The 72,089-nt window shown below is 44.4% G+C and overlaps 1 protein-coding gene across 1 annotated transcript; it reads left to right on the top strand.

The window, feature by feature from the left end:
* Nucleotides 1–36,504: 36,504 nt before the first annotated feature.
* On the top strand, nt 36,505–56,216 carry LOC124776063 (trypsin-1-like). Its single transcript, XM_047250907.1, has 7 exons — nt 36,505–36,553; nt 38,943–39,041; nt 40,857–40,990; nt 41,570–41,661; nt 53,752–53,864; nt 55,596–55,792; nt 56,073–56,216. Exons 1-7 carry the CDS (start codon nt 36,505–36,507, stop codon nt 56,214–56,216), a joined length of 828 nt encoding a protein of 275 aa, XP_047106863.1.
* The last annotated feature ends 15,873 nt before the right edge of the window (nt 56,217–72,089 follow it).

Raw genomic sequence — 72,089 nt, forward strand, 5'->3', positions numbered from 1 at the left:
TTTATGATCGCTGATTCCCTGTTCTGCGTTAACTGTTTCAAATAGTTCGGGTCTGTTTGTCACCAGAAGGTCTAATATGTTATCGACACGAGTCGAGTCTCTCTGTCTAACTGCTCAAGGTAGTTTTCAGGTAAAGCACTTAAAAAAATTTCACTGGATTCTTTGTCCCTGCCACCCGTTATGAACGTTTGAGTCTCCCAGTCTATATCCGGCAAATTAAAATCTCCACGCAGAACTATAACATGGTGGAGAAATCTACTCGAAATATTTTCCAAATTATCCTTCAGATGCTCAACCACAACAGCTGCTGAGCCAGGGGACCTATAGAGACATCCAGTTACCATGTCTGAGCCTGCTTTAACCAAATTAATTCACATTTCGGATCTCCGTCAATTTCTTTCGATACTATTGCACTTTTTATCGGTATAAACACGTCTCCCCCTGAGTTTGGATTTCATTACTGTTTACATCTGGTTTCAGCCAACTTTCTGTCCCTAGTACTATGTGGGCATTGTGACCGTTTATTAATGAGAGCAGTTCTGGGACCTTTCTATAGACGCTCCTGCAGTTTACTATTAGCACATTAATATTGTTATTCCCTGTTGCATTTTGCCTACTCCTACCTTGCCGCGTCTCAGGAGGCGTCTTGTCGGGCCTAGGGAGGGAATTCTCTAACCTAAAAAACCCACATGTGTACTCCACACGTACTCCGCTACCCTTGTAGCCGCTTCCCGCGTGTAGCGCACGCCTGACCTATTGAGGAGGACCCTACATTTCTCCAACCGAAAGCGGAGGTCGAGAAATTTGCACCTCAGATCTCCGCAGAATGGTTTGAGCCTCTGGTTTAAGCCTTCTACTCGGCTCCAAACCAGAGGACCGCGATCTGTTCTGGGAACGGTACTACAAATAGTTAGCTCAGATTCCACCCCGCGAGCGAGGCTTTCCGCCTTCACCAACTCCGCCAACCGCCTGTACGAACTGAGGATGACCTCTGAACCCAGACGGCAGGAGTCATTGGTGCCGACATGAGCAACAATTTGCAGCGTTTCTTTCACTTCAAACTATTGCAGCCTGCCTCTACGCTGAGTAGAATGCACTGGTCACCACCTCTCGAAGAATTGCAGCAAGACACAGACAAAAAACCAAAGTATGGGAACTGTGAAGGAGAGCATCCAGACTCTTAGAGGGGGTGCCTGATTTTTCATCTATTCCTGAAGACATACACAGCTGAAGGCCAAGCTGAACTGGGTACCGCAACGATCCGCTGTCGCCGCTCACCACCCAGAGTTGACAATCAGAAAGTGTTCCCTCCAATAGGGAAGAGGTCAACTCTTGCATAACGTGCCGCAGTTGCCACCACTCCAGCGAGCTTCACAACATCTGCTGGACGCAGATACGAAGTGGACATCCTCCTTCTGGCGGAGATGCACCTGCGTTCTACCCAGTCATAGTAACTTAAGAACATGAACAGGTAATAGACAGACCGACCCAATGGCTGGGAGTAGGTATTGCTATCTTCATCAACAAAAGCACAATCCAACTTCCAGTCACTCTCCCACTGGTTATTTTCCTTGAGGTAAAGGCGGTAAGTGTCTCGGCTCCTTATGCCGTCATCACTCTGATTTCAGCCTACTCAAATCCAAAACGATAGTCCGAAGAACAGGACTTTACATCCATATTCGATTCATTCAGCAAGGTGGTCCTGTGTGTAGTCCTTAATGCCAAACACTACACCGGGAATTCCCAACGTAGAAACGCTCGAAGTGTGAGGCTGCAGGACTTAGAGGAATGCCTCTGGAGACAATCAGCCTTGGATCTGTGATCCATTGCACATTCCAGCAAATCATATGCACACCCCCAATTTCTTCGACGTAGCCATGCTCAAGAATGTTCGTACCGATTCCCAACTCACCACCATTGAGGAAATGTCAACTGATCAGAACTCTGTCGTCGACTGCATTAGCCTCTACCACCCAAAACCCACTATTATCGACTGACATCAGTTCTGTTCCTGTCTGAACAACAATGTCCAACAGACGGAAGATGTATCAACCCCAGTATCCGTTGATGATGCTATTTCAACGCTGACTGATAAGATCAAGAGAGAATTTCGGCAGGCAACGGTCGGAACTACACATACTCTTCTAACTGGTATGAAATCTTTTCCCCGCTGTTTTAGGAACGCAAGTCTCTTAAAAATACAGCCCACAGGCAGTGGGAAAGTTTCCATAACCCTAAAGGACGCAGAGAAATGAAGGGATTGGCAAGCGAACTCCACTTTTGAGGTGTTGAACGAAGGCAGAAAGTGTTCAAAAATGGTTCAAATGGCTCTGAGCACTATGCGACTTAACTTCTGAGGTCATCAGTCGCCTACAACTTAGAACTAATTAAACCTAACTAACATGCCCGAGGCAGGATTCGAACCTGCAACCGTAGCGGTCGCTCGGCTCCAGACTGTAGCGCCTAGAACCGCACGGCCACTCCGGCCGTCGCAGAAAGTGTGGGAACAGAAAATGGAAACCCTTATACTTCAGTACCGCAATGAGTGGCGCTTTGTCCGAGCATTGCACCAACCTCAACCACTGCAACTTGCAATCCAAGCCCCAAACGGTCAATGCTGTGAGCCTCTGGGAAAGGCAGAAGTTTTTGCAGCCGACACCTTAGACCTGGATGCCGGTGACAACTTTGTGACTCGGACATCAAGCACATGCACTCCAAGAGGAAGTTCGATGGCTAGAACCAGACCTTACTACCCCAGCAGAAGTACGACATATCATCACTGACCTTGGTAATCACTCAGTCCTACGTCCAGATGAATTACCGGTGGCAAGCCTCAGAAATGTATTTGCAGCAGATGCGTCGGGAAAGTCTGAAAAGTCTCACATGAGATACATTATCAACAAATGAGATCTCAAAAAAATAAAGCTTTCTCTATATTACAAAGAATTTTAGATCACAAACTGAATCAACAAGTAAGTAAGCTAGTGTGCGTGTGAGTGTGTGTGTGTGTGTGTGTGTGTGTGTGTGTGTGTGTGTGTGACTGTATGTGTATGTGTGTGTATGAGAGACTGTTTAACATAGGGGACTACTACCAAAATCGCTGACGATTTTAATACATGCAGAATCTATAATTCTGATTCCTCGGTGAAACAATTTGGAATCGGCGATACGACTTAAAAATTAAATAGGAAAGGAATCAGGTAACCCACGAACATGAGTGTAATGGTTCACAGAGGCAAAGACCTACTTTCTAAAATTTTTAATCTTCTAATTATAGCTGTGCAATAGGCTGTGAAATAGGCTGCCTCCTCGTTTATGTGAACATAGTTTTGGTATCCAACGAATAGTTATTCATTAGAAAAGCATTTTAATCCCGATTTTTCTACCTGATTAACATCGTAATAAAGAGTGAGACTGCATATTGTAGCACAACGTTTAACTAACAGCAGTCAGCAGCACAACATACGTCGGTCTACCTTTATCAGCAGCAGGAACGTGTAGCAAGTGTAGAAGGACTATTTATTATTAATATTTCCCATTAGCAGCTTGATAATTAGCATGTGAGCCGTATAGTCAACAGACATGAATAACAAGATGGTGGCCGTTCAACGTGGCATGCTCAAATCACTGAAACACAGCACAACAAGGCTAGTGGTGCAGTGAAACCGAGAAAATTAATTAACAACCAGTGTATTGTCACTAAATACAACAAGGTAACTTTACAGATCCGTAGGGATAAGTCACCCTATGGTTTCAAGATGTAGATTCACAACCAGAAGACACAGCCTACTCGTAATACACAATTCTGATTGAAACGCCAATCATTATAGTTCAGAAGAGGTTAACCTAATTTAGTTTGCATTATCACGAGGTAAAATAAATTACGTGTTACGCAATAACCAGCTTCCAAACAGTTACTTATTGTCAGCCTATTAGCTCCTATTACAATGTCAAGCATCCACCCCAATACCTACTCCCGGAATAATCTTGACTAAACAGTGCCACACTCACCTCGCCACGAAAACTTACTTTCATCATATAAACTGTAATGAGCTCACCCGATTACTCGAGCACTGCAGTATCTGCATAATCGAATTACGCTAGACAAAGACAGTCTCCCTGTCAACGTCAGAGCACAGAACAGAGTATCTTCGTCTTCACCACACAGAATCAGAACAGAGGGTGTAAACGTGATGTAATGGTGTATTCCATGAAATCGATCAGAGCAATGTGGTCCATCATCAGCGGAAGAATCCTGTTGGTCGAAAGTAAAGTGGAGTACAATGACAAAATTGACATAGTAACCAAGGAATGAGTTTGGTGCCTAACTTGTATCGATTAATCGAATATGGTTAGAGAAAACTCGCATAAAGTCCAGCAAACACAAATAATGATATCCACAGAAAATGTGGCATAATGTGCGGGTAACGAAAGGATTTACTAAGCAGGTACATTTCAAAGTGTAACCCACAAAAGAAGTTAATGTAGTTCCTGACAATGACAATGACAAGGAAAAGGGTGAGGGTGACATATATGAAGATTTGCCAAAGACTTTATTTGCATTTTCACAAACGTGGTATGTGCGGTAGGCTATGACGTCACGGTCGACAAAGCTTTCCAGTCCAGATACATTGGGTACACCTGTACCACCTCGTACAATTGCAACAGTTAGCCAGCCGTTGCCATGAGAAAATGTATCATTCAGATCAATACTGAAGTTCAGTCTACATCCACAGAAGACAGCGGGTCCATCTAGTAGTGAATGTGCAGCGACAGATTTTATAGTATTCTTCTTCTTGTGAGCAGCAGATGTGGTCATTTCGACGTCTTCAATTGTTTTATATATTGTCTGTCTGCCATACAGAAGATACCGCCGCCGTGCAAGACAGACAATATATAAAACAATTGAAGACGTCGAAATGACAACATCTGCTGCTGACAAGAAGAAGAATACTATAAAATCTGTCGCTGCACATTCACTACTAGATGGACCCGCTGTCTTCTGTGGATGTAGACTGAACTTCAGTATTGATCTGAATGATACATTTTCTCATGGCAACGGCTTGCTAACTGTTGCAATTGTACGAGGTGGTACAGGTGTACCCAGTGTATCTGGACTGGAAATGGTATTGCTTCTTTAAAATACGTTGGTCTAAAACAAACTTTTGTAGGTGTAGTCGTTGTATTGCTAACAAAAATATTCCTAATATACACGTTACAGCCACCGACAACCCTTAAAGAAATGTCTGTTCACAACACGGTGTGAGAGACCTGCCTTACAATGCCCTCGGTATAGTCTCAGTGGAGGCGGTTTTCCACTGCAGCTCACCAATATAGGGGTGATGTGTCACATGTGAAATGCTGCAGGGTCGCCAACTTCCCATGGAAGAACAGCCATTGACAGTACCTCCTCTTCTCGCACTGTGACGATTGTCAAATTTTGCTGAGGGTATTGGCGCAATGGAATGTACTCGGTGACCTGTGTCATCCTTGCTGCCCCTATTCTGAAGATTAATCTTCTTGCAAACGTCGCTGTACTCAACTCTGTGTGCGTTAGCGGCATGTGTTACGAAGTAGCTATGTGGCGGACATTGACCGATTAGACTCCTTTTTAACTCATACGAGTTGCAATATAAATGCCAATATCGGAGCAGAATTGCATTTTTCAGTAGGGATTTGCGTCAACCTTTAAAGCTATGTGACTTCTTTCCTTCTCTTGCGACGAGTAACAACCTTGTAGTGAAGAGGACGTCTATTTTATCAGTGACGCCAAATTTTATCGATGTTAACTTCCAACGATGTTTCTCAATCTCACTTATCGACAAAGTAACCTTTGCACTTGTTCTGCCCGTTGAAGTGTTGCGAATGTCTTGCTGGACTGACTAACCTAACCTATATATACAGGGTGTTACAAAAAGGTACGGCCAAACTTTCAGGAAACATTCCTCACACACAAATAAAGAAAATATGTTATGTGGAGATGTGTCCGGAAACGCTTAATTTCCATGTTAGAGCTCATTTTAGTTTCGTCAGTATGTACTGTACTTCTTCGATTCAAATTGTAAATTTTCACAATCAACATGTGTGGGCTGACGAGAATCCGCACGCAATTGTGCAGTCACGTCATCAACACAGATTTTCTGTGAACGTTTGGGCAGGCATTGTTGGTGATGTCTTGATTGGGCCCCATGTTCTTCCACCTACGCTCAATGGAGCTAGTTATCATGATTTCATACGGGATACTCTACCTGTGCTGCTAGAACATGTGCCTTTACAAGTGCGACACAACATGTGGTTCATGCACGATGGAGCTCTTGCACATTTCAGTCGAAGTGTTCGTATGCTTCTCAACAACAGATTCGGTGACCTATGGATTGGTAGAGGCGGACCAATTCCGTGGCCTCCACGCTCTCCTGACCTCAACCCTCTTGACTTTCATATATGGGGGCATTTGAAAGCTCTTGTCTACGCAACCCCGGTACCAAATGTAGAAACTCTTCGTGCTCGTATTGTGGACGGCTGTGATACAATACGCCATTCTCCAGGGCTGCATCAGCGCATCAGGGATTCCATGCGACGGAGGGTGGATGCATGTATCCTGGCTAACGGAGGACATTTTGAACATTTCCTGTAACAAAGTGTTGGAAGTCACGTTGATACGTTCTATAGCTGTGTGTTTCCATTCCATGATTAATGTGATTTGAAGAGAAGTAATAAAATGAGCTCTAACATGGAAGGAAAGCGTTTCCGGACACATGTCCATATAACATATTTTCTTTCTTTGTGTGTGAGGAATGTTTCCTGAAAGTTTGGCCGTACCTTTTTGTAACACCCTGTATAGAGAGGATTATTTTCTGTGATAGGAAAGGATAGATTCTTTCACGCTTCCTAAACAGCAGCTTTATTACAGAGAGAGCGTGTACTGTGCTGTTGAGTACTGAGGAAGCATTAAGGCTGATGGCCCTTTCAAGAAATCGTTTTTGCATCGGCCTGAAGTGAACTGCCACACAAAAGAAAAGTCTAAATCATTACAAATGAATGAGAACTTAAACGAGCTTCTCAATGCACCGAGTTCATCGCAAATAATGTCCCATTTCTGTAAGATACACAGAGTCAAAACGAATGTACATAATTGGGTAACGATAATACGTGTGCCCGATAATAAAAATTAGTGTATTGTTATACTCTTGGCTGAACTCACCTGATATTCTTTTGGACGATGTATGTGTCATGCAAACGGAGAACGTATAGAAGTACACACCGTGCGTCCTAGCTGGTATTAATCGTAATCAGAAAATCGGAATTAATATGACAAGAAAAGTAATCTTGGCTATCTGACTCGTACACAGACTGCAGTCTCTAACTAGTGTACATGAACAATCAGATAATTAAATGTCATTACGCAAGAATACATGAGATAAAATTACGAAGCACGACCTTCTACAATATCACATATTCAATAGAGCTGAAGACTCTTTAAATAACTTTGTACATAAACTGATGTGCTATAATTTTCGTAACGTTATAGGTAAAGATTTCGCTGTAAAATACTTAAAGCCGATGAATTCATTAAACAATTGTTTTTATTGTACCGTAAGTAATACACAGTATACCTGCTTTTACAACTACTTCACTACAATAGCGTCGACTACTGTTTAGAATAGAACTCCTATTCATTTCATTTTTTATTTCTTATTTTTTTGAGTGACATTTGCAACCTATGACCTCAATTATTTGTTGGGTGTATTCCAATCTGTCTTCATCTACAGCTTCTACCCTCTACAGCTCCCACTGTTACCACGGAGGATATTCCCTGATGTCTTAACAGATGTCTTATCATCTTGTCCATTCTTCCGTCAGTTTTTTTCCATACATTCCTTTCCTCTTCGATTCTGCGCAGAACCTCCTCATTCCTTATCTTATCATTCTACCTAATTTTCCATACGATTTGTAGCACCACATCTCAAATGCGTCAATTCTCCTCTGTTCCTGTTCCCACCGTCCATGTTTCACCACCATACAATGCTGTGCTCGAAACGTACATTCTCAGAGATTTCTTCCTCAAATTAACGAATACGTATGAACCTAGTAACTTCTCTTGGCCTCGAATGCCTTTGTTGCCAGTGCGAGTCTGCTTCTTATGTCCGTCTTGCTGTATCCGTCCTTGGTTATTTTGCTGCCGAGGTAGCAAATTTCTTAACTTCATCTGTCTACTTAGTGATCACCAGTTATGATGTTACGCTTCTCGCTGTTCTTATTTCTGCTGCTTCTCATTTCTTTCGTCATTCTTCTGTTTACTCTCAATTCATATTCTGTACTCATTAGACTGTTCATTTCATCCAGCAGATCCTGCAGTTCTTCTTCACTTTCACTGAGGATACCAGCGCCATCAACGAATCTTAATATTGATATCATCGTTTCATGTTGAATTTTAATCCCCTTCTTGAGGTTTCCTTTTATTTCCGTCATTGCTTCTTCGACGTCTAGATAGAACAGCAGAGGGAAAAGACAGCATCCGATGACCTCGTTCTTGTTCTTTCACTCTTATTGTTCCCTCTTAGTTCTTGAACATGTTGTATATTAACCGTCTTTCCCTATAGCTTATCTCTATTTTTCTCAGGATTTCGAATATCTTGAACCATATTACATTGTCGAACGCTTTTCCCAGGTCGACAAAACCATACGAGCGTGTCTTGATTTTTCTTCATTCTTGTTTCTATTATCAACCACAATCTCTGATCTGCCTCTCTTGTGCCTTCACCTTTCCTAAAGCCGAAATATCGTAACCTAACACAACCTCAATTTTCTGTTCTATTCTTCTGTATATTATTCTTGTCAGCAACTCGTATTCATGAGCTGTTAAGCTGATTTTGCGATCATTCTCGCACTTGTCAGCTCTTACAGTCTTGGGACTTGTGTGGATGATGTTTCCCCGAAAGTCAGATAGTATATCGCCAGACTAGTATATTGTACACACCAGTGTGACTAGTCGTTTTGCTGTCACTTTTCCCAATGATTTTAGAAATTACGGTGGATGTTCTGTATCCCTTCTGCCTTATTTGATTTTAGGTCTTCCAAATCTGTTCTAAATTCCAATTCTAGTACTGGATCTCCTATCTCTTCCCTGCCGACTCTTGTTTCTTTTTCTAGCTCTTCAGATCTGTCTTCCCCCTAATAATGGCCTTCAACGTACTCTTTTCACCTGTCTGCTCTCTCCTCTGCATTCAACAGTGGAATTCCCGTTGCAGTCTTAATGGTACTAGTCTTTCTTTTAATTTCACAAAAGAATATTTTGACTTTTCTGTATGCTGAGCCAGTCCTCCCGACAGTCACTTCTTTACCATTCTTTTTACATTTTTCATACAGCCATTTCGTCTTAGCTTCCCTGCACTTCCTATTTGTTCCATTTCTATATGACTTGTATTTCAGTATTCCTGAACTTCCTTAAATATTTTTGAACTTGTTCTTCCGTCGATTAGCTGAAGTGCTTCTTCTGTTACCCATGGTTTCTCCGCTGTTGCTTTTTCTGTACCTTCTGTGAATGCCCTTTCTTTAGAAATGTCCATTCCTCTTCAACAGTACTGTCTACTACACAAGTCCTTACTGCAGTATCTATAGCCTTGGAGAATGTCATACGTAGCTCTTCGTGCCGTAGTACTTCCTTATCTCACTTCCCTGCGTATTGATTTTTCCTGACTAATGTGCTAAACATCAGCCCCTTCTTCATAATTATTCCATTGTGATCTGGGTCTATATCTGCTCCTGGGTAAGCCTTACAACCCAGTATTTTATTTCGGTATCTCTGTCTTCCCACCTAACTGTAATCTAACCGTGTCTCTCGGCCTTTTCCAAGTATACTTTCCCCTCTTGTGGTTTTTGAACAGAGAAATTGCTGTTTCTAGGTGAAATTAATTAGAAAACTCATTTAGTCTTCTCCCCTCTCATTCCTAGTATCAAGCCCATATTCTCCCGAAACACATTCTTCTACTCCTGCCCCTACAACTGCATTCGAAGCCCTCATGACTATTAGATTTTCATTTCCCTTTAGGTACTGCATTACCCTTTCGGTATCCTCATGCTTCCTCTATCTCTTCATCTTCATCTTGCGACGTTGACATGTACCTTTGAACAACTGTTGTCGGTGTTGGTTTGCTGTCGATTCTGACAAGAACAACCTTATCACTGAACTGTTGGCAGTAACACACTCTCTGCCCTATGTTCCTGTTCATAACGAATCTTACTTACGTTACACCATTTTCTTCTGCTGTTGATATTACCCTATACTCCTCTGACCAGAAATCCTCCTTTCCATTTCACTTTAAAGACCATATCTGTATCTATACTGAGTCTTTACAATTCCAGTCTCAGATTTTCTAGCTTCCCTACCATGTTCAAGCTTCTGACATTCCACGATCTGACTCGTAAAAAATTATCCTTTCAGTCTTTTTCTCATGGTCACCTCCCCGTGATCCAAATGGGGGACCATTCCTCAATCTTTTGCCAGTCTTTCAATTACAGGCCACTTGTCCTGTGGATACACAGTATGTGCCTTTAATGCAATGGTCCTGAGCGTCGTCCTCTTTGCTATCGCCATTAACCCTATAATGACCTGTCTCCCGCCGGGCATCTCCGGCTTTTTGTAGACGATTTTGCCATCTACTGCAGTGCTCCACGGACCTGTCTCACTGAGCGGCGTCTTCAGCGCTGTCTTGATCGTCTTTGCTACTGGAGCATCGACAATGGGTTTCGCTGACAAAACCGTCTGTATGAATTTCTGGCGGCGCGAATGGATACTCCCACCATTTCTACATCTTCGGTCGGTTGCCCCTCCGTTCATTGAAACTACGAAATTTCTGGGGCTCATGCTCGATAGGAAACTCTCTTGGTCCTCCCATGTACCTTAACCTGGCAGCCCGCTGTACGCAGTCTCTCAATCTCCTTCGTGTCCTCAATGGTACTTCCTGGGGTGCCGATCGAACCACTTTACTTCGTTTGTGCCGGCCCCTGGCCGTTCGAAACTCGACTATGGGTGTTTTGTTTATGCGTCTGCACGCCCGTCTCTCTTATGCCGTCTCAACACTTTCCACCATCATGACATCCGTTCGGCCATGGACGCCTTTTACACCAGCCCGGTTAAGAGTCTGTATGCTGAAGCTGCTGAACTACTTCTGTCCTGCCGCCGTCTACCTTGTCTGCCATGCGTGGCCACCCCTCCTATGCCTCCTTCTTTGACGATTCCTTTGATCGTCAGTATGGGGCTTGTCCCTCTTCTCTGTTACCTCCTGGATGACTACCTTAGTGCAGAGGGTCCAGGAAAACGGTCACTTGCTCACTCTTCGTGGAGCCAGTGTCACATTTCTGTGGGTCTCTGGTCATGTCGGTCTGCCAGGAAACGAGGCTGGTGACTCAGCTGCCAAGGCCGCAGTCCTCGCACCTCAGCCCGCGAGTACCTATATTCGCTCCGATGATCTCTGCGTTGCCGTCTGTCAGGAGGTGGTGTCCCTTTGGCATCGCCAATGGTCCTCCGTTCACGGGAATAAGTTTCCTCTCATTAAGCCTCTCCCAGCGCTTTGGACGACCTCCTCTCGGCTCTATTATTTTAACTCGGCTGCGTATTGGGCAGTGTATTTTTAGTCATCGTCATTTGCTAAGTGGCGCTACGGCACAAATTTTAACTGTGCGCCACTTTCTGCTGGAATGCACTTTTTTTTAACAATGTACGTTCCAACTCAGGTTTGCCGTTTGATTTACCAGCCGTTTTAGGGAATGATGCGCGGGCTGTCGACCGCGTTTTACTTTTTATCCGCCGAAGCAATTTGGCGAAGGCCATTTAATTTTTAGTTTTGGACCTCCATTTATGCATGGTGTTTTTTTTGCCCTTTTTCCACGTGCCTGTTTTTAGCTGTCTCCTATTATGTCCATTCGGACTGATTTATAGTCGTTCAACTCCTCTCTGTGTTCGTGTTCTAGAGTTTTGACTTGGGCGTGTATGACCCCAGTTGTTTTTTTGCCAAAAAGCAAAACAAAACAAAACAAATGCAGTGGTTTCCATTGCCATCTGCATCCTGATGCCGTTGATCGTTGCTGATTCTTCCGCCTTTAGGAGCATTTACCCACCCCAAGAGAGAGTGCCCTGGACAGCTGTCCGTTCCTCCGACCACTTTGCAAAGGCCGTTGGTTGAATAAGGGTGACTTCTTATACTGGAAGTATTCGGCCGCCAATGCTGATTTTCATTCAAAATTTAAGCTGTGGTGGGGCTCGAATCCGGGATGGAGGACGTTCCCATTTTTTCCCGTTTCATTTGACGGTAGCGAACGTCATATGACACCCACTGAAGTTCATCAGTTTTTATTATTATTATTATTATTATCATTATTATTACATGGAGCAGCCAGCTCTCTGACTGAACACGCTGAGTTACCGTGCCGGTGTCCCTAGACCACGGGCGCTATTAGCACATACTGATCAGCGAGAGGAGTTGATAAGCAGCAAGGAACGCTACCATAACAGTGTAATACAGCTTCTGTGGCTCTCTGACTATTCGGGTAGCATTCATCTCACGCTAGGTGAGGAGAACCCTACGTCATAGTGATGTTACGCTGCGTCATCGTGACGTAAATAAACCTAAACCACTTCATGAATAAGTGTGTCGATCTTTCCAGCTATACCACATAAGTTGCACGGTAATGTGAAAGCTAAATGTAAATACATTTGTAGAAACGAAGATACAGCAGCTGTGTGGTATCTTCAGCCCAGTTGAATTCATTATTAAGCTCGAATCATAACAATTTTGGATGTTATTGTGTGTTTCTTGAACGTAGTGAATGTCTGAACGGAGGAACCATAACAATAACGAAAGTCAAAAAAGCATCTAGTTATTTTTAAAAAAATCCAATTAATTGTGCATAAATCATGTGGATAGAAACGTGGTACAGAGAGAAATTAAAGTTTCGTATGTTTTTTAAAAGCAAATGGGTTGTACATAAATATTCTGAGCAGAAACGTTAGACTGAGAAATTAATGTGATTCCAAAGATAGTTCAGAATGTTGTTGAAATTTCAATTTTGCCTTCAGAAATAAATTATAGATGACGATTATAATGTATAATGCAACCACGGAAAGATCACATATCATTTTCGTGTAAGTCCTTCATCTTACGACAGATTATTAATGTTGATAATAGAAAAGCAAAATTTGTCAATGGGAGTGGCAATCGCAGTCGACGAAATTACGTATAACTGTAATTTCTGGCAACAAGTAAGTCATTACAATGCTTGAAATTTGTGCTATAATATCGTCAACTCCCCCCCCCCCTCCCCCCGATGAACCATGGACCTTATCGTTGGTGGGGAGGATTGCGTGCCACAGCGATAGGGATAGCCGTAACGTAGGTGCAACCACTACGGAGGGGTATCTGTTAATAGGCCACACAAACGTGTGGTTCCTGAAGAGGGGCAGCAGTTTGGATGATTGACTGATCTGGCCCTGTAACATTCACCAAAACGGCCTTGCTGTTGTGGTACTGCGAACGGCTGAAGGCAAGGGGAAACTACAGCCGTAATTTTTGACGAGGGCATGCAGCTTTACTGTATGGTTACATGATGATGGCTTCCTCTTGGGTAAAATCTTCCGGAGGTAAAATAGTCCCCCATTTGGATCTCCGGGAATGGGCTATTAAGGAGGATGTCGTTATCAGGAGAAAGAAAATTGGCGTTCTACGGATCGGATCGGGCAGGTAAGTTAGAAAATTTAAAAGGAAAATGGATAGGTTAAAGATAGATATAGTGGGAATTAGTGAAGTACCGTGGCAGGAGGAACAAGATTCCTGGTCAGGTAACTACAAGGTTATAGACACAAAATCAAATAGGGGTAGTGCAGGAGTAAGTTTAATAATGAATAAAAAATAGGAGTGCGGGTAAGCTACTACAAACTGCATAGTGAACGCATTATTATGGCCAAGACAGACACGAAGCCCACACCTACCACAGTAGTACAAGTTTATATGTGAACAAGCTCCGCAGATGACGAAGAGATTGATGAAATGTGTGATGCGATAAAAGAAACTATTCAGATAGTGAAGGGAAACGAGAATTTAACAGTCATGGGTGACTGGAATTCGACAGTAGGAAAGGGAAGAGAAGGAAACGTAGTAGGTGAACATGGAAATGAAAGAGGAAGCCGCCTGGTTGAACTTTGCGCAGAGCTTAACTTAATCATAGCTAACACTTGTTTCAAGAATCATCAAAGAAGGTTGTATACATGGAAGAAGCCTGGACATACTGGAAGGTTTCAGATAGATTATATAATGGTAAGACAGAGATTTAGGAACCAAGTTTTAAATTGTAAGACATTTCCAGGGGCAGATGTGGCCACTGACCACAATCTATTGTTTATGAACCGTAGATTAAAACTTACGGAACTGCAAAAATGTGGGAATTTAAGGAGATGGGACCTTGATAAACTGACAGAACCAGAGGTTGTAGAGAGTTTCAGGGAGAGCATTAGGGACCGACTGACAAGAATGGGCTAAAGAAATACAGTAGATGAAGAATGGGTAGCTTTGAGAGATGGAATACAGAAGGCAGCAGAGGATCAAGTAGGTAAAAAGACGAGGACTAGTAAATATCCTTTGGTAACTGGAGACATATTGAATGTAATTGATGAAAGGAGGAAACAAAAGAAAAATTCGGAGTGGGTATTAAAATACATGGAGAAGAAATAAAAACTTTGACGTTCACCGACGACATTGTAATTCGGTTAGAGACAGCAAAGGACCTGGAAAAGCAGTTGAACGGAATGGACGGTATCGTGAAAGGAGGATATAAGATGAACATCGAAGTAAGCAAAACGAGGATAATGGAATGTAGTAGAATTAAATAGGGTGATGCTGAGGGAATTAGATTAGGAATTGAGATGCTTAAAGTAGTAAATGAATTTTACTATTTGGGGAGGAAAATAATTGTTGATGGTCGAAGTAGAGAGGATATAAAATGTAGACTGGCAATGGGAAGGGAAGCGTTTCTGAAGAAGAGAAATTTGTTAACATCGAGTATAGATTTAAATGTCAGGAAGTCGTTTCTGAAAGTATTTGTAATGTATGGAAGTGAAACGTGGACTATAAATAGTTTAGACAAGAAGAGAATAGAAGCTTTCGAAATGTGGTGCTACAGAAGTATGCTGAAGATTAGATGGGTAGATCACATAACTAATGAGGAGGTATTCAATAGAATTGGGGAGATAGAAATTTGTGGCACAACTTGATTAGAAGAAGGGATCGCTTGATAGGACATTTTCTGAGGCATCAAAGGATCACCAATTTAGTATTGGGGGGGCGGGGCAGCATGGAGGGTAAAAATCGTAGAGGGCGATCAAGAGATGAATACACTAAGCAGATTCAGAAGGTTGCAGTAGGTACTGGGAGATGAAGAAGCTTGCACAGGATACAGTAGCATGGAGAGCTGCATCAAACCAGTCTCTGGACTGAAGACCACAACAACAACAACAACAACTGTGGAATCAAACACAATTAGCAAAAATGTTATTGAAACCTGTGAATTAATTATATCTGTACTGAAATGATATATCCAAGTAATTAAAGTAAATAACGCGACGAGGCTGATATGTATTTCGTAGCCGTTGCATATACAGGACATGACGGGGCCAACGATATCTCCAAATTGAAGAAGAAAACAATGCTGTAGGGAATGCTCGACTGATCACTGTAAAGTGATAAATACGACTACTGTATAGTACTTTTAAAAGTGTTTTCCGTTGAAAGACTATTACGAAAATTTAATCTGAGGGATGTTATGTTCAAAGACGAAATGATAACATGAAGAGTGTACATTAGCATTGTGTGGCTGGTCCAAGAAGCTCTGCCAATACCTGAATGGCGAATAATGTCAAACCGTCAGTGATCGACCCCACATGCACAGCACTCATTGAGAATATTTTTTGGACCTATAATACTTCTCATCAATATTTCTAGTATAGACAGTACATCAATACATGCCCTCAGGCTGTCAGTATAATGACGAATTGTTAATATTACTGAACGTGTGAGGCCCCCTTTTCTTACGTGTAATGCGCACAATGTCGACAGTGGTCGTTTTGAAGTATGATGGGAAACCGAGATGCTCTGTCGACAACTGATGTTACGTGACTGAACTACTAGCATAACCTGTACCTCGTGATATGCAATGTATCCGAAGAACAATTTGTGGCGGAATTATGCAACACGCTCGCTTTGTTCACAGCGATTAAAGCTAACCTCTGCGGGTAAACTCAAGAGAGAAATTAGTGCCAAAAGCAAACTATAATTTCTAGTTTTTATTGGGTACGTGGAACTATCCTAACAGTGGCTGACACGTTACACATTGTAGGCCACACTGGCACGACACATAGAAATAATGTACGCCGTTTAAAAGTAAGGACACTTTATTGTGGGCATCGACTGCTAGCTGCAGGCAATTGTGTTGTCCAAAGGAGGGTGGATACCACTCTTGTAAGAGTCACTGGAACTTTCCTACGTGGATGAACAACCGGAAGTAGCTAGGCGTTCAATGAAGTATCTTCTAGATGACTTTCAGTAATCCACGCTTCGTTATTGGCTTTGCATGCGTCACAACAGCCCACCAGACATTTCAGTGACATTTACCAGGCCCTGAATAGTCAGAACTCCACTCACAGTAAGTTTTCTGTTTATTTTCGCAAGCAACATATCATTTCACTTGCGCCTAAATATTTTCGGAAACGTTAAAGTAGCAGTGATACGGTGTTAGTCTTATGACTGTATGTCCGTATTTTTAAGCTACGGAAACTGTGGCTTGGGAAGTGCCATGAGTTCCAATAATTAAACTTTTTCCATTGAATCACCCACAGTAACTCCGTGTTGTCGTAACCACTGAATAACAGTACATTTTCAGGCGGACAAACTTTCGAAATTACAGTAGTTACAATTTTCAACTACAGATGGCGCTGCAAGTGATGTGAAAGATATAGAAGACAACGCAGTCTGTGGGTGCGCCATTCTGTACGTCGTCTTTCTGCTGTAAGCGTGTGCTGTTCACAACGTGCAAGTGTGCTGTAGACAACATGGTTTATTCCTTAGAACAGAGGATTTTTCTGGTGTTGGAATTCCACCGCCTAGAACACAGTGTTGTTGCAACAAGACGAAGTTTTCAACGGAGGTTTAATGTAACCAAAGGACCGAAAAGCGATACAATAAAGGATCTGTTTGAAAAATTTCAACGGACTGGGAACGTGACGGATGAACGTGCTGGAAAGGTAGGGCGACTGCGTACGGCAACCACAGAGGGCAACGCGCAGCTAGTGCAGCAGGTGATCCAACAGCGGCCTCGGGTTTCCGTTCGCCATGTTGCAGCTGCGGTCCAAATGACGCCAACGTCCACGTATCGTCTCATGCGCCAGAGTTTACATCTCTATCCATACAAAATTCAAACGCGGCAACCCCTCAGCGCCGCTACCATTGCTGCACGAGAGACATTCGCTAACGATATAGTGCACAGGATTGATGACGGCGATATGCATGTGGGCAGCATTTGGTTTACTGACGAAGCTTATTTTTACCTGGACGGCTTCGTCAATAAACAGAACTGGCGCATATGGGGAACCGAAAAGCCCCATGTTGCAGTCCCATCGTCCCTGAATTCTCAAAAAGTACTGGTCTGGGCCGCCATTTCTTCCAAAGGAATCATTGGCCCATTTTTCAGATCCGAAACGATTACTGCATCACGCTATCTGGACATTCTTCGTGAATTTGTGGCGGTACAAACTGCCTTAGACGACACTGCGAACACCTCGTGGTTTATGCAAGATGGTGCCCGGCCACATCGCACGGCCGACGTCTTTAATTTCCTGAATGAATATTTCGATGATCGTGTGATTGCTTTGGGCTATCCGAAACATACAGGAGGCGGCGTGGATTGGCCTCCCTATTCGCCAGACATGAACCCCTGTGACTTCTTTCTGTGGGGACACTTGAAAGACCAGGTGTACCGCCAGAATCCAGAAACAATTGAACAGCTGAAGCAGTACATCTCATCTGCATGTGAAGCCATTCCGCCAGACACGTTGTCAAAGGTTTCGGGTAATTTCATTCAGAGACTACGCCATATTATTGCTACGCGTGGTGGATATGTGGAAAATATCGCACTATAGAGTTTCCCAGAGCGCAGCTCCATCTGTTGTTGAAATTTCGAAAGTTTGTCTGCCCGAAAATGTACTGTTGTCCCAAGCATATTGCAACAAACGGTGTATTTCTATCGCTGCTCGTTTAGTTTTTATTGCTGTTTCAAATATACCGGTCATTTTTGAAACACCCTGTATATGTAATGTATGAAAGCTGTGCATAGCACATAGAACTGCCGGATTGTCCTGCAACTACAGCTCATCTCAAGACGTTTGAAATTTGAAAGAAACAGGAAATCATTACTGAGACAGATGCGACAGTAAACAGTAATAAAAAGCATAAACTGTCTCTACATCTTTTTCCAATTTGAACACCATTTTACTACACTGCCTTGCTTGCTGCCTGTACGACTGCAGTGATCAACTCTAAACATTTAGCATGTCGTCTTTATTCACTTATAACGTACCACAAAAACATACTTGTCTTTTTCTTCTGAAACTGATTTTTTGAACATTTTTTATGAGCAATAATATCATTTTTGGTTTTTTTCGTTTGTTTTATCGATGACCATTTTTATGTCAATGGATATCAGGTATTGTTCAAATTTCGCTAACAGCTCCGTTAAGTATTAGTTAATTTAATGGAAACAAATTTTCTACACATGTTCTATGAGCACTAAGCGTTCTTTATCTAAAAACTCTCGCATTTTTGTTCTCATTCTTTTCGTCAGAAATGTACCATAGCGTCTAAACTTGTAGCAGTATCCGACTGAGACAGAAGCAGCAACTAGGAAGTAACCGATTTTGTGACTTTTACGAATTCCTAACCAGGAGCGAATTGCATAATTTCATATGCGTGCTTTAATACTTTTAGTTTCTTGAGTTTCTGCTTGTTAATTTAACATCTAACAGACACAGTCCTCTCGTTTTCGTTTGCATCGGAAAGTAAACCGATTTTGTAAGATATTACAAGTTCCTAATAAGGGGGAGGGGGGGGAATTATTTAGACTCACCTGAGTGCTTCGGTAGTTCGTTTTTTGAATCTCTGCGCATTAACATAATTTATTAGACACAGTTCTTGCACTTTCGTCGGGTCTGTAGTAGAGTTCCGCAACAAGTGTCGATAGTCCGTTTGTCCTAGTGGTGTATTTTTCCACGATCTGATAGTGACTGTGACTGTGGTGTGCGGTTGCGAGCCGAGTTGGTGACAGTTAGCTCTCAGCTCCAAGCAGTGATGGCTTCGGTTACAGAGCTTGAAGCTGCAGTGGATGAGCATCACTGTTGTGGGCCGGCTGTGGGGATACAACAATCACCCAGCACGCCCAAGTCCTCCGACTGGTCCTCACCGGTGGTCAGTTACTGCTCGAACTGAGGTGACCCCTCACCCGTGGTGGCGTGAGGTCGTCTCGCGGAGTGGCAGGCGGCGAAATCCTTCCCAGGGGGCCTCCGTAAGGCCTCCCTGGTTAGTTTGATAAACAGGTTCCATGTGCTGTCTGTGGCTGACATTGTCGTTGAGCCTGATACATACGCCTGTCATGTTTCAGAGGAAACTTCTTAGCCTGCAAGATCCGGGAAATCGATGGGATTATTGGTAGTTGGGAGCATTTTGGGCCCCTTGGGGACATGGCTACCAAGAAGGGGAAGAAAGCCAATGTGCACTCCGTGCGCATACCGTGTGGAGTCATTCCAGACGTGGAACAGGTCTTCCCGGATGACATGAAGAGCTCAGGGTGCAGCCAACAGCAGGTGGTAGTTCACGTCAGTACCAATGATGGTATCATTTGGGAACAGAAGAGATTCTCTCTGGTTTCGAGCGGCTGACAGAAGTGGAAAAGGCTGCCAGTCTTGCTTACATGATGAAAGCACAGGTCACCATTTGCACCTTAATCGACAGGGCCGATTGCGATCTCTGGCACAAGGCCGAGGGGTGGGTCTGAACCAGAGGCTCAGACGGTTCTGCGACCGTGTAGGCTGCAGATTTCTCGTCTTGCGCCATAGGTGATTAAGTTTCGGGTTCCTCTAAATAGGTCAGTAGTGCACTACACGCAGGAGACAGCTACACGGGTAGCAGGGCCTGTGCGGCGTGGACTGGCCGAATTTTTTTAAGTTAGAGGGTCTCGGGAAAATACAAAAAGAGCTTAAATCTCAAAGGGTGCAGGCCGAACACAGGAAGAACTTAGATACAGGAACCATCGCTATAACAGTAGCAAATTGTCGTAGCTGTGTTGGGGAAGTACTAGAGCTCCAAGTGCTAATAGAAAGCACTGATGCTCAAATCGTTAGAAGCACTGAAAGCTGGCTGAATCCGGGGATAAGTTCAGCCGAAATTTTTGAGAAAAGCGTAACGGTTCTCCGAAGGGAAAGGCTAAACACAGTTGGTGGGGGCGATTTTGTTGCTGTTAGAAGTAGTTTATTTTTCGCGAATTTGAAGTAGATAGTTCCTATGATTTAGTCTGGGCAGAGGTCATTCTTGACAACCGGAATAAAATAATAGTTGGATTCTTTTACCGACGTCCCTATTCAGATGATACAATTGCTCAAAGGTTCAAAGAAAAAATGAGGTTAATCTCAAACATGTATCCGACTCAATTATAGTTGGTGTTGACCTTAATTTACCCTCGATATGTTGGCGAAAATACATCTTTAAATCCGGAAATACGCAAAAAACATCACTCAAATTGTGCTGAATGCATTCTCCGAAAATTATTTCGAGCAGTTAGTTCATGTACCCACCCGAATACTAAACGGTTGTGAAAACATACTCGACTTCTTAGCAACAAATAATCCCGAGCTCATAACAAGCATCAAAAAGGATACAGGGTTTAGTGAACACAATGACGTCGTAGTGAGACTGAATGTTGTAACCCACAAATCCTCTATAAATAAACGAAAACTATACCTATTCAAGAAAACAGATGAAAGTTCACTTGACGCCTCCTAAGAGACAATCTCCACTCCTTCAAAATTAACAATGTAAGTACAGACCAGATGTGGCTTAATTAAAAGAGATAATATCGGCATAAATTGAGAGATTTATGCAAAATAAATTAACAAACGACGGAGGTGATCTTCCTCGGTACACGAAACGAGTCAGAAGATTGGTGCAGAGACAGCGAAAAAAGCATGCCACATTTAAACGGACGAAAAATCTCCAAAATTGGCGATATTTTACAGACGCTCGAAATTTAGCGCGTACTTCGATGCGAGACGCTTATAACAGTGTCCACAGCGAACCGTTGTTTCAAAACCTGGCAGAAAATCCAAAGAGATTCTGGCCGCATGTGAAGTACGCTAGCGGCAAGACACAATCAATGATAGGGATCATGGTCATTGGGAAAACTGGAACAGAAGATAATAGAAGTGTTTTAAGATGTGGTGTTACACAAGACTGTTGAGAATTAGGTGGATTGATAAGATAAGGAATGAAGAGGTTCTACGCACAATCAGCAATGAAAATAATCTATGGAAAAGGCTAGAAGAGACAGGATGATAGGACACGTTTTCATTACGGGGAGCTGTTGAGGGTAAAAACTGGAGGGGAAGGAGGATACTGAATTATCTCCAAGAAGTAGGTGAGAATGTAAGCTGCAAATGATACTCTGAGATGAAGGGGGTGGCACAGAAATCAAATTGTTATTGTTTCTGTAATTTCAATTATCTTCATTGAATAATTAGCTGCAAAGAACGGTCACAGAAAATGTCAGAGTGTCGCTGTGATCTCTCTATGGTGATTTCAGATTTATTCCGTCTTTGTGAATTTCCGGAAGGCTTTTGACATTGTACCACACAAGTGGCTTGTAATGAAATTACGTGATTAGGCTATGGAATATCGTCTCAGTTATGTGACTCGATACGTGATTTCCTGTCAGAGAGGTGTAATATTAGTGTCTGTTTCGATAGCTTAAATAAACTTACATTCGATAATCTAACCATGCAGCCTCATAAAAGCCATACAACTTGTGTCGCTGAGCAGCGAGCACCTGATATTTCAAAGAATATCTTCCGCGCCATGGCGCAGAATGCGAATTGTTCGTAAATTGTATCGATAGCGATATTTTGTGTTTCTTATTTCTTGACAGCTGAAGAATTGTAATCCTCTTCTGTTATCACAATCGTGATATTTTTTAAAGACGGCGGACGCGTATGTGGCGCGGTCCGCAATCACTAATTAGTTATTATTAAATATTACTATTATTCAGTGCTATGTAAGAATTTATGTGTGCATCTAAGATGAAATATCGAAGACGTAAAAGGACTTTATTTAAGGAAACAGCCAGAAAGATAGAAAATTGAAATTGTACGGAGCCTATTGTTAGCTATACTGACTAAGATTATTAAATAAGTTATTGTGCTCTCAAATGCAGTAGAGCCTGCTTATTACTTAAAGTATTTCTATGCTATCCATCTCCTAGTAATAACAACAGAAATAACGGTGTTTTTTTATAGTTTTCATACAGCTACCAGGGACCGACTGCATGTCGGCAAACGTCGTATTTAAGGCAGAAGGCGCATTGCTATTTACCTTGTTTGAGATTTAAATCCAACTTTTTTAATGTGTGGTGTAGTATAGCGAAAAAAAAATCCAGCTCTGTCTGGTCCCTTAGGTTTCTCTGTTCGTAGTTGCTATGTCTCATATCCGGTCGTGATCGAACATGATCACGACACAAATAAATTAATTGGCAATACGAACTCTGTTCTTGATCTTGAGAGCGCTACGCCTTCTGCAAACGATTTCGGGTCAAATATGAACTATCACTTACAGTACTTAAGGTTTTTGAAAAGTCGTTGCTCTTCCCGCCAAAAAGTGGTGTAAAACTCACAACACATTTCTGAATCTTCACAAGAGAATAATAATTTGATCAAAATATAAATATCTTTAAAAAAAACACCACAGAGGTCACAGTTCGTAGTAATTGACGGAAAGTCATCGAGTAAAACAGAAACGATTTCTGGCGTTCCCAAAGGTAGTGTTATAGCCCCCTTTGCTTTTCCTTATCTATGTAAACGATATAGGAGGCAATCAGAGCAGCCGTCTTTGTTTGTTTGCAGGTGACGCGGTTGTTTATCGACTAGTAAAGTCATCAGAAGACCAAATAAAATTGCAAAACGATTTAGAAAAATATATCTGTATGTTGCGAAAATTCGCAATTGACCCTAAATAACGAAAAGTGTGAGGTCATCCACGTGAGTGCTAAAAGGAATCCGCTAAACTTCGGTTACACGATAAATCAGTCAAATCTAAAGACCGTGAATTCAACTAAATACCTAGAAATTACAATTACTATTAACTTGATTTGGAAGGAACACACAGAAAACGTTGTGGGGAAGATTAACCTAAGACTGTTCATTGCTGGAAGGACACTTAGAAAATGTAACAGGTATACTGAGAAGACGCTTGCCCGTCCCCTTTTAGAATACTACTGCGCCGAGTGAGATCCTTACCCGATAGGATTCACGGAGTACATCGAAAAAAGTTCAGAGTTGGGCAGCAAGTTTTGTATTATCGCGAAATACCTGAGAGTGTCACAAAAATAATACACGATTTGGGATGGACATCACTAAAACAAAGGAGTTTCGCGTTATCGCGGAATCTTCTCACGGAATTCCAATTACCAACTTTCTCCTCCGAATGCGAAAATATTTTATTGACACCGACCTACATAGGGAGAAACGATCCCCAAGATAAAATAAGGGAAACCAGAGCTCGTACGGAAAGACATAGGTGTTCATTCTTTCGCGCGCTATAAGAGATTCGAATAATAGAGAATAGTGATGGTGGTTATTTTTTTTTTTTTTTGTAAGAAGTTGTACACCACTGAACTAAATTAATCAGCAGTAACATGATATCAGGGAGTAACAATAATAAATCGCAAGTGTTCCAAAGTTTGAAAGAGGCTCATTGTAAGTTTGTGTTGTTCAGCGTGGCAATTTTTGTATCCTTCTGTTCCTAATACATTCTGTTTGTTATGTTTGTAGTGAATATGTGATATTCAAAATCGGTGAAACATAACAGACTTCACTGAAAAAGGGTGCTGTCAAAACTATTACTCAAGAGAGTAGAAGAACAGGTAGAAAGTACAGTTGGCGACTACCAAGCGGGATTCAGGAAGGGAAGAAAAAAAATGGTTCAAATGGCTCTGAGCACTATGGGACTCAACTGCTGAGGTCATTAGTCCCCTAGAACTTAGAACTAGTTAAACCTAACTAACCTAAGGACATCACAAGCATCCATGCCCGAGGCAGGATTCGAACCTGCGACCGTAGCGGTCTTGCGGTTCCAGACTGCAGCGCCTTTAACCGCACGGCCACTTCGGCCGGCCAGGAAGGGAAGAGGTTGTGTAGAACAGATATTTATCCTGAAGCAACTGATAGAACATAGGGCCTTAAAAAACAAATGGACAGTAATAACCTTCGTGGACTTCACAAAGGCATATGACTCCATCGACAGACAGACTCTTGTTAGGATCCTGAAGATCAGAGGACTTGATGGAACTACACAAGAACTCAGAAAAGAAATTGTGACAGACACCAAAAGCAAGGATGAGATTCAGAGGAGCACTGTCAGAAGAATTTGAGATCAAGACTGGTGTTAAACAGGGAGATGGATTGTCACCATTGTTGTTCAAATAGCACTGGACGAAGTGATCAGGCAGTGGAGAGCAATAAACGAGGAAATGGGAATACCAAAGACCCATGTGGGGGACAAAAAGGACAACAGGGCTCAAGTGGACTGCCTAGCCTTTGAAGATGACATAGCAATAGTAAGTGAGATGGAAGAAGATGCAAAGACACAACTCGACAACTTAAGTAAGGTAGCCAGAAAGGTGGGACCGAGGGTCGCCTATAAGAAAACAAAGACATTAAACACCACTGCAAACTGGGAAACACCGGAAGCCACTGTGCAAATGGTGGACAAATTTAAATATCTGGGAGAATTTATAACAGAAAGGAACAGGAGCAAGGAGGGAATAACAGAGGATAAAGAAGATGAGGTCAGCCTTCTGCACGACGAGAGAGGTATACAATAAAAAGAATACATCCACAGAGGCAAAGATAAGCCACTACAAGGCAACAGTGAGGAACGCAGTATTATATGCTGCTGAGACCATGACACTAGGAAGAAATGGGGCAGAGCAACTAGAGAAAGAAGAGAGGAAAATACTGAGAAAAATACTAGGTCCCAAAAGAGGTGGAGAGAGGTGGATGCGAAGACCTAGGGAAGAATTGTACCGGAACATGAGAACAGTATGCGGGGAAATCAGACTCAAAAGGACAAGGTTTGCCGGGCATGTAGTTAGGATGAGTATGGACAGAATGTCGAAGAGAGTGTGGGAAACAACAGGGAGGACAAGAGGAAAGACAGGAACCAAGTGGATTGTTGAACTTCGGAAGGACTGGTTGGAATTGAGGATCAAGGTCGAAGGAAAGGAAAACTGGGGGAACAAATATACACAGACAAATATGCCGGAGATCAATGATAGAAGAATACAGGAAAAGATTAGAATGTCACCAGTGGAGCCGCCAGGAGAAACGGAAACTGAAGATCTCGGAAGAAGAGCGGGAGAGGAGAAGAGAAAGAATGAAGAGGTTATGGGAGAAGAAGAGGAAAATGCAGTCCACGAAGGGGCTACCCGTGGCCCTACAGAGGCCGTAACGCAAGAAGAAGAAGAAGAAGAAGAAGAAGAAGAAGAAAAAGGGTTCTTTGCATATTCTGGCATTTAACTAGGCGACCAAGATATATGTTGGGCACCCTATAAAGTATGTTTGGTATGCATAGAATACTTAAGGCAATGGTTAAAGGAAATGAAAAAGAGTTTCCGATATGGTGTGCTACGATGTGGCGGGAGCAAACGAATCACTGTGATAATTGTTACTTTTGTTGCACTAATGTTAGTGGTTACAGTTCCAAAAAACACACTGTATGCAGCCGCCAGATTCCTCGTGGGCCAGGCATTACAATACCCCAATTCCCATACTCACTACAAGTAATCGTACTTCCTACGAACATATCAAGTGATGGTGACCCAGTGGATTCAAGCGATGAAGCAGATGCTGATTGTGAGTGGGACAGACATCCGAACCTTGAGGTGTTTACTCAGTCCGGATTCAGTGATCCTGCGAGAGACTTAGAACTGCTTGCATCTAGAGTGAAAGGCAAGATTTTACTGGCTGAACGTATGTCTTTTCGTTTTTATAGGGATAGCGAGTTATACACCTTTACTTTGAACTAGAAGGTGACTTCGTGTACCTGGTTTATATCTGGATTAAAACATGAATTTGGAATAGAATATGAAAAATAAACTTGTAGATTATTTATTAATTCCTCTAAAAGAAAAGCTGTTCTTTAGATTGAGGTGAGAAATATCCATCAGTGCCGATTACTCGTTCATGGCGGTTAAAAGAAACCTATGTATACACGCAACTAATATTTACAAAATTGAAATACTTAGATCATATGTGGATGTGTATCGACACTTGAAGTTTATGTGTATGGTATTTGGCCACCAGGCATGATTTACGAGTCCCATGTTTTCTGTGGAGGCTCGACAATAGAGCCAGAGATCAACACTGGATCAGGGACAAATGCCCAGTTCGCCAAAATACCGTTACTGGGACTAGAAATGTTTCGCGACTGAGCATTATCGGTCGTAAAAAAATACTGACCGCACAGCTCAACATTAATCTAGGTATGATGAAGCAATGTGTGTAAACATTTCATACAGTTGAAAGATGTTTCTAATATTTTTGTGGCTGTTGTCCTAATTTGTCAGAAGCCAAACTCAAACAAGGTGTTTTGTTGGACATGACATCCGCAAATTTCTATGTGATGACGAATTTGTTGGTACAATGACGTATGATGGAAAAGAGGCGTGGACTGCATTCACAGATGTCGTTGCAAATTTTTTTTGAACATAAAGGATGCAAATTACAGGAACATTGTTCCAAACGTACTTCAGAAATTTGAAAAATTGTATTGTGTGATGAGCTTGGGGAGAGCTTGAAACTTCGATTTCTTAAATCGCGTTTGGACTTCTTTCCTGAAAATCTCGGAGGAATCAGCGACAAGCAGGTGAAAGATTTCATCAGGACATTCGTGTCTTGGGGAGAAGACATCAAGCACGTTGGAATGTGTCTGTGGTTGGTGGCTATTGCTGGTACTACATCGATAAAACCCAGAGACATGTCTTAAGAGGAAGAACAACATATGAAGTTATGGAGAGAAGAGAAGTACAGCACATTAGTATGGAAATCGTGATGTGGCTAAGTAAATTCCAGAGAGTTGATATCTAAGGGACATTATATACATATATAATACACAACTGGCCATTAAAATTGCTACACAAAGAAGAAATGCAGATGATAAACGGGTATTCATTGGACAAATATATTATACTAGAACTGACATGTGATTACATTTTCACGCAATTTGGGTGCATATATCCTGAGAAATCAGTACCCAGAACAACCACCTCTGGCCGTAATAACGGCATTGATACGCCTGGGCATTGAGTAAAGCAGAACTTGGATGGCGTGTACAGGTACAGCTGCCCATGCAGGTTCAACACGATACCACAGTTCGTCGAGAGTAGTGACTGGCGTATTGTGACTAGCCAGTTGCTCGGTCACCATTGACCAGACGTTTTCAATTGGCGAGAGATCTGGAGAATGTGCTGGCCAGGGCGGCAGTCGAACATTTTCTGTATCCACAAAGGCCCGTACAGGAACTGCAACATGCGGTCGTGCATTATCCTGCTCAAGGGTAGGGTTTCGCAGGGATCGAATTAAGGGTAGAGCCATGGGTCGTAACACATCTGAAGAGTAACGTCCACTGTTCAAAGTGCCGTCAATGTGAACAAGAGGTGACCGAGACGTGTAACCAATGGCGTCCCATACCATCACGCCGGGTGATACGCCAGTATGGCGATGACGAATACACGCTTCCAATGTGCGTTCACCGGTTAAATTTCGCGCCTGTAGCACGTCATCTTCGTGGTGCAGGAATTTTAATGGCCAGTAGTGTATTATTATTACTTTAACCAAGTATTTAATAGGAGATTTCAAAGTAACTGTATGTGATAGAGTATAAAATTGAAGAGAAAAAGGTACGTGATAGAGAATAATGGAAAACATTTTTGTATTTTGGTTACTAGCGGGTTGTCTTTCTAAGACAGCTCATGGAGATGAGCAAATTCCAGTGTACAGAAGGACATCTCAAAAGTACAGATGTAAGTTAAATTCACAAACAAGCTCCTATTACCGCAAATTTGGTGGGACTATGTGATTAATTCACTGAGAAAGTCTACTAACTGACACTTTCTCCAAAACTGGAAAAGTACGTTCTTTGTACCAAATACTTTTCTATTTTGCTATTAGTTTCCCAACTACCGCAGATGTTTCATATGCTGTGGCTGAAATTCGTACTAAATATATTTTTAATATTAACTACCAACGAAAAAATTCGGAACAGTGTTCAACTAATCTCTACGCACTAAGTTCACAGGTCTGTCTCGAACAAAATTCAAAAGCATAGAAGTGATGAAAATCTGTCTTTCGCTGTTTCGCATCACTTAGCACATCCAAAATCCTGCATTTACACATTAATATACATCACTGCTTGGATCTGTAGGTTACACCGGTGTAGAACGCCAACAAATTGCTCTAAATTTTCTCTTCAGCCAATGCATATTCCTGCGAAGCTGCTAACAGTTAATCATTAGAACGAACCATCAGTCCCATCTCAGTGTTCAGCAATGTGTTCGAATCCACCCGTTGCCACAGCATTTTTATGTCTTAACAAGTTATTACCTCTTTCTGCCAATCAAAGGGGCTTCCATCTAAATATAAGTGGCCTACGCTGCACTGTTTTCTTTTTACTTCTGCATGACCTGCACACTAATTAACCTCTCCCTCTCTCCACGTCTCCATTCACAACAGTTATGTGGCTGGATTGAGTCTGTATTCTATCCTCAAGAAATGCGAACTATCCTTCCATCTCAATCAGTTTCCCTCTTCGTACTAATAGTGGCCCCTAGTGATGAACCTTTCCACCTCTGACACACTTTCAACACGCTATCACGATAAGTCACTCTATTGTAAAGAAACATTGGTCGCTTACGTCTGCTGGATTATGAAACCGTACTAGAGGTCTACTTACTATCCTACCGAATTTAACAAATCTTCATCTTCAGCACAGGACTCTTCCCCCTCTCCCCCCCCCCTTTCCCACCTTCCCGTAGTGAAGTGGCAGGGCGGTTCCTAAATGTGAGTCGAATTTGGGAGAATTGGGCTTCATATTCCTGTCTATCCATCATGATTTACTTTCTTTTGATTTCTTGATTTATCTAAATCATTTGAGCAAAATGTTGGAATCATTTATTTGTAAATGATGCGAAATCGAGCCTTCTGTCTGTTTATTGGAATTTGCTAGTCTCCATGATCTAGAAAGACATCCCGCCAGTAACCAAAGAATATTGTGATTCAGCCTGGAAAAGCTGTTTGAAAGGCAGATTGAGCAAGCGTCAGCTGGGTGAGTAAAACGTTTTGTTCCCTGGTGCAAAGCTGGTTCTTAATCATATGTCCAACTGAGGCGAGTAAAAAAATCTTGCCATACTTGTTTTTCCAGTATTCTCATTTTGGCAACAGACAACCTGGTACCAGATCCAACCTAACAACCAGTTCTTGACTCAGAACCACACATTTCAACATAGTTGGCGCGACTACATTGACGCACACAGCTCTTTCAATAGAGCGAGCGTAAGTATACATGTCGCGACCTGCTGTCTACAAACCAACTGTTAACTATTAGTAAACCGAAATTTCAACGATGGTTATCAGTATGCTCGCTCAATACTATAAAGTTCAATAACAGTCAATAACACTCTGTTTAAAATTACGACTGTACAGGACGTTACTCGAAATTTTTTTTATCCCACAGTGTAAAAGTCACACCATTCTCTACAATTTTTCACTACGCCAGTAAATATTGTTTACACTAGATCCAATTTTCCAAAACAAACTGCTTCACAACGAAAGAAAATTTCTAACCTTGTTACCAGAGCATGTAAACATAGCTCCTATCACTACTTGAAGCTGAATTACGATTCTGTGAGACAAGCGCGGCAAATCTCTCTCTCCTCCAAAAGACGCTATCGTTCTCTATTCTGACTGGCTAAAACATACTATAGCTATACAGCTTCCTCTCAATTTAGAATTTACTATTGTTGGTTTCCAAATTCAGTGCTTCCCGAAAGGTAAACTGAGAATAATCTTATTTTTACCTGTCTTACGGTCAGAAATAAAGATTCTGCTTCTATGATAAACAGCTAATTTACATTAAGCATATCATGAATCTGACTCACTTCTCCATCATATCTTTCGACTCACATGCTCATTCATCATCAATTATAACAATTTCTTGATTAGTATGTCACATTCATGCTTTATTCAACCCCTCATTGACCCTGGCAGAGTGAAGAATGAAAATAATTATCTATGGCAGTGAGAATGATAACTAGTGAAACGTTTCATTACTTACACCGTCTTGAACAAAATGTTGTTTAATTAACTACCTTACAACAAACTTCTCAGCTTAAGTCACTCTTTTATTCATGTTTTTCAAGTAATTTTTATTATGTCCGAAATTGTTTCAAGTGTTACACCGTACTGAAAATCGTAAAACGGTGAACTATTGCTGTTCTGAAAGGCAAACACACAATAAAACTTCATTTCGATTGATTTACGGTGAATGGCTCAATTAATTTACACGTTGATGTGTAACTGAAATGACCTACATGGCGTACGCACGTGACTGGAACCAGCAAGCGATCACAGGGACGACAGATGGTAAAACTTCCCAGCGTACGTACGTGTTAGGGAGGGCATCAAAGAGCCACTGAGACGAATCTTAGAGCTTCCTAATCTTGAAAGCGTATCGATATGCTAGAACGACACGTGTGAAGACCCCCCACCCCCCTCTCCCGCTCTTACTAAACCTCCAGAAATGTCTCAGTCTAGCCGATGAGTCCGTACATAGTGCGATAATTAAGCCAGACCGTCCTTGAAGCGACTTAATGAGCTGCCGCGTAGTAATTCCTTCTGCCTGTTATGTGGAGATGCTCTCGTAGTTTTATGTCCCCCTGTAGAGCCGCAGCAGCACCGTCGGATTCTCAAAGTGCAATACCACTGTTTATGTTTTATGTAATGCAGCAGGAAGAAATTTTTGTGCAAATAATTTTTTTTAAACGGGATGTCATTATGGTGCGTTTGTTTAAGGAACACCATAAAATGAACTTGTTCACACTGATTATAAGTTACCTATTAACGGAACGAGAGCATGGTCTACTGCGTAACTACACTCACGCTTATAAATTAACGATACTATTGATACATGGTTAAACAACGCTCTGGTGGGCGGTTTGCAGGTTTAAATCACCTCGGGGTATGACCATGCGGTGCATTTGACCTGCGGTCGTCGCACGGTGGCGCTGGCAGCAGTCCACATACGCAGAGGTGTGTTGATGCTTGTCAAGACTACGGTGCAGTGAGTAAGTGGGCAGACTTTTCAGATGTGTTAATGGTGACTTTGTGCTGAAAATGCCTCAAAGAACACATATTGATGACGTTATGAGGGGTACAATACTAGGGCGACTGGAGGCTGGTCAAATACAGCAGGTCGTAGCACGGGCCCTCCGTGTGCCACAAAGTGTGATCTCAAGATTATGGCAACGAATCCAGCAGACAGGAAACGTGTCCAGACGCTACAGTATGGGTCGTCCACAGTGTACAACACCACAAGAAGACCGATATCTCACCATCAGTGCCCGTAGACGGCCACAGAGTACGGCAGGTAGCCTTGCTCGGGACTTTACCGCAGCCACTTGTAATATTTATGGCTTAGTCAGCCATCATATTAGGCTCCCAGAAGCTGTTCCCAGAGCAGTGGAGATGCAAGAAGTATATAGATGACTAAATGTGGTGTGAGGTACCTGTGACAGATGTTAGATTCGGTACCATTCCCGTGAGAAAGACCGCCTGCATACTGCTGCAGCTCTGTGATTGGCTGCTGTGTTCGGAGCAAGGGCGCCAAAACGTTAAGGTATAGTTATTATTATTAATTAAACTACTCATTGGAATGACTTCACTTTTTAATATAAATATCTCTCAACAGCTGACTATTAATCACTCATTTTAGAATTATTAAAAACAATTTAAAGCAAAAAACGAAATTGCACACGAAGCACTTCGGAAGCGTTCGGGTCATGCCTTTTCTGGTATGGCGCGAGAAGTGTTTCGGGCTGTTCGTCACTCTGCGTTAGGCAGTCGAGAAGAGCGGACATGTTGTCTGTCGTAGGATGTGTTTCCAGTTTTTATTTAAGTTCCTGTTCGTCACTCTGGATTAGGCAGTCGAGAAGAACAGACATGTTGTCTGTCGCAGGATGTGTTTGCCAGTATTAAGTATTAAAAGATTCACTCCGGTAGTTAAGAGGCACAGACACGTGCCACAAATAGTGTAAAGATACATTTTCGTAAATATTGTGTTTGATCATGTACTTTGCTGTATCAGTAGTCTTCTCGTGTAGCTATATTAAAATACGCGAGTGGCATCCCAAAGAAGTGATACATTATTTCAGAACAGAACCTCGCTAAAAGTCAGTTTCAGCCTCAAGATACAGAACCTACGACCTGTGTCCTGTTTTCTGTGCTGGGGACATCAACTTGAAGACAGCAGGTTAGTGAACTATAACAGAACCTTCGTATTCCACACAGTGCAGTGGAAACAACTAGGCGCCTCACGTGTACTGCATGCACAGAACAAATGTGCTCAGTGACACGTCATCTGCAGTAACGCAGAGGAGGTAAAGGAGGATGATCGTTATTAATACCAACAATCAATTCATTCTTCCTTTCTTGCCGTACACTGGAACAGTGACGACTGAACAGACATGGTTTATTCGCTCGAAGACCTGCAAGGTGCAGTCCACTGATCCCTGCCCACGGGAGAGCTCGTAAAGCCTGTTGTCAAGAACACAGTACATGGTCATTGGAACAGTGGTCCCAGTTTATGTTCACGGACGAGTGATTCTGGCCGGGTTTTCTTCTGTCGTGAACCAGGAACATCTATATGAAGGTCGTGGTTTGATGATGTGGGGTGGTATTATGATCGGTGCACGTACATGCCTGCATGCCTTTGACAGAGGAACTGTAACAGGTCAGGTGTATCGGGACGTCATTTTGCACCAGTATGTCCACCTTTTCAGGGGTGCAGTGGGTCCCAACTTCCTCCTGATCGATGATAACGCACGGCCCCACCGAGCTGGCATCGTGGAGGAGTACCTTGAAACAGAAGATATCAGACAATTGGAGTGGCCTGCCTGTACTCCAGACCTAAACGTCAATGAGCATGTCCGGGATGTTCTCGAACGACGTATCACTGCACGTCTTCAAACCCCTACGACACTTCAGCTCTGACAGGCACTGGTGCAAGAATGGGAGGCTATACGCCAGCAGCTGCTCGACCACCTGACCCAGAGTATGCCAACCCGTTGTGCGACCTGTGTACGTGTGCATGGTGACCATATCTCATACTGATGTCGGGGCACATGTGCAGGAAGCAGTGGCGTTTTGTAGCATATGTGTCTCGGGACACTTTTCTCAACTTATCACCAATACCGTGGACTTACAGATCTGTGTCGTGTGTTTACCCTATGTGCCTATGTTATTAGCGCAAGTTTTGTTAGTGCCACGTTGTGTGGCACCACATTCTGCAATTATCCTTAATTTATGAGCTTGAGTGTAGATTGAAAGGCGACTGCCGACTATAGCACACAGTCTGTAACTTGAGCGTACAATCGGTATACTTCGTATAAGATCGTACATCTTCGATTATGCCAAGGCTGTTCACTTATTTATCAATGTAAACGTTTGCTGACGTCGTGAAGTCACTGAAAGGTAGCCTTTATGACCCATACACTCCTCCTAAAGTCTGAGGGTCAAAAGTCAACCTTTGCTAGCAAATGTTTATAATAACAGTTACTTAATTCGCACCAGAACAAATTTACTTTCCCTACGTATCTCTTTGCTGACTTCACAAGCGATTCTGCATTAGCATCTCACCCCACTGGCTCTGAAAGCGCCGGATGTCCAACCGCCTCTGCTAGCCTGCGTAGGAACTTACCGCTCGGACCTTACTCCGTACTTGGAGCAGCGATAATACATTCACTTCATGTATGTGAAGTAGCAAAACTGGAAATGATGTAAAATGCGCTCTTATCTGCAAATAAGGGGTACCTTACATGCGTTTTCTTTCTTTCACACACTTCCATAGCCTCAAATTGTTTTTCGTTTCCAATCAATTCTGTGTCGCCGCTTCATTCCATCTCTAAATCTTGCATTTCCAACAGGCTGGCTTGCAGAACCTTTTGCATTCTTCTCTGATGTTTTTCGAAATGCTCTCCACACAAAACCAACCCCACGCAACAAACACCAACTACACACCTCATCCTTAAATCAACATCCTTCAGCTTCTCATCCTTCCGTCCCTACCTCCAGTTATCACAAGAGTGTGAACTCAAGGAACAAAGTCATAAACATGTTCATCAAAACTAGACATGATTGTCTCAATGGAAATTCCGCGATCGTTCATTAAATAAAATATGGCGTTTCAGTCTTCGATCTCTATTCTTTGTTTTCAATTACCGGTTTCGGGCTAGCTGCCCATATTCATATCATATGTTGTAGTTACAGAGTAAATTGTTCCCACAGAACACACGGTTCGTTGTCATATGACAGTACGAACAAGTTACTCTGTAACTACAACATATGATCTGAACATGGGCAGCTAGCCCGAAACCGGTAACTGAAAATAAAGACTAGCGATCAAAGACTGAAGCGCCATGTTTTATATAAAGATGTTCCTCTTCTACTAGGTATTTCATAAAGACTTAACAAAATTGGGTCATTTCGTTCTCAAAATCTAAAAGAATGAGGCCTATTAACTTTAGAGAGACCAGTATCACTAGCCCATATCACTGCTCTGAATCCACATCTACCTAGATCCGTCCATTACCACTGACAACCAGTCCATATCTGAATCATGTAAGAAAGATGGGACAGTAAAGGATGGAGAAATTCGTTAAAATTCAATTCATAAGTAAAAATGGGCTATTAATAACATTTGAAATGATCTAGGAAGGATTACCAACAGTGTCCGACGTGTTTCGAGGAAAAGACTACATTTTAAAACTGATAATTAGTTGTTGTGCTTAAATCTCTCGGTACATCGATGCACCAACACCCAACACATGGCTTTGATATGTCCTCTAACGACTGCCTCGGGCCAGTTTGATGGAAAAGACTGTATCCTGTTTTCCTTGTGCTTATTTGGGACCGGAACGTGCCTAGACGAAAATGAGAGTCGTCGAGCTGAGCGGTACTCGAATTGCAATTACCGAATGGTGAACAGCAGCAATTTTCTGAACGAAATTTTTAGAAACATGCAATATAGCTCTGAGTAAGTTCATACGGCACAGCTTTAGTACCGCAACATGTCCACCATATCTGATTGTCTAACTACAGATATGAATTATCACAATACTAATATGTGAATATCATTTCTCAAAATAAAAACCCCTAAGTGTACCGATGATGAAAAACAATCCAGTTATATTTTTGTAACAATTTAAAAAAATTGTCATGAAAGTAGTCAGTATTACATAGATTATTGAATTATTATGCCTTAAATAAAGTGGACCAGAACTGCAGAAACCTAATTTACACACTACTTCGATTTCCATTGGAGAGAAGACTTCTTTCAAAATGTGTGTGTGTTACACTGCATGATATGTCATCACAATGTTAAAGCTCGGTTTCACAAAACTAGCTTTCGTTTAAAGCAAAAAACTGCTCGACACATCAGAGGGCTGTTACGTTATACGTTACGGCTTTCCACAGGGATACTACTTAAGATACTACTTGTAGGGAGTACAGGTCTCAATACAAAATGCACAGTTAGTGCTCTTTGCTTTCTGAAAAATGATATTATCGAGAGGGGTCCGAAGGACGTTCTTGTGGCCTCTTAATGTACCCTTGTCATCTGCTAAATCTCTGCTCACTTATCATCAATGAGATGGAAGACGAATAGCTATCGCACGATGATGGAAAACCGTTCGTCAGGAAAAACCAGATTTCAATCACTTATTGTTACATTGAATGGAGTACCAGAGATAAGCTGAGATGCCAATCATTTCAGCTACTCAACATGACGGCCAGTGTAAAGGTCACCTGCTCACGAGTAATCATTTAAACGCGTATTTAAACCACCGCAGACCATCCAGGCCACAAAATAACTCCTCAAGATGCTGAGGCAGACGCTCCTCGTGTTGGCGCTCGTCGCCTGTGTGCTGGGTAAGTACTTACAGTACACAGCACTGAAATTAACACAGCAGTCTTTAGTGGAGCTCTAGCTGCCCTGAGCTTTTGCGACAAGTGAAACGGAATTTAAATCATGTCTGAGGTATTGACAGATTCACCTTGCGAGCAGTGCTTTCACATTAGGATCTGGGAATAACCCTCTGACAGTTATTTAAAAGTTCACCCAACACTGTTGTGTTCCATCGCAGTCATACTCTCCACTCTAATCCGTGTCCCCACGATGCTCATCTCATCCGCCGTGAGAGAGCATCAGGGAGGTTGGGAGGAGTGGCGAGGAATGAGCGGTAGACGTACCTGATGTGTCGACTTCTGAAACGCACATCGACCCGGATGTAAAAATTCTGCCTGTCAGCATCCTTGCTCATACTTCATGTTAGATCACCTTTCGTTATGATACACTACTGGCCATTAAAATTGCTACACCAAGAAGAAATGCAGATGATAAACGGCTATTCATTGGACATATATATTACACTAGAACTGACATGCGATTACATTCTCACACGATTTGGGTGCATAGATCCTGAGAAAGCAGTGTTGTGGTTGGCAGGAGAGGCAACACCGGGTTACTAGAGGAGGCCGAAAGGCACGCGTTTTAGCTCACGCAGGCTGGCGTAAGGTCTGGAACAGGACAAGGAAAATAGAATTTTGAAAAAACGGACGTAGCTGGTGGAATACTTAACTTTAATCCATAACTGGCGAACGTCGCTCTTGACGGTACATTATTCATAATATCAATAGTAACTGGTAATGGCGCCTTGCTAGGTCGTAGCAAATGACGTAGCTGAAGGCTATGCTAACTATTGTCTCGGCAAATGAGAGCGTATTTTGTCAGTGAACCATCGCTAGCAAAGTCGGTTGTCCAACTGGGGCGAGTGCTAGGAAGTCTCTCTAGACCTGCCGTGTGGCGGCGCTCGGTCTGCAATCACTGATAGTAGCGACACGCGGGTCCGACGTATACTAACGGACCGCGGCCGATTTTAAGGCTACCACCTAGCAAGTGTGGTGTCTGGCGGTGAAACCACAATCAGTACCTATAACAACCACCTCTGGCCGTAATAACGGCCTTGATACGCGTGGGCATTGAGTCAAACAGAGCTTGGATGGCGTGTACAGGTACAGCTGCCCTTGCAGCTTCAACATGATACCACGGTTCATCAAGAGTAGTGACTGGCGTATTGCGACGAGCCAGTTGCTCGGCTACCATTGACCAGACGTTTTCAATTGATGAGATATCTGGAGAATGTGCTGGCCAAGGCAGCAGTCGAACATTTTCTGTATCCAGAAAGGCCTGTACAGGACCTGCAACATGCGGTCGTGCATTATCCTGCTGAAATGTAGCATTTCACAGGGATCGAATGAAGGATAGAGCCATGGATCGTAACACATCTGAAATGTAACGTCCACTGTTCAAAGTGCCGTCATGGCGAACAAGAGGTGAGCGAAACGTATAACCAATGGCACCCCATACCATCACGTCAGGTGATACGCCAGTATGGCGATGACGAATACACGCTTCCAATGTGCGTCCCACGCCATTTCGCCAAACAGGGATGCGACCATCATGGTGCTGTAAACAGAACCTTGATTCATCCGAAAAAAAGACGTTTTGCCATTCGCGCAGCCAGGTTCGTTGTTGAGAACACCATCGCAGGCGCTCCTGTCTGTGATGCAGCGTCAAGGGTAACCGCAGCCACGGTCTCCGAGCTAATAGTCCATGCTGCTGCAAACACCGTCGACCAGTTCGTGCAGATGGTTGTTGTCCTTCAAACGTCCCCATCTGTTGACTGAGGGATCGAGACGTGACCGTACGATCCGTTACAGCCATGCGGATAAGATGCCTATCATCTGGACTGCTTTTGATACGAGGCCATTGGGATCCAGCACGGCGTTCCGTATTACCCTCCTGAACCCACCGATTCCATATTCTGCTTACAGTCATTGGATCTCGACCAAAGCGAGCAGCAATGTCGTGATACGATAAACCGCAATCGCGATAGGCTACAATCCGACCTTTATCGAAGTCGGAAACGTGATAGTACTCATTTCTCCTCCTTACACGAGGCATCACAATAACGTTTCACCAGGCAACGCCGGTCAACTGCTGTCTGTGTATGAGAAATCGGTTGGAAACTTTCCTCATGTCAGCACGTTGTAGGTGTCGCCACCGGCGCCAACTTTATGTAAATGCTCTAAAAAACTAATCATTTGCATATCACAGCATCTTCTTCGTGTTGGTTAAATTTCGCGTCTGTAGCAGGTCATCTTCGTGGTGTAGCATTTTTAATGGCCAGTAGTGTAACTACTAAAGAAAAATTTTTGGTTCGTTGTTTCACTGTCTGCTGGATGCTTTTGTCTGCAGGTTCGACTCTGCCATTGCGTCGTCTGCCCCACACTGGACCAGCTCGCCGCTTCTCTGTCTCCAGGGGGCGTATCTACGGGGGACACGACGCCACCAGAGGTGAGCATCCATCTGCTGAGGGTCTTTCCTTGAGACAGACTACTCGATTAAATAAGCGTGATACACGTCAAGCGAGGTGCAGGTGGAATTTTCTGCGGACAGCGTAAATGACTCCACAGTTGTGTTCACTAACATATTAAAACGAATGGGAGATGCCGATTTCAAACCATCACTAGATGTAGTCGATTGATTACTATGATGTCAACAAATTTCAATGTATAGGTAATATAAACCATCGATCAGTACCTTGTAAAGTATTGTCTTCCACATATGTCTTCTGACTTGGGCTGTGAGACGTAATATTGAGACAAACATGATGGGATTACATTACGACCAGACATATTCACAGAGACACCTTGAATAAAATCTACTTTTTATACTCCGTTACCCGTTACTGTTGTTGTTGGTTGCTAACCTACCTTCGCAGTGCATTTACCATTGTATGGCTTCCCTATGCCCATATTTGACAATTGTACACTTCTCTTTAAATATCATCACACAAATGTCATTTAAATATGGCTAATGCGGTCTGCGCTGTTCTAGATAATCTGAAGGTGTTCTAACCGTGTGAAATGCGTCATTATTAATAAAACTCTTGCAAAAGAGACTACTGTATTTTTTTGGACCAGTATAGCCCATGTCTTTGTCCCGAGGGAATCAGAAGCTGTATTGTTACTTTTCTTTTAGAGCTGAAGATAATCCAGAGTGACAGATACGTGCAATTCAACTAAAAATGTGCAAGTCAGACTGAAGAATAAACGAAAATTGTATTAATGAAAATACTATTGCGTAAATTTACACATACCTTTCAAGCGACGTAAGACACCCACAGTAAAAAAGCAGTTTCAGTAAATAAAGCAACCCTGCAAGAAAAATTTTCCGTTTGAAGAAGCTCTCATGCAGGTGAATAGATGGGCGTAAACTAATTAAGCACTCCTTGAATAAAGGACGTGCCCTATCTGAAGGAGATTTACCCAAAGGCTTCATTTCTGATCTGTGGTCTGAAAGAGCAACACCGCTGATGGATCGTTGTTTTCCTCTCTCCACCGGAAGCTGCTTCTCCCAATGACGTCATATATTTCAGCACCAAGGGGAGATTAGGGTATCTAGTAATTCGCCGTTGTAGCTATCGTACATGATTACTATGCTGCCGCAACCACCATTTCATTGCTTTGAATTCCATTTACCTACTACCCAGCATATTATCACTTCATAGCAGGTAGCTAAACTCATTGATATATTCGATACAGTGACCTTCAATGAAAGAACAAATCAGAGTCGTCGGGATGTTCTTTCTCTAATAAAAATTTACACCATTAGAAATACTTATCTCACACAAAATCACGTAGACTTCTGCATAAAGCTCTTTCGCACAAAAACTAAGTGTCGAAAATAGAATTTACGATATACGAAAATATGCCATCATAACATCCAACAGTACAGTCACAGTTACTGGCGACTGCATGTTAAATTTAATGAAAGTATCGCATTTCTTTCGAGTGTTTCATAATTTCCAAGATCTTTTCTGGGTATAGTCCAATGGCGAAAGTGCTTCTGAAGGGCAACTGGTGATACGATGAGCTGCTTGAAGCACCCTTCACAATCACACGCGAACAACAGATACACACTGCAAACACTATCTTGAGGAATGGACACATTTCATACCTCAGTATGTCACGTATTCGGTCACAAACTAATGACTTTATATAACTGCAATCGTATTTCATAAATTACGCCCACAAGATAAAGGAACAAAATGTTTTCTGAATTCAAGCAGAGTGTTTATGTGTAATGTGACACGGTTCATTTTCGCAGGTGAGTTTCCTTATCAGGTGTCCCTGCAGTACGTGCTGCTGTTTCTCCAGTACCACAACTGTGGCGGCTCCATCATCTCCAGCAGTGCCATCCTCACCGCTGGACACTGCGCTGTCGATATTGGACACTACGTCGTGAGTATGCTTACAAGAGAATATTACACTGTTTGCATTAAGATTTCTCCTCGGAAATTTTTTTCGATTTTGAGGCTTTAGCCGAATCTAAAAGACGTCTCGTCCTGATATTATGGAACGATACTTAATCCTGCAGAATAAAAGTGATGCAGCTTAAGATTTTGCCAGACAGCCGTACTTGTGGATAATTCCATGTGACCTACTAACTTCGAGACTGAATGCTTAAAATCAACAATTTCTTTAAGACATTCAGTAGGAAAATGGAATTCCGTCTCGCCACAGCTGTAAGCTCCTATCCAGTCGAAAGGCAAGTTGTGTTCCACTTTCTACGCAACGAACATAGCTGCCTTACATGTTCGATTCGTCTGCTGACGGTTGGTTGTTATAGTGACGATGCAGTACTTAATAGAAATATTTAATGCAAAAAAGTAAAATATAAATACTAATATGAGAAAGCAACAGACGGAAGGAAAGTAAGTAATGCATGCAGTGAATGAGTTCACTTACCAGACGTGACAAATTATCAGTAATACCTAACCTGTCTACACTCAGTGAAAGACCATTTTCTTTTGCTGACAGGCTGTGGCTGGAGACTACGACTTAAGCAGCAACGAGGGAAGTGAACAGGAGATTCGAGTCTCAGAGCAGATCGTACATCCCGACTATCCTGGGTGAGTACGTAATCCGGCAAATCTCTGAAGCCTCTTTGATATTGTGATGTTGTCATAGTCCACAAATAATCAGTCACTGCCTATTAATATATTTCTCCATAAAACACAATTGCTTGAATTGTCAGTTGAAGCGACTATTGATTCACTGCAATGAAACATATTTTCCTGGTTAGAACAGTGACATTATACGTCTGTGAAGACGTTTGCGATCGAGAACGTATATAATTAATTCCACAACTCGCAGAACAACTTGACAATAATGAATAGTGTCAACATCATATATTCAGTTCAACATACATTTTCGTTTGTGATGCTTATAAGAGGATATCGCCTACTCGTCACTACCGATTCCGTCCTTATTCATGGTATAAGCAGGGCATGGCCAGAAATAAAACTGACAGAAGTAGGAGCTCTAGCCTTTAGAAAATATACCAAGATCGGCAGGGATGTGCGAGGGTACTTAGACTGCAAATAAACAGTAATAACACTCAGTATATATCATTTGTTAACATTTTCGTAAGAGCCATGGAAAAGAAAGACAGAGGAAAATTTTTGACAAGGTTTTACCTACAGCCTTCACGATGATTCTCCAACTTTCCGAGAAGGGACTGTAGTTAGGGCGTATAGGACTTCGTATTCCGTTAGTTTCATTTTTACCTTCGTGCGGCTTTGTACAAGGTTTACTTCCAAACTATACGATGAGAGAGAACCTTTCGTTAATGCACATGAAGTTTGGTTTTCTAAAGAAAATTTAAAACAACCACGTGATTGCAAAAATATGGCGTTTATAACGTTTGCAAGATACCGAGAAAATTATTACTTCCCCAGTTCTTACGATGAATATAATCCCAGCACGTGTGAATCATCAACTGTGAAATAATGAAACGATCTAATTTTATATGCGAGGTTCTCGTGTACGCCTCACCAAACTTTTTGGTTTGTTTGTAGAATCCTTAGGGTTTTTGAAAGCATAATACTTTATAGGAAATTTGTTCGCTATCCCAAATTTTTCATCGGCTTTTTTTTTACATGTCTTTCATGAAAACACTAGCTACACGCCCGTGCTTCGCGCCGAAGATTAAAGAATCGTCTTTGCATACTGCACTTGTTAAAAAACAGATTCCTTATGGATTACTTAGTCAATAAATTCAATTTTTCCTGGTGAAACCAATCAAAACAAGTTTTTTTTTTTTTTTTTTTTTTTTTTACTTTATTGTCATTTTAATGCCTATACAATAAGCAGGCTGGCAGCAGCACAATACGCTGCTCTTCAGCCAAATGAGACAGAAGCACAAAAAACAGGAGAAAAACAGAAAAGTCACAAAATGGTGGGCGATAAAATAGGAGACACAGAGAGACAAACACGGAGCCGTTCACACTTGACGATAAACCACACTGCAAACTGTTGAGACGACGCACAGATACTGAAGAAGACGATGGCACTGGTGAACAACGGAGCATGACGGGAAACACTGAACACGAAACATGACGGCACACACAAGACACTGATGGCGGCGATCTCCGGCGCGCGAAAGTCCACGTAGCGTGTGCGAGTCCGGGGACCTGCCAAGAGTGGAACAGGGGGGAGGTGGGGGGAGAGGGGAGAAAAGGATGCCAACGGCGGGGGAGACGGGGGCAAGAGGGAGAGGGACAGGGGAGGGGAGGCCCGGGGGAGAAGGGGAGAGAAAAGGAGGAGGGAGGGAAAAAGGGAGAGAAGGGAGGGAGGGTGCCCGGAGGAGCAAGCACGGGAGGAGGGCGGGAGGATCAAAGTTGGTAGGAGGGGTAGATGGAGGGGAGGAGGGCATCATCAGGTAGGGGGAGCTGGCGGAAGCCACCTTGGGAGAGGGTAAGGAGGGTGGAGAGATGGAGACCGGGTGGGACATGAGAGTACAGGCGCGGCAGCGGGCGGGGGTGGGAGAGGATCGGGGAGACGAGCGGGTGGGGAGGATCGAGTTTACGGGAGGTGTAGAGGATTCGTATCCTTTCGAGGAAGAGGAGGAGGTGAGGGAAGGAGATAAGATCATACAGGATCCGCGTGGGGGAGGGGAGACGGATGCGATAGGCAAGGCGGAGAGCATGGCGTTCAAGGATTTGGAGGGATTTATAAAAGGAAGGGGGGGCGGAGATCCAGGCGGGATGGGCGTAACAGAGGATAGGGCGGATGAGGGACTTATAGGTGTGTAGGATGGTGGAGGGGTCCAGACCCCACGTACGGCCGGAAAGGAGCTTGAGGAGACGGAGTCGGGAACGTGCCTTGGCTTGGATGGTCTGGAGATGGGGAGTCCAGGAGAGGCGACGGTCGAGGGTGACGCCAAGGTACTTAAGGGTGGGGGTGAGAGCGATAGGACGGCCATAAACGGTGAGATAGAAATCAAGGAGGCGGAAGGAAGGGGTGGTTTTGCCTACAATGATCGCCTGGGTTTTGGAGGGATTGACCTTAAGCAACCACTGGTTGCACCAAGCAGTGAAGCGGTCAAGATGGGATTGGAGAAGGCGTTGGGAGCGTTGTAGGGTGGGGGCAAGAGCAAGGAAGGCAGTGTCATCGGCAAACTGGAGAAGGTGGACGGGGGGTGACGGCGGCGGCATGTCCGCCGTGTACAAAAGGTACAGAAGGGGGGAGAGGACGGAGCCTTGGGGCACACCGGCGGAGGGAAAAAAAGTGTAGGAATCTGTGTTATGGATGGTGACATAGGAAGGACGGCGGGAGAGAAAGGAACCGATCAGACGGACGTAGTTAATGGGAAGGGCAAAGGTTTGGAGCTTGAAGAGGAGACCGGAATGCCAGACACGGTCATAAGCGCGTTCGAGGTCAAGGGAGAGGAAGATGGCGGAGCGACGGGAATTAAGCTGTTCGGAGAGGAGATGAGTGAGGTGAAGGAGAAGATCGTCGGAAGAGAAGGATGGCCGAAAGCCACACTGGGTGACGGGAAGGAGGCGGTGCTGGCGGAGATGCTGGTGGATGCGGCGGGTGAGGATAGATTCCAGGACCTTGCTGAAGACCGAGGTAAGGCTGATAGGACGGTAAGAGGAGACGGCGGACGGCGGTTTGCTAGGTTTAAGGAACATGAGGATGCGGGAGGTTTTCCACAGGTCGGGGTAGTAACCGGTGGACAGGACTACATTGTAGAGCCTGGCCAGGGTGGAGAGGAAAGAGACAGGAGCTTCACGAAGGTGACGGTAGGTGGCACGATCGTGACCAGGAGCGGTGTTGCGTTTTGTGCGGAGTGTATCAATGAGATCCTGTGTAGTGATAGGGGTATTGAGTTCCGTGTGTGTAATGTTGTCCAAGTACTGGAAACCAGGAGCGAGGGGAGGGACAGAGGTGTCAGTTCGATCGCGGATATCCGGGAAGAGGGAGTAATCGAACTGAGGATCATCGGGGATGGAGAAAACATCGGAGAGGTAGGAGGCAAAGTGATTGGCCTTACTAAGGGCGTCAGGGAAGGGGTGATCATCGTGGAGAAGAGGATAGTAGGGGGAGGGTTTAGTTCCGGTAAGGCGACGGAAGGCCGACCAGAACTTGGACGAGTTGATTGGTAGGGTTTCATTCAAACGGGTGCATGTCTGTCGCCAGTCCCGGCGTTTCTTAGCCGCGAGCAAATTACGAACGTGTCGCTGGAGTTGCCGGTGGCGTCGTAGTGTGTCCGGGTCACGCGTGCGGAGGAAGGCACGGTAGAGACGACGGGATTCACGGAGGAGGAGAACGGCCTGCGGGGGTAAGGTAGGACGGTGGGGGTGGATGGCGACAGTAGGAACGTGGGCCTCCACGGCCTCAGACAAGGTCTGCTGGAGAAAGGAGGCGGCATGGGTGACATCGTCAGGGTGGTGGTAGGTGAGAGGGTGGCTATCGACCTGGGTGGAGAGGGTATCCCGGTAGGCATTCCAGTCGGCTCGGGAATAATCGTGGACATACTTAGGGGGAGGATCAGTACGAGGGTCGGGGCGAGGGCGACGACCGTCCGATACGGTGAGGAGGACAGGGAGATGGTCGCTACCAATAGGTTCCAGGACATCCACCGTTATGCGGCCAAGGAGGTTGGGGGAGGAGAGGATAACATCAGGAGTGGAGTTGGATTCGGGACGGGTGTGCTGGGGGATGGGAATGAGGTCGCCTTGAAGGGAGGAGAGGAACCGATGCCACCGCCGTAACTGGGCGGCGGAACGACTATGGATGTTGAGGTCGGCGGCGATCACGTAGGAGGAGAAGGTACGGTCAATGTGGGAGAGGAAGTCGAAGGGAAGAGGGGCGTTAGGGCGGACATAGATGGTGGCGCAGGTAATGGTAAGGCCAGGGAAGAAGAGACTAAGGATCAGGTGTTCGGTGGGGTCGGGAAGGAGAGGTTGGAGCCGAACGGGGATCTGGCGGTGGTGGCCAATGGCAACTCCGCCACGCGCAACTGGGAGGGGATTATCGGAGCGGTGGAGGAGATAGGGGGAGGTGTGGATGGAGTGGTGGGGTTGGAGGAAGGTTTCATTCAGGAGGAAGGCATCCACACGGTGGGTAGCAAGGGTGTGCAGGAAAAGGTTCTTGTTGGCGGGAAGGGAGCGGATATTGTTGAAAAGGATACGATGCTGTCGTGCCATGATAAGGATTTAGACGAGGGTGTCAAGGCGGGAGAAGGTGAAATGGGCCTGGTTATTGGAATAGGTGGCGTACATTTTAAGGTGGAATATGGAACGGGCGGCGAGGGAGATCTGTTGGAGGGTGTGGGGGCGCTGAAAGGGATGGACGTTTTGGAGGACAATGGTGAGGAACCTGATGATGTCCTCAGCAGTGGGAGGGGGACGAAGGGAATTGCCAGGAGGGGTGGGGGCGTCCAGGGGACGGACAGGGACGGTGAGTTCAGGGGTGGTGGGAGGGGGCCGGGCTTTACACTTTTGGGAGTAGGTAGGGTGGGGGAGGCTGCAGGTATTACAGGAGGGAGGGGATTGGAGGTTGGGGCACTGCCGGAGGAAGTGCGCTTGGCGACAATGCGGGCATGTGGGGGCCTCGCGGCACTCGGCTGTTGTGTGTGCATTATAGCGCAGACATCTCTGGCAGCGCAGGGATTGAGGGGGGGAACGGGAGGGGTCGACTTTGTACCGCTGATTGAAGAGGAGGGCACCCTCCTTCAGGAGACGGTCAATGGAGGGGGCGTCCTCAGAGAACACCCGCATAAGGCGGGTGGGGCCGGTCGCGTTAAAAATGCGGCGGACTGCCCGCACCTCCAGGGTGGGATGGGCCTTCAGCTCCGCCAACACCTCCTCCTCCGTGATCGACGGACTAAGCCGAGTGATCACGGCGGTGAGGGTCGGCGGGCGACGCGGGGGTTGGGGTTGGCGGGTAGGAGATGGGGAGGGAGCAGGGGTGAGGGAGGCGTTAGGGCCAAAACGGGTGATGGGGAGGCGGGAGAGGATGTCAGTATGGAGGGTTGGGCTGGGGGAGGAGATGAGAACGGAATCCCGTCTGGGAGTAAGGAGAGAGATGGGGGCGCCAGGGAAATGTTGGCGGAGGAGGAGGGAGAGATTCCGGGCCTCGAGGAATGAAGGATCGGGACGGGACAGGAGATATTTGTAGAGACCGGGTGGGGAGGAGGAGGAGGAGGAGGAGGAGGAGGAGGGAGCGGGGCCTGGTGGGGAGACGTCCATGGCATTTTGGGGTGGGGATGGGGGGCGGGGTGGAGCCTTTTTATGAGCAGAGGGAGTGGGGGCGGCACTAGGGCGTTTGACAGCGGCAGATGGGCGGGTGGTGACAAGAGGGACGGGAACAATGGGGAGGTGGTGGGAAGGGGCAGGTCCCGGCACGGATGCAGCAGGCGGCGCCGGAGATAATGACTGTGATGGTGCAGGCGAAGGTGGCAGTGACGGCGACGGTGAAGTCGATGAAGATGGCGGTGGTGGTGGTGGCGGCGGTGACGGCGATGGCGACGGGGAGAGCTGGGCGTGGGCAGTGGCCCGACGGGCCACCACCCGAGCCGGAGCGGCAGTGACAGGCTGGGGGAGGGGGGGGAAGGGATCAGAACGAGAGGAAGAGGCGGGAGAGGGGGCGACAAAAAGCGAGGGCGAAGGGATAGAGAGGAGGGGAGGGATGGAAGGAGGGGGGTGGGACTGGGCACACCAAGTGATAGTGGTGGAGGAGGCGGAAGGGGACGTATACACGATGGCGGTGGTGGTGGTTGTGACGGTGGTGGTGGGGGCAGACATGACGACAAGGAGAAGAAAGAAAAAACACAGCACTAAAAGGACAGGACACACACTGGGGGACGACGGACGGCGACGGCGACGGCGAACGGCGACGGCGAACGGCGAACGTCGAACGGCGACGGCGAACGGCGACGGCGAACGGCGACGGCGACGGCGAGAGGCAGGAACGCTGCTGCCGCGGACGGGGCCGGGGCGGCTGCGGCTGCGGCTGCTGCTGCTGCTGCTGCTGCCGCTGCTGCTGCCTGGACTGCTGCTGACGGGACTGCTGCTGGCGGGACTGCTGCTGGCGGGACTGCTGCTGGCACCGGAGGGCTGCTGGCTGGCTGGCTGGCTGGCTCGCTGGCTGGCTGGCTGGCTGGCTGGCGGCGGGACCACTGCTGCAGGCCGGGACCGGGAACTGCTGCTGCTGCTGCTGCTGCTGCTGGGCTGGGCTGGGCTGGCTGGCTGGCACCTGTAAACCCTAACACTTCGATTAGCGCGAAAGATTGCACCATCGAAGGGCGGTAACCTTTCGGTGTACCGCCGGAGATGTGTCAAAACAAGGAAAACAGTAGCTTTAAGTTTAAAATAGACAAAGAAAACCCTGTAAGAGCGTACGTTCTCGTCTTGTAAATTCAATGTTAGTTTGTATTTTTAAAGACAAGTTACGGCGTTTAGTTACGTAGTTGATCTAAACATCAGAACATACTTCTGTCCTTGAGGTAAAAAACGAAAGAGAAACAACAAAGAACAGAGACCCCTGTTGGTTCTTTGGTATAATACAAAACTAATGACGCCATCTATTGGTTGTTTGGTGTACTGCGCCGTCTCTAAGGTAAAAATCCGAACTACACTACTGGCCATTAAAATTGCTACACCAAGAAAAAATGCAGATCATAAACGGGTATTCAGTGGACAAATATATTATACTAGAACTGACATGTGATTACATTTTCACACAATTTGGGTGCTAGATCCTGAGAAATCAGTACCCAGAACAACCACCTCTGGCCGTAATAACGACCTTGATACGCCTGGGCATTGAGTCAAACAGAGCTTGGATGGCGTGTAGAGGTACAGCTGCCCATGCAGCTTCAACACCATACCACAGTTCATCAAGAGTAGTGACTGGCGTATTGTGACGAGCCAGTTGCTCGGCCACCATTGAACAGACGTTTTCAATTGGTGAGAGATCTGGAGAATGTGCTGGCTAAGGCAGCAGTCAAACATTTTCTGTATCCAGAAAGGCCCGTACAGGACCTACAACATGCGGTCATGCATTATCCCGCTGAAATTTAGGGTTTCGCAGGGGTCGAATGAAGGGGAGAGCCACAGGTCGTAACACATCTGAAGTGTAACGTCCACTGTTCAAAGTGCCGTCAATGCGAACAAGAAGTGACCGAGACGTGTAACCAATGGCACCCCATACCATCACGCCGGGTGATACGCCAGTATGGCGATGACGAATACAAGCTTCCAAAGTGCGTTCACTGCGATGTCGCCAAACACGGATGCGACCATCATGATGCTGTAAACAGAACCTGGATTCATCCGAAAAAATGACGTTTTGCCATTCGTGCACTCAGGTTCGTTGTTGAGTTCACCATCGCAAGCGCTCCTGTCTGTGAAGCAGCGTCAAGGGTGACCGCAGGCATGGTCTCCGAGCTGATAGTCCATGCTGCTGCAAACGTCGTAGAACTGTTCGTGCAGATGGTTGTTGTCTTCCAAACGTCCCCATCTGTTGACTCAGGGATCGGGACGTGGCTGCACGATCCGTTACAGCCATGCGGTTAAGATGCCTGTCATCTAGACTGCTAGTGATACGAGGCCGTTGGGATCGAGCACGGTGTTCCGTATTACCCTGCTGAACCCACCGATTCCATGTTCTGCTAATAGTCGTTGGATCTCGACCAACTCGAGCAGGAATGTCACGATACGATAAACCGCAGTCGCGATAAGCTACAATCCGACCTTTATCAAAGTTAGAAACTTGATGGTACGCATTTCTCCCGCTTACACGAGGCATCACAACAACGTTTTACCAGTCAACGCCGGTCAACTGCTGTTTGTGTATGAGAAATCGGTTGGAAACTTTCCTCATGACAGCACGTTGTAGGTGTCGCCACCGGCGCCAACCTTGTGTGAATGCTCTGAAAAGCTAATCATTTGCATATCACAGCATCTTCTTCATGTCGGTTAAATTTCGCGTCTGTAGCACGTCATCTTCATGGTGTAGCAATTTTAATGGCCAGTAGTGTATTTCTGGCGATAGCGCCCTGAGAAAAAGGTGCCTCGGCTTTTAACGAACATAAAAGAGGTGTTTTAACAAAGCATTTCATTCCAAATTTAACAGAATGTTTCATTTCACTCAGTTTCCAAAAAGTTAAGCAGTACCATAAATTTTGTTGACCCACGTGATGTAGAGGACCAGCCTGCAATAGCTGAGCCACAAGTTGTGTCTTGTTTAGATAGGTAAAGTTGGCGGAAGGGTGGTAGTGGGGAGCAAAAGCAGTCAGTAGTGTACTAACATGGGAAACATCACATTGCAACCCCCTCAGATTTAGTGGTAAAATGGCCAAGTGGGTAGCGTGTCAAAATCTGAACACAGAATGCTATATCATCCGAGAAACACACAGGCAGTGCGAAAGCACCACAGGCTCAAAGATTCGAGCTGGTGACAGGACCGTAGAGACTCGCCACTCGCGCGAGTCCACCAGCGCCAAGGGCGGCGCTGATGATGAAGATATCGACATCTCATCGGCCATTTGCCGGCCGAGTACAGTCCGCCAATGACCGACAACGGACAGAAGCCTTCACAGAAGAGAGAAAAGCAGCTCTCGCCCACTTGGTTGTAGATCATCGTCCAGAGCTGAGTTAAACAGGGAACAATGTTTAGTGATTTCTTAGACGTGAACATTCATTTTTAATTGCATTTGCTATGTGTGGAATCCGGCCTACTCGTGTAATATGGGGAGCCTAGGAAGCTGTTTTCTCGGATAGCTAGATAACACACACGTAAATCATATTAATAGAATTTAAAACAGTAATTGAATTGACAATACTTAACTTAGCGGATGTACAATGTTGGCGTCGCAAGCAATTGGCGACATGCAAATAATCAATGTCCTTCGATGTATACAATTTCCATGTAAACAATAACAGATCACACAAGTTCGTAAGTCACTGCTCGTCTTTTAGTGCGGCCGAGGCTAGGCGGAACGTCGTTTTTATTCTCTTCGTGTAGAGGTCGCTCTTGTTGTAACGTCCTAGTCAGCGTGCTATTGGCTGACGCCGTATCACAGACCTCTCTACTGTAACGTTCTCGATCTTCGTGCCGGCGCTTGTCATTTGTCCGGAACACTATGTACTTTGAAGTTTACCTAAGATTGCACTTAGCCATTGAGGGCCTTTTTTGTGTTATATTACATGCAGTGTTGCAGACTTCATTATTCAACAAGTCAACAAGCTAAGTAAATCCTTTTAACTGATTTGTGCGACTTTGTTACTAATTTGTTGGAGTGTTGTAGTACCTTAGTTCTCCTATCCTGTTACCTGCCACTGTGGTTTCACGAGCTCACGAACTCGGCCTATCGTAACAACAGTGGCAACTCGGCCTCCACAGCAGTAGCGAAGAGGCTGTTACAAAACTGGAGACGAGGTTTAACAAAACAGGTCATGTATGAAAACGGGAAGAAGCTATACTGAACTGTGAAAAAGCAGCGAAGTAGAAACAGTGAACGGTCCAAGCATAAGATGTGGAACATACATCAAACAGCCAGATCTGCGGTGTTGTGGTTGTGTGGTCACGGTGTTTGACTGCAAGGCGAGGATCTGTCATCTGTGTTCGAATCTCGCTCGTACCATAATTTTTCTTTCTCAAAAATTATGAACTTTCCGTCGGTCGTTGACGTGTCAGCTCTCCTTCTGTATTCTTGGCAACTGTAATTCTATACTTCAGTTATAGAAAATGAGTCGCGTGGTGAGAACATATTACCGTTGCAAATAAATGCGATGAATAGTGAGAGCAGGCGAGATGTCGCATGGACCTCTCACAGAAATGAAAACAACAAACGAAACGGGTGTGACCCTTCTTACCACAAACGAATTCAAGACTAAAAACTTCTAAAACGGAACGCAAGAGTCATAACATGTGATACTTTCGTGGAGCGAATAGGAGGTACGTACGAGTAACTCTGGAAATTCCTTCCTTACACCTCTCGCTGTAAACGGACGTTGATCTACGACAGAGATACAAATCTGAATACAGCGAACAGGCACATCAGTGACCGGACGGAGAGTTCATAATTTTGAGGAAAAAATGGGCATGGCCAACATCTGAAGACGGATCTGCCCCTTTGCATTTCAACAGTATGACCTCATAACTACGATGTCATGAATTTTTAAATTCGTAAGACGTTGCTCTTCCTAAGTTTGGACTGTTCACTGTTTCGATATTGATTCATTTCTCAAAGTTCAGTACACTTTCCTCCTGTTTTCATGCTTGATCTGTGCTCAGTTTTTAACGGGTTATCCACTGGGTTCAAATGGTTCAAATGGCTCTGAGCACTATGGGACTTAACATCTGAGGTCATCAGTCCCCTGGAAATTAGAACTACTTAAACCTAACAAACCTAAGGACAACACACACATCCATGCCCGAGGCAGGATTCGAACCTGCGTCCCTAGCGGTCGCTCGGTCCCAGACTGTAGCGCCTAGAACCGCGCGGCCACCTCGGCCGGCTATCCACTGGGCTATCTTACCACAAAATCTGAGGAGTATGCAGTGAAGAGTTTCCATTGTGAGCGTAGCAGAATCGCAAATTGCGGCTTTTTTTTGTTATCCGATTTTGATTAAATAAGGTCCGTACGTTGCCCCGCGCTGCGCTCAAGTTATCTGTGGAAACCTCATGAAAAATCGTCTAGTAGATTCGGAGTGTAGCATGTTCAAACAAACAGACAATACCGTCTTGGGTAAAACTTTAAGTCACATTATCATTTTTCCGTGTTATCCAATTCAGTCAACACATCGGCCTTTCCGTTTTACTGTATGCAATTATCTATGTGATTTATATATTCTTGTGTGACATACATTTTTCATTCGTCTGTGTATGTATTTTAATGAATCACCAAATCAAACTTTTCTGTTTTAACTTATGCAACCGAGGATTTGTATTTTTTCGTACAAAGCGTTTATTTTTGTTAATCACCATGTCCAGCTTTTATAATTCGTCTTTTTTAAATTTTACTTTTATGTGGCTGTAGAATGACAAAGTGTATCTACTGACAGCCCACCCCCTGCCCACAAGGATGTGTGTCTTTGTGTGAGTGTGTGTGTGTGATGACATAACAGTAAAGAAAAAATAGCCGTGATGCGATTTTGATGAAATAAAGCCTACATGTTGCTCCAAGCTACACTCAAGTTATCTATGAAAATACCATGAAAATTCGTTTAGTAGCTTTGGAGATCATCTTATACAAACAGATAGAAAGGTTTTACAGTTTTAGTATTAGTATAGAATAATGAAGCAATATTTCGGTTTATTTGCAGTATAAGTAACGTAGAACCGAATGTAAAAAGCCTCTGTGCATAAGGACTCGACTACGCGACCCTCAGATTGCGGTTGCGAACTCTTCTTGCTGCTCCAACCACAGTCTGGAAACTACGCTCGCTTGAGTGCCTCATGGCTGTCCCCATACGTGTCAAAAATGCTGTTTTTTATAAGCGCTTTGCCATATGGAGCGCCCACTTTCTGTTCTGGTGAAGCCCTGGATTTACTGTAAACTGGGACGAAATCATTGATGACTAGCAGATGCCGTCCCGTTGTTAGACTAGTAGAGCAGTGTTCGACGAAATCTTTTTTAAAATTGACATTATGGTTACATATTAAGGAGGCAGCTAATAACAGAAAACGATTTTTTCTCCTTTAGCGGTCTCGCCGTAGCTGCAAACGACATCGCTGTCTTCATACTGCAGTCTTCGTTGACGCTGGACGATTATGCCCAAGTCATCAGCTTACCCAGCGCTGATTCAGTACCTGAAGGTATGCAAAATAAGAACTGTAGCTGTTACCTCACTTGTAAGACGAATGTTGCAAGGAGAAACTTCCTTGTATTAAGATATTCGTACTACCATCCGTGCTCATGTTTTTAAGACCCATGATCACATGACATTTCAATCTAGGGATTTGATGAGCCATAGTATCTTCTATGTACTGTATGTGTTCCACTACTATAACTGAATTAACATCTTGGTTCATGGCAACATTTATGATTTGTCATGCATCTGATTATGGGGTCACGCTACACAGTGCGTATCACAATTCATGTTACACACTTCTAGCGGTTGCAGAGGAGATTAGATCATGTTTGACGTAGGAATCCGTTCCCGGAACAACGATGATACAGAGCGTCGGGATACAGGCGGTGTCGCCTGTAAATGTATGTGCATACAGGGTGATTCCGTGATGATGTCACGAACTTTCAAGGACGTTGGAGATGAGTGAATGTATCAATGTGTAGTAAGGGTCTCTCGTTCGCAAACGAGCGATTCGTTAGTTACTAGCGAAAATTATGCTCACACTACTGACAGTCGAATAATGCAAGGACCGGTGCTGTTGTTGCTACGATTATAGGTTACGCAACCTTCAGATTTCGTAGTATAGACCACGACAAGACAAAAAGTCTGGTGAACATGGACTCTCAAATGCATACCTGAGGAGCTGTAGGCACTTGTTCACCTTTGCTGCTGTGAAACACATCTGCTCTATCGAACATATACTCATGGCTCTTAAGGTATGAATTTTTGAGCCCATATTTACTCACTTTTTTTTTGTTTTAGTCCGTACTGCCACCTCTCAAAGTTGCCTACCTACAATCTTAACAACAACACTACCTGTACAATATACCACTGTCAGAGATGTCAGAGAATCACCCTCTACATATAGGTTGGAGAAAGTAAAAGTGGTCCGGAAAACACAGTTCCAGGATACAAAGAAACACAGTAGGGGAAAGGAATTACAGTACTAACCTGACCATAGTAGATGCTGAATGAATCTCTTGGCACTTTTGAGCCCCGGTCAGCAAGTTGCTGAAGATAGTTCGAAGCTGGGCTGCTGTAATTGCTGCAGTCTCATCCGAAATGTTCTGCTGTAGTTCTTGAATATTATGAGGCCTGTTGCGATACACTGTAGGCTTGTGAGCTCCCCACACAAAGTAATCGCACGTTGACAGATCAGGTGACCTGGGTAGCAATCTAGGACCGCAACGAGAATGACTCCTGGTAACAACTGTGTCAGGCATAAAGACTGTGCAAATGTGATTCAAGATTCGGCCGGGTAAATGAGCAGTTGCTCCATCCTGTTAGAAGTAACTGTAGGTGTTTCCTTGTCCGTTAATGCTGCCACTCGCCCGGGCCACTTTTATTTGCTCCACCTGTACATGCAATTACAGGCGCTGGTGCATTTAACTTTGACGCAGGTATCGTCGCTGGACGACGTTGCATGCCGTGGATTTCTGTGTAACTTGATCTACTAAGCTCTATAAGTGTGTAACATAACCTGTGTAACATCGTTTACTTAAGAATGGTTCGTTTCTGAACGAAACTGTTTGTCTCATAGAGTGACAATACAGCTACGTGCAAACTACGATTATCTGTAATTCATTTGCATGTAAATACTCCCATGTACACGGTTAAGCACCTCAATTGACTGTCCAGCCTATTACCGTGAGTATGCTATGTCTGCTACGAATTTTTGGTCTGTCTTTGGTAGGAGGATCAACCGCTGTCGTTTCTGGCTGGGGTACAACGGAGACGGCCTTCACACCCGATATTCTGCAGACTGTTGACGTCACCATCATTGACTACGAAACATGCAGACAAAACATAGACGACCTGAATATGGGATCAAATCCGCTTACAGACACCATGGTCTGTACGGGACCTCTCTATGATGGCATCTCCACATGCAGTGTAAGTACCAGAAATATTTCAGGACATTTAGTCCAGAATATCGTTAGGATTACTCCCCTTCATTTTGCATTTATCAAACGAGGAAAAAAATTCAATGTACTCTCATGCGTTAGTGAGCATATGAACTATTTTCACTCGTCTGCCTCTTACTCATTACAGTGTTGGTTGTGAAGCTATCTGTTACCAGGTGTAGTACCTATAAAAGGTCCTGGGTTTAATTTTTCTAGAAATGCTGAGATTTTTCAACTTTGCTGTTCATCTCCTGTCTCTGTGTGTTCAGGGTGACTCTGGCGGCCCCTTGGCGCAGAACAACGAACTGATAGGTGTCGTTTCCTGGGGAATAGACCCGTGTGGATACGAAGGCGCTCCGTCCGTCTTCACCAGAGTATCTGCTCACCTGGACTTCATCAATCAATATCTGTGAATGGATACTTCACACGTATAAATCAACTTACATGCGGTGACACATTTATCTTTAATAAATCACCTCACATCAGTTTCAGTTTCTTGCAGTATCCATTATCACTGTTGTAACTACTGTGGATCTTCAAATATAACGCTAATAAAATTACCATTCTGGAACTACTGTTAATTTTCTCTATATTTTCTAGTCTCCTGTTGATAACTCGCGGTAGTCCAACTTACGATGTAACGCACACTCTTAAAATATTCTTTATACGAGTTTTACAATTCGCATACTTACAAATTTTGAACAATATTTCTTTAAACTGAGACGGGTACGTTTAAAGTTTTGGTATATGTCTCTTTTCTAACAGAACAAAAATTATACAGGGTGTTTCAAAAATGACCGGTATATTTGAAACGGCAATAAAAACTAAACGAGCAGCGATAGAAATACACCGTTTGTTGCAATATGCGTGGGACAACAGTACATTTTCTGGCGGACAAACTTTCGAAATTACAGTAGTTACAATTTTCAACAACAGATGGCGCTGCAAGTGATGTGAAAGATATAGAAGACAACGCAGTCTGTGGGTGCGCCATTCTGTACGTCGTCTTTCTGCTGTAAGCGTGTGCTGTTCACAATGTGCAAGTGTGCTGTAGACAACATGGTTTATTCCTTAGAACAGAGGATTTTTCTGGTGTTGGAATTCCACCGCCTAGAACACAGTGTTGTTGCAACAAGACGAAGTTTTCAACGGAGGTTTAATGTAACCAAAGGACCGAAAAGCGATACAATAAACGATCTGTTTGAAAAATTTCAACGGACTGGGAACGTGACGGATGAACGTGCTGGAAAGGTAGGGCGACCGCGTACGGCAACCACAGAGGGCAACGCGCAGCTAGTGCAGCAGGTGATCCAACAGCGGCCTCGGGTTTCCGTTCGCCGTGTTGCAGCTGCGGTCCAAATGACGCCAACGTCCACGTATCGTCTCATGCGCCAGAGTTTACACCTCTATCCATACAAAATTCAAACGCGGCAACCCCTCAGCGCCGCTACCATTGCTGCACGAGAGACATTCGCTAACGATATAGTGCACAGGATTGATGACGGCGATATGCATGTGGGCAGCATTTGGTTTACTGACGAAGCTTATTTTTACCTGGACGGCTTCGTCAATAAACAGAACTGGCGCATATGGAGAACCGAAAAGCCCCATGTTGCAGTCCCATCGTCCCTGCATCCTCAAAAAGTACTGGTCTGGGCCGTCATTTCTTCCAAAGGAATCATTGGCCCATTTTTCAGATCCGAAACGATTACTGCATCACGCTATCTGGACATTCTTCGTGAATTTGTGGCGGTACAAACTGCCTTAGACGACACTGCGAACACCTCGTGGTTTATGCAAGATGGTGCCCGGCCACATCGCACGGCCGACGTCATTAATTTCCTGAATGAATATTTCGATGATCGTGTGATTGCTTTGGGCTATCCGAAACATACAGGAGGCGGCGTGGATTGGCCTCCCTATTCGCCAGACATGAACCCCTGTGACTTCTTTCTGTGGGGACACTTGAAAGACCAGGTGTACCGCCAGAATCCAGAAACAATTGAACAGCTGAAGCAGTACATCTCATCTGCATGTAAAGCCATTCCGCCGGACACGTTGTCAAAGGTTTCGGGTAATTTCATTCAGAGACTACGCCATATTATTGCTACGCATGGTGGATATGTGGAAAATATCATACTATATAGTTTCCCAGACCGCAGCGCCATCTGTTGTTGAAAATTGTAACTATTGTAATTTCGAAAGTTTGTCTGCCTGAAAATGTACTGTTGTCCCAAGCATATTGCAACAAACGGTGTATTTCTATCGCTGCTCGTTTAGTTTTTGTTGCCGTTTCAAATATAGCGGTCATTTTTGAAACACCCTGTAGCTGCAGCAGAAAATAAATGGACTTGGAACAAGGTGGAGCACGAAAAGTTGACACATTTTAAAATTGAATAAAAATTTTATCACTGGTTATAATCATTAACATTTCGCTCGCAAGTGTTTCTTTTTTTCATAGAAATGTCAGTAGGGGTCGTGTTGCCACAATGTCGCCAGTTCTTTGTTTCGCAGTTAGCTTTTCGTCATGGCCGAGCATGGACATTTATCTATTTAGAAGCGTGTTAAGGCAGTTCTCCTTTGTGGTGCATCGCAACAGCCTAAGGGAGATTCAAGGCAATATTTTACACGCGTTGAGCTCCACGAAGGAACACAATTCTCCGATTAACGAGAAAATTTGAAGAAGAAGACGGTTTACCGTAAGGGAAACAACTTAGGGCACCGACTGTTCTTTCTTCGGAAAACGTCGCAATGCTACGGATAGCCATATAACTAAGTCCAAACAAGTCATCTCGGCGATCAGCAAGGAAATGGGAATGCCTCGTCGTTCTGTACAAAGAATTTTGCAGAGTGGTCTCAAACTCCCCCCTTGCAAAATGACTGTTACGGAAGCTGACTGAGAAGATTAAACAGAGAAGACTGGAGTATTCATTATGGGCACAAAGAAATGATGAAATAATGTTCAAGACTTTGCTCTCAGGCGAAGGTTATTTCCATCTCATTGGAACAGAAAACAAACAAAATATTTCATTTTGGGGTAGAGAAAAAACGAGAAATGTTCATGTGCATGAGAAGACGCAATTGTGGATAAAGTGACAGTGTGGATAACCCAACCTAGTCGTGGTCCATTGTTTTTCAGTGAAACTGTGAATACCGATCAATGTTGGAAAATGACTCCGTGCCAGCAGTCTTCCAACGAGCGGCAGTAGTTTATGAAAGATGGCGCAACACCTCATACAGCTAATGCTGTACTAGACTTTCTACAATAAATATTCGACAATCGTGTGATATCTCATCATTACCCAATGTGCCACCATAATGGAGATTGTTTCTGCCTCCTTCAAGTCCAGATTTATACTCAAGTGATTTTTTGTAGGGTTATTTAAAAATAAACTGTTCAATTTTGGACCACAGATTAATATGGAAATGTGTGTCAGGATAGTGTAATAGTGCAACGAGCTGAGTGAAGAATTGTGCCACAAAGCTCTAAGGAATATGTGTACTCGGCTTCTCTAAGTTGTCCTCTGCAATTGAGTGGATGTTGAACACGTGATGAAGTGAAATACAGTCTCATGGACCATATGACTTTGTAAAAAACTTGAAAATTTTCATTTTAGAAATAAAAGTGTTGCGAGAATATTAAATGAGTCAGCAATCCATGGGCCACACTGTACATAACACTTTACAAACATGAACTAGTAACGAAGAAATCGGCGTCTGTTTACCATATAAAAAAGGACAGTTAATTTGAGAAATCACCGCAACCACAATGAGCAGAATGTAGGAGCAGACATTAAACAATTTATGTATAAAGAACTACAGTTTGCTATTCATCTTGTAGGAGTGACTAGCAGAAAATTTTGAACAAGGTATAATTAGAACGTCCGCTGTCGGAATGATAAAATCAATCGTATTACATTTGAAAACATTTAACACCTGCATACACATCACCTCAGCAGTATGAAGCAATACGAGGGCTATCCACAAAGTACATTACGTTTTGGAATTAAAGATAAATAAAGTATTGGAATTTTTTTTATTATATACAGATGAAAGCGACACTTAAATACTACTTTTCTACATAGTTGCCATTTAAATTAAGGCACTTATCGTAGCGATGGACGAGTTTGAAAATTCCTTCGTCGTAAAATTCGGCCGCCTGTGCCTTCAACCACGTGTTTACCTCTTCTTGAAGCTGTGCGTCGTCATAAAAACGCTGCATAGCCAACCACTTCTTCATTGCTGGGAATAAGTGCAAGTCGCTCGGTGCCAGGTCGGGACTGTACGGCGGATGTGGAAACAACTCCCACTTAAAAGATTCGAGAGCTTCACGAGTGGCACTTGCCGTGTGGGCCCGGGCGTTGTCGTGTATCAGCAAGATCTTTGAGCCCAACTTTCCCCTGCGCTTGTTTTGTATTGCTCATCTGAGGTTGTGCAGAGTTTGGCAATACGTTTGAGTGTTTATTGTAGTGCCTCTTTCCAGGAAATCCACAAAAATCACGCCTTTTCTACCCCAAAAAGTTTCTGGGGGGAACTTGTGTGCTCCCACTGCACTGACTGCAATTTTGTCTCGCAGTTCACATGCTTAACCCATGTTTCGTCACCAGTAACGATGCGATCGAGTAATGAGTCGCCATCTTTCTTGCAAGCGTCCAAAAACGTTAACGCTGCAGCTATTCGCTGATTTTTGTGAATCTCTGTCAAGATTTTTGGTATCTATCTTGCACAAAACTTGTGGTAACCAAGCTTTTCGGTAATGATTTCGTGCAACAAACTTCGTGAAATTTGTGGAAAACTCATAGAGAGTTCTGTTACTGTGAAATTACGGTTTTCACGGACAGCGGCATCGACTTTTTCGACAAGTTCGGCAGTCACTATGCTGGGTCTTCCACTTCGCTCCTCGTCGTGAACGTTAGTTCGGCCATTTTTACATTTTATGACCCATTGACGCACTCCACCTTCAGTGATTATGTAGTCCCCATACACTTCACAAAGCTACCGATAGATTTCTATCGGTGTACAGTTTTTTGCAGTCAGGAACCTTATTACAGCACGCACTTCAAATTTCGCGGCATTTTCAATTAACGCTGACATTTCAAACTGTCACAGTAACTCAACGGAGTACAGCACGAACCTCTCACTAGCACGGCAGGATGCCGACTGAGCGGCGGAATGCCATGACACCAAGATGGTCGCGCTAGCCCCGCCCCTAACGGACAGAAACGAAAACGTAATGTACTTTGTGGATAGCCCTCGTACATAAACAGTATCATAAAAAAAGCAGAGTGTGCCCACATTAAGTGGCCACGAGTTGCGCTGACTTGAATGCCCGCGCCTCCTCGTCGTCACTCGCTGTGACATGGCGCCGGGCGCGTTGCGAGCGTGGCGCCGTCTGCTGGCTGCCGACCCTTGCCGGCCCCATCGCCACCTCTCCCTGGTGATCCAACGGTCCGCCTGCGAGGGTCGATGAATTGGCTCGCTTTCCTGCGTCACGCCGCTAGCTGTACCGCCGCGTTAACGATTTGGTTTGTACTGGCGTCAGCGCTGCAGCCCTTGAACTTTGTTACGTTTTCATAAGTGGTTAAGAAAGACTTCCAGCTTGTATTGGAAACGGGGTCCGGCGCTGCTGATAGACTTAGCCGATGTGTTTTAGCGGGACCTGTGTCTCGTTAGTGTACCAATGCTACAGTACAGGCCATTAAAATTGCTACACCAAGAAGAAATGCAGCTGATAAATGGGTATTCATTGGACAAATATATTATACTAGAACTGACATGTGATTACATTTTCACACAATTTGGATGCATAGATCCTGATAAATCAGTAACGAGAACAACCACCTCTGGCCGTAATAACGGCCTTGATACGCCTGGGCATTGAGTAAAGCAGAGCTTGGATGGCGTGTACAGGTACAGCTGCCCATGCAGCTTCAACACAACACCACAGTTCATCAAGAGTAGTGACTGGCGTATCGTGACGAGGCAGTTGCTCGGCCACCATTGACCAGACGTTTTCAATTGGTGAGAGATCTGGAGAATATGCTGGCCAGGGCAGCAGTCGAACATTTTCTGTATCCAGAAACGCCCGTGCAGGACCTGCAACATGCGGTCTTGCATTATCCTGCTGAAATGTAGGGATTCACAGGGATCGAATGAAGGGTAGAGCCACGGGTCGTAAAACATTTGAAATGTAACGTCCACTGTTCAACGTGCCATCAATGCGGACAAGAGGTGACCGAGACGTGTAACCAATGGCACCCCATACCATCACGCTTCCAATGTGCGTTCACCGCGATGTCGCCAAACACGGATGCGACCATCATGATGCTGTAAACAGAAACTGGATTCATCTGAAAAAATGTCGTTTTGGCATTCGTGCACCCAGGTTCGTCGTTGAGTACACCATCGCGGGCGCTGCTGTCTGTGATGCAGCGTCAAGGGTAACCACAACCATGGTCTCCGAGCTGATAGTCCATGCTGCTGCAAACGTCGTCGAACTGTTCGTGCAGATAGTTGTTGTCTTGCAAACGTCCCAATCTGTTGACTAAGAGATCGAGACGTGGCTGCACGATCCGTTACAGCCATGCGGGTAAGACGCCTGTAATCTCGGCTGCTAGTGATACGAGGTCGTTGGGATCCAGCACGGCGTTCCGTATTACCCTCCTGAACCCACCGATTCCATATTCTGCTAACACTCATTGGGTCTCGACCAACGCGAGCAGCGATGTCACGATACGATAAATCGCAATCGCGATAAGCTACAATCCGACCTTTTTAAAAGTCGGAGACGTAATGGTACGCATTTGTCCTCAATACATGAATCATCACAACAACGTTTCACCAGGCAACGCCGGTCAACTGCTGTTTGTATGTGAGAAATCGGTTGGAAACTTTCCTCATGTCAGCACGTTGTAGGTGTCACCACCGGTTCCAACTTTGTGTGAATGCTCTGAAAAGCTAATCATTTGCATATCGCAGCATCTTCTTCCTATCGGTTAAATTTCGCGTCTGTAACACGGCATCTTCGTGGTGTAGCAATTTTAATGGCCAGTAGTGTATTTTATGGAAGCAAATATGTTCTCTTGGTAAACAGAGATGTAGTGTGGACCGCGTAGTTCATGAATGGAGTGTTAAATATTTCGTGATTTATGGTGACGCATTCTCAAAATCATTTACCTGTGTACTAGTTGGGGCTTCAACTCCATATGTTCAACTGACTTAAGTCATTGGAATAACTGTTTGAAACTGTGTGTCATTATTAGTATCATTATCGTTTGTTGTGTCAAGGATTACATTAACTATTTCTCTTACTCTTGATGTTGAGATTTTAAAATGTTTGCTGCGTTTAAAATTGTAATAAATAGAAGTGTTCAGAAGAATGTCACATCCGCTTCCTTCAAGCCTTTCTTTTCTTTAGTTCTATTACACAGAGGAAGAACTACTTCCAAAAATTCGTAATAGGCAGCAACCAAATGATAAAGCCCAAATATACACACATCAAAAACCGTTTTGCACCTCCCCCGTTCCCAGAACTCATGAGGATAGGCGTTGACTGTGGGTATTGTATCACAGACACAGTCCCTTTGACTGTGCAGAGATGTCAATAAACCCGCCCAAAGGTGTAAACAATCACGCATTAGCAGCATCTATTTGACGTAGGGGGTCCGACAGCCGATCAGTTCCAGTCATTCCACCAGGAAGTAGGTACACGGCTCGTGTTGTCTGTAGTTTAACCAATACCGTGGTTCGATCGCGTCCGCATTGTTACTTTGTGTCAGGAAGGGCTCTCAACAACGGAAATGTTCAAGCATCTCGGAATGAACCAAAGCGATGTTGTCGGACATGGAGCAGAGACAGAGAGACAGGACCTGTCGATGACATGCCTCGCTCAAGCCGCCTAAGGGCTACTACTGCAGTGGATGATCTCTACCAACGGATTATGGCTCGGAAGAACCCTGACGGCAACGCCACCATGTTGAATAAAGCTTTTCGTGCAGCCACAGGACGTCGTGTTACGACTGAAACTGTACGCAGTAGACTGCATGATGCGCAGCTTCACTCCCGACGTCCATGGCAAGGTGCATCTTGGCAACCATGACACCATGAAGCGCGGCACAGATGGGCCCAACAACATGCCGGATGGACCGCTCAGGACTGGCATCAAGTTCTCTTCACCGATGAGCTCGTTTACGCCTTCAACCAGACAAACGTCGAAGACGTGTGTGGAGGCAGCCCGGTCATGCTGAACGCCTTAGACACATTGTTCAGCGAGTGCTACAAGGTGGAGGTTCTCAGCTGTTTTAGGGTGGCATTATGTGGGGCCGAAGTACGCCGCTGGTGGCCATGGAAAGCGCCGTAACGGCTGTACGATACGTGAATGCCATCCTCCGACCGATGGTGCAACCATATCGGCAGCATATTGGCGAGGCATTCGTCCTCATGGACGACAATTCGCGCCCACATTGTGCAAATCTTCTGAATGATTTCTATCGGGATAATGACATCGCTCGACTAGAGTGGCCAGCATGTTCTCCACACTTGAACCCTATCGAACATGCCTGGGACAGATTGAAAAGGGCTATTTATGAACGACGTGACCCACCAACCACTCTGAGGGATCTACGCCGAATGATCGTTCATGAGTAGGACAATCTGGACCAACAGTGCCGGATAGTATGCCACGACGAATACGGGCATTAATCAATGCAAGAGGACGTTCTACTGGGTATTAGAGGTACCGGTGTGTACAGCAATATGGACCACCTCCTCTGAATGTCTCGCTGTATGGTGGTACAATACGCAATGTGTGGTTTTCATGAGCAATAACAAGGGCGAAAATGATGTTTATGTTGATCTTTATTCCAATTTTCTGTACAAGTTCCGGAACTCTCGGTACCGAGGTGATGCAAAACTTCTTTTGATGTGTGTACATACACAATAGCTCACTGGTAAACGTGGAGATATATATCGCATTACGTGAGCAATGCGGAAATACTGGTTATGAGGTAAGAGGAAACGCCGCTCTTCGTCAGCTTGGACTTACGATTAAGTTTGAGCAGAAGGTGTAACATATTCTCTTCAGATGAGGTAAACTATTTAGTGTACAAGATACATTCGTCGGTATCGTATTCTAATGAATAGCGATGTACAAGTGACAGCTAGTCTTTTAATATAGCGGTGCGCTACGAATAGAGCTAATTGCATTACAACGACCTTATTCTCTGCTGTAATGTCAGGAGCGCGTAATAGAAGTAAAAATGTTGACATTGCTAATATTTTGATGAAAGTGGCTAAGCTTTTGTGTCAACCAAAATGTTGTCATTACCACTTACCTGTCGAGAAGTCACAGTAGCTAATATTGTTAATAAGCGCTAGACTGTGCACCGTATTGTATCTGCGGATATTGATACTACTGAAGATGCGCCCACGGAATGGGGGTACCCGTGACACCGACAAAACGCCTAAATTCACCCAAAAAGATTAGAAAGCTGTAAACTGACAACGGCTATGCATTATCACAACGAGAAAGAGCTCTTAGCTAATAGCATACACGAACTGGCATAATTTAACAAAATGGTATATCCATGAAAACAGAACAAACTACCAAAGTATATCAGCAACTTGCCGGCTCTAAACTAACAGTGAACAGTTAACTCTTTTTCTGGAGCGCACCTCTAGTTCGAGGAAATAGAGAGCGGGAACGAGACCTGTTCTTAAATTCTGTACCTACTCTCAGCGTAAAGGAGCGTCTATCCTGTGTGCCTGCGTGAGGCCAAAGTGTAACTTGAGCAGATTCGCGCTCATAACTTTCACTCTCGCATTTCAGGACTGTGGTCGCATACCTAAAATTCCTGCATTTATCCTTCTCCATCATCCTGAAAGTTTGTGACATCAACATGGAATCACCCTGTTCATATGTGCCAAAAGGATTCCCCCTGTTAACCTGTTTTTCATATCATCTTCTATCCATGAATTTTTTTCCTCTTCTAGTTCATACAATGTCAGCTTAAATGTGCTTGTACTCCTTATCAAATGTCCTACAAATCTAACCTATTTTGGAACGGTCTTCCATATTCTTTCATCACTTGTCCTTTCTAATATCTCCTCATTTCATGCTTTATAAAGAAATTTAGTGTAATTATCGACAGCAGGGGACCAGAGCCTGTTCTGGAGGATTGGTTTATGACTATTATGTAAACAAACACCGCCTGTCACTTTAAAGATCACATCCCTTACTTACCCTTTCCCAAGCTACTCTCCCTGTAGGGCACTTGTGCTCTTATCTGGCATTTATTGAAGTTAAGTTTATGTTCTAATTTACTAACTTATTGGCTATAATTTATGACCCACTTTAACATTAGGGTTTGAAACGGCCACCTGTGTATTCAGTCTTACTTCAGTGGCTATATTTTGTGATCCAAAGAAGTCTGTCGTTTGTATTTATGCTGTTAGCATAATTTATAACCTAATATATTTGCCATTACCATAACATGGGTGCCCCTTCATGACTGTAATTTGCGATCAGCCTTACTCTGATTAGTATAATTTATGACCCAATATGTATGCCACTCTTAAAACACGGCTGTCTCTATATTACTGTCAGCCATATTTTAATGGATATAATTTATGACCCACTATGGCTGAAACACTATAACGTCAATGTCAAATTGCCTATGGTAAATGAAACACTGCGACCCTATGGAAATGACGGAAAAGTAAGTAATGGAAGGCAGTATTACATTAAAAAGCACACACGAGATAGCACTAAATTACGATGCTGGTCCCATGTTTAAGATATTTTATTATGTACTCACATTTTACTTCAGTGTATGTTACGGAAGGAATGGAACAATGACGTCCTTCTTTAAAACAAGCAAACTGCGTACGGTATTCACAGCCACGTGAGAATTCCTAAAACATAGACTTCGCAGCAATTAGCACCTGAACAAATATGTTACTACAGTGGAAGCTTCATTCAGCTTTTCAAGGTAATGCTATGGTCTATACGAAGACCATGCTGACAATCATATCATAGATTTTATCGATTACATCGAGAGTATATCTTCACATCAGCAGCACATTCTACAGTGATCTTCCTTGTTATAGTTTAGTAATAATTAGTCATTTCTCAATAACATCTGTATATACACAGAAAAATGATACAGAGTAATATGATTACCCCATACAACAGTGCAAAGGTCATGATGAAAGGTGAGCCAGAGACCGCACTAATTTTCTTATTACAATTGCAAACTGAAAATGGGCCAAATCTAGGATAAAGGATATGGCCTATGCAACACCTCTCAATCCTCTTTTCTAGCATTACTGCTTGGTAGTCTTTCTGCAATATTCTCATGTTTAACACATGTTTCATTGAACATACAGTCTTTATGACACAGCCGCATCCCCTGTCTTTCTCCTATATTCTATATTCCATATGGATTTGAGAAGCAAACCAATCCACTATATCAGAATTTGAGTATTTTATTCTATGACGTACCGCCTTTTAGCGGTGTTTTGTTCTGATTGACAACGAAGTTTTAGTTATATGTTCACCTGAAGGTGTGGTTTTTAGTGCCACCAAACCGGCAGTGATGCAATAATAAAGGTCTAAATACAACTGAAGCGGTTTAGTAATATCCAAGATAGCTGGAAAAAGATTACAGTGTCGTCGAAAGCGAGATGGACGAAATCATTATCAATACTGGTAATGCTGAACCGAACAGTAGCCACAAAAATGCATCTGCACAGATAAGCAACTTAATTAGACTGAGTCAATTTTTTGTCTAAATTGTGATTTCATTCCCCTGCCCCACATGGGCAGGGGAGCGCTGGCAGCGACACAGTCCACCACTCTTCAGCCAAACGGTTTTACAAAATACAGGAAAGGGGAACGCTAACAAAAAAGGGGGATAAAAGGGAAACATAAAAGAAACACAGTAAATGGAGATTATGGGAGTTAAAATATACAGTAATACGTTGACATGAATAGGGGCATGACATGAAAAGTTGGCATAAAGTTAAAAGAACACAGCTGGCAATTTGAAGCGGTGTGAAGCATGGTGGAAGGGTGCAGTCCCCATGTCAAGCCAGATGGGAGTTTCGGGAAGCGGAGGCAGGAATGGGCATTGTGCTGGATGGTCAGGGGATGAGGGGTCCAGGTGAGGTGACGGTTGAGGGTGAGGCCAAGGTATTTCAGGGTGAGGGTGAGCTGGATGGGACGACCATAAATGGTGAGGTAGAAATCATAGAGACGGAAGGAGTGGGTGGTGCGGCCTATGATGACTGCCTGGGTTTTGAAGGGGTCGATATGAAGGAACCACTGGTTACACCAAGTGGTGGACTGGTCAAGGTGCGTTTGGAGGGTGCATTGGGACCATTGAAGGGTAGGATAGAGAGCCAAGAAGGTGGTGTCATCAGCATATTGGAGGTGGTGGACGGGTGGCGGTGGCAGTAGATAGAGGACGAGGGATAGGACAGAGCCCTGGGGGACGCCAGCAGTGGGATAAAAGATATGGTAGTTTGTGTCATGGAGGGTGAGATAGTGAGGACAGTATCAGAGGAAGGAAGCGACCAGATGGGCAAAATTGATAGGCAGGGCACAGGTTTGGATTTTAAAGAGGAGAGCGGGATGCCATACATGGTTGTAGGCATTTTGGAGATTGAGAGAAACAAAAATAGCGGAGCGACGGGAGTTAGGTTGGAGGGAAATAAGGTGGACGAGGCTAAGGAGTTGGTCTTCAGTGGAGAAGAAGGGTCGGAAGCCACACTAAGGGGAGGAGGTGGTGTTGATTGAGGTGGTGGTGGATACGATGGGAGAGGATAGATTCGAAGACTTTACTGATGATGGAGGTGAGGCAGATGTGACTATAGGAAGAGGCGAAGGAAGGGGGTTTGTTGGGTTTGAGGAATAAGAGGATGCAGGAAGTGTTCCACAGATCAGGGTAGAAGCCGGTAGAGAGGATGATGTTATAGAGATTGGCAAGGACAGTCAGGAAGGAGAAGGGGGTTTCTCTGAGGTGGCGGAAGGTGACACAGTCGTGACCAGGGGCCATGTAGCATTATGACTGGAGGATAAGTGTAATGTCTTGTGCTGTGACTGGAGTGTTGATCTTGGCGGGGTCAACTGCCCCAAATACTGCAGACTGGGAGCAAGTGGAGTGACTGAGGTATCGGCGCATTCGATGATGGCGAGGAAAAGAGAATAATCAAAGTGGGGATCATCAGGGACAGAGCAGACCTCGGAAACGTGGGAAGTGAAGTGGTTGGCCTTACTGAGGTTGTCAGGATGGGGGCAGTTGTTATGGAGAAGGGGTTAATGGGGAGTGGAATTGGAACCAGTAAGGCGATGGCAGGCTGACCAGTATTTAGAGGAGTTTATAGGGAGGGTGGCATTGAGTCGTGTACAGGTCTGGCGCCAGTCCTGGCGTTCTTTTGCTGTAGTAGGGTTCCATATGTGTTGCTCTATTTGCTGGTGGCATCAGAGTGTATCCCTGTTACAAGTGCACAGGAAGGAGCGAGAGAGGCGGTGGGATTCATGGAGGAGGAGGACAGACCACGAAGGGAGAGTGGGGCAGTGGGGGTGGATGGTTTTAGTGGGAACATGGGCCTCCAAGGCGTCAGTAATGGCAATCTGAAGGAAGGACCAGGCGTGGACGATTTCATCAGGATGGTGATAGGCAAGGGGGTGACTTTCGACCTGGGTGGCGATGGATTCTCGGTAGGCATCCCAGTTGGAGCGATGGTAGTGATGGACTACCTTCGGAGATCGTGCAGGGTGGGGAGCTGGAGGCAGAAAGTGAGCAGATGTTATGGTGAGAAGGATTGGGAGATGGTCAATACCTCTAGAGTCAAGGATGTCGACGGCGATATGCCCAAGGAGGTTGCCAGAGGCAAGAACAACATGGGGGGTGCTGTCGCTTTCAGGACAGGTGTGCTAGGGAAGGGGAACAAGATCACCTAGGATCTGAGGAGGAACTGATGCCACCGCCAAAGGGCGGCAGGGAAGCAGCTATGGATGTTGATGTCCCCAGCAATCACATAGGTGAAGAAGGTGCGGTCATTGTGGGAGATGAAGTCATAGGGAATAGGAGCAATGGAGTGGACATAAATGGCGGTGCAGGTGACAGTGATGAGGGGAAAGAAGACACTGAGGATAAGGTGTTCGGTGGAGTCATTGACAAGGGGTTGTGGCCAGATGGGGATGTGCTTAAGGTGGCCGATGGCGACTACACCCTGCGCTCGGGGACCAGGAGCATCACTTCAGCGGAGGATATATGGGGAGATGCAGATCGTATGGTTCGGCTGGATTAAGGTTTCGTTCAGGAGGAAGGTGTCGACCCGGCGGTGGGAGAGGTGTCCATGAATAGGTATTTTTTGGTGCGGCAGGAGGGGATGTTCTGGAAGAGGTTGCGACACTCGTGCCGCGCCATGACGGGAAGAGAGGGGAGGGAAGGGGCTTAAATTAGGGTGTCGAGGCGGGTGCTGAGTCATTGGTACATACATTTCATATGCGAATTAATTAAAATTTTAGTCAAGCTCTTTTTATTACCACAATGTAAGTTTTACTACTGATTTATTTTAATTCAAAATTAGCTATGAGACCCGATACACAATATTAGTAGTCACAAGTACCACACAAAATGGTTCAAATGGCTCTGTGTACTATGGGACTTAACATCTGAGGTCATCAGTCCTCTAGGACGTAGAACTACTTAAACCTAACTAACCTATGGACATCACACGCATCCATGCCCGAGGCAGGATTCAAACCTGCGACCGCAGCAGTCGCGCGGTTCCGGACTGAAGCGCCTGGAACCGCTCAGCCACCGCGGCCGGCCAGAAGTACCACAATTCACCGTGAAACTACCAGTTTCGATTTCGCGAATCGTGTAAACTTTTATTACTGCCCTGTCTCAATTTTTCCTTTCGCAGACGCGCAGTTCGTAACAGTTGACAGCTGTTGCAGCGACGGTTAATAGATGGCACTGTCAGCTCCGTTCGGAGAACAAATTGTATGAGAACCCAGTTATGTTGCCAGCATTGATTGACGTTAGAGTGGCTTGTTCACCCTGCACTGCCCCTAACCCTAAGGAAACTTATGTGCCGTGAGTCGGTGGACGGAGCTTGGTTACTCCGCTACCCGCACTCCTCTCAGAATTCGCTCTTCTTCATGTGAACTAAATATACCAACACTGACATCTCTCAGAGTCAGATTAAGTACCGCGAGTTAACATGTCTACTGCGCTCTGCGAACTGCAGATGATGACACGATAACACGTCTATAGCACCTGAAGAATGTGAAAGCCCCGTATTTTAAAACATCCACTGCAATGAAGAGATTAAACATGTTCATATTTCTTCTTGCCCTATTTTTGATAAGCTTTACTGACTCCACATAGACAGCTATAAGTATTTCTCCCAAAATGCATATAAATTTGACGCCTTCTCGGTCTCTTTTACTGTCTTTATCTTTACTCTTTTTCTACTTAGCCTACATCCGCTAGTTAATGATCGATACCATTGGAAGACTCTTTTAAGTCTTTCTTACTGCAAGCAGGAATATTACTGCTGTGTCCTGTAGCAGGTGCGGTACATAGGGAGGTCACCACACCACAGTACCAGCCTCCAGGGTAGTTATGGTTCTGATTTTACAGGGGACTATGTTATGCTTCCGCTTATGTCACACAAATAGTCCCCATGTGGACATCCAATCGATCAGCAACGCACAGTTCCACTCAGTGCAAAACGCTTAGTTCGACAGTATCAGAACTGTGCCTCAAGACAGCATCGGAAGTTATCTACAGTCACTGACCAGAGGAGCCAAACTGGACATTCTGTAAGTGATAGTAGACGCCGTTCACTGGCTTCAGGACTATATCGCAGATACAGTTTAGCACTAGTGAACTTAAATTTTCTTTCATTAGTTCTTTGACCAGACTATCAAGAAACTGAAAATGTTTTTTGTGCCATTCTCAACAAAGAAATGTTGAATGTAATTTATAATTTTTGTTGTGCCAAGCAGATACAACATATTTTAGATCACTCGTTTGTGTCCGAACTTTATTCCTATACTTACGACTTTGTACTTCTAGTTACAAAGGTTTCTGTGCATAAATACTCTGGAGGCATTCTGGTTTTCCTTTCTTCTTCGTCCATCAAAAATAACTAATTGAGGATCACAGCACTGCTGCGTTTATCAGTTGTGATGTTAAACTGTGCTCCTTCCAGTAATTTTTCAGCTTTACTTTCTCGGTTTCTGCTTCTTATTCCAATCAGTTTTTTTT

This window comes from Schistocerca piceifrons, chromosome 2, assembly GCF_021461385.2.
Source record: "Schistocerca piceifrons isolate TAMUIC-IGC-003096 chromosome 2, iqSchPice1.1, whole genome shotgun sequence".
NCBI classification, from domain to species: domain Eukaryota; kingdom Metazoa; phylum Arthropoda; class Insecta; order Orthoptera; family Acrididae; genus Schistocerca; species Schistocerca piceifrons.

Bases quoted from the DNA above. Each gene is read 5' to 3' on its own strand.
- LOC124776063 (XM_047250907.1), top strand. From the start codon at position 36,505: ATGCTGAGGCAGACGCTCCTCGTGTTGGCGCTCGTCGCCTGTGTGCTG. The intron at 36,554-38,942 runs GTAAGTACTTAC...TTTTGTCTGCAG, and splicing joins GCTCGTCGCCTGTGTGCTGG to GTTCGACTCTGCCATTGCGT. The intron at 55,793-56,072 runs GTAAGTACCAGA...CTGTGTGTTCAG, and splicing joins ATGGCATCTCCACATGCAGT to GGTGACTCTGGCGGCCCCTT.